General features: G+C 44.1%; 1 long non-coding RNA gene and 1 other non-coding gene across 3 annotated transcripts; both read left to right on the forward strand.

The window, feature by feature from the left end:
* The first annotated feature begins 850 nt into the window (after positions 1-850).
* Positions 851-31,006, forward strand: LOC124988848 (uncharacterized). 2 transcript variants are annotated; one of them, XR_007109508.1, is made up of 5 exons: positions 851-1,027; positions 1,129-1,224; positions 4,504-5,001; positions 26,409-26,526; positions 29,590-31,006. It is a non-coding gene; the product is annotated as an uncharacterized LOC124988848 (long non-coding RNA). The 2 variants fall into 2 exon arrangements; XR_007109507.1 differs by lacking the exons at positions 26,409-26,526; positions 29,590-31,006 and having other exon boundaries at positions 4,504-5,735.
* LOC124989817 (small nucleolar RNA SNORA73 family) lies at positions 2,207-2,414 on the forward strand. The gene has a single exon (XR_007109635.1). It is a non-coding gene; the product is annotated as a small nucleolar RNA SNORA73 family (small nucleolar RNA).
* Positions 31,007-72,089: the final 41,083 nt, after the last annotated feature.

The raw sequence follows: 72,089 nt of genomic DNA on the forward strand, positions 1-72,089 counted from the left end.
TCCAACTTGTTCTGGTTGTGTGTTTTGGTCACAGTGATGCAAAAGCTGGAAAAACACTGGTCATCACCACCACCCAGCACATTCCCTGCAGGGCCTGGGAGATGGCGCGTCCCCTCCCTGACCCTTCATAGGCTCTGCTGGGGCAGTCTCCTTCAGACTGGTGGAGTGGACTGTACTCTGGAGTCACTTCTGCCATCTCAACACACACAGTACTGGAACGTAAATAATAACTGAATTGCAACCAAAATTGTTCTTCAGATAGGTTACAACTTTGCATTCAGCAGAAAGGAATCTGGCTTACCATATCCTAAACAGCAGCAAAGTTTTCACGGCCTATCCCTCAAAATTGAAGAACATTTGAATACTTTCAAAATGTTACCATCACAAGTTTAGGACATTGGCCGGAGAAGAAATTTGGTGCCAGGGTTTCTCTCTTATTGTCACATCTATTAGAAGGCACTAACCTCATTCCTAGAAGGCCACCCCTCCTCCTGCACAGGAAGCAGTGGTTGCTTTCAGCCAAGGACAGGAGAGTCCCCATCTGATTCAGTTTTACACTCAGCCTTGAGGAGCAGGGAATTGTTATGATCCTGGAAAAGGTCCACATAGGTGACTGCATTTTAATTCTTGAGAATGATTTGGAGGAAGGACATTAGGAGGGGAATAGTTGCCTTTACAATGCTTATCATAGTTAAAAGTTGAAAGGAGTAGACCATAAAAGCTGTAGAAGCTGGAAGACAGCCCACAAACCAAGCACATTTTAAAAGTTATTCATTGACTCTTCCATAGGAGGGGCTTGTTCTTTTTTTGGTAACTAAGAAAGTCCTGAGCTCAGATTGAAAAATAAAGCTTTAGGCACATCCCAGCTATTCCCAGCTCTCTCTGGTTGCAAAGGTAACGTGGCTTTGAGCAGTCTTGACCCTGGACTTGCCTGGGGAAGTCCCTTCTTCCAACAGGGGGATGATTCTAGCTGGAGCCCAGCTGGGGCACGTGGATTGGGACCAAGAGGACAAGTTTGAGAATCAAGGTCAGTAGTCACTGGCTTCAAACCTTAAAACTCCCCAAGGTGCCGCCATTCTCGATAAAAACGTCCTTATACTGACTTACTGATCCGTGCTTTCCCGACAGGGGCTCTGGGCAAAGGGAAACTGTCCCCAGAGGAAACATTAGAGAAGAACTGAAGACTCATCTATGCCAAGGTTTCTCCTGGAATGAACTTATCCAGTAAGTATGCCCAAAACCAAGGGCAGGATGTTACCTTTTTGGGTTTATCTGGTGTACTGTCAAAATTTGGCCAGAAACAGGAGAAAACCACATGCACCACCAGATTTCCCCTCTTCCCCAGGGAGAGGGGCTCTAGGGAGATGTTGTGATGGCCCTTTGTGAATGGAAATGGACAAATGCCACAGAAGGTGCAGCACATGTGAGCTCTCCCTGTGGTATGTGGAATGTGGATGATTTTAACAGAGCAAAGAGGGGAATCTACATCATGGCAGGGCACGCTTTGAAATGCACCTGACATGTATGGGAAGTTAATGGCCAAGGAAGTTTTCGAAACCCTAATCTATAAGATATTTCTGGAAGGACTGGGTTTTGAGTCTTTAAAACTTCTCAAGCAGCTGAGTTCATGGGCATGGTCAGGGCTGAAGATGCTTTGGGCAGATATCTTCTCAAAAAAGACCTGAGCAGAACGGTTTGAGGGCTTTGCTCAGTTGGATACCTGTGCCATGCCTTCAGTCTTCAGTCTCTGGATGGTATTTCTCAACTCCTGAAGAATAAAGAGCACACTTCTCTCTGATTGTGGGTTGGCAGGTGGTGATTGCTCTGGTTCCATGACTTCTGAAAACTTCAGCTTTTGTCCTTCCCCAGCAAAGTCCACCCTAGAACACTCAGAAGAAAAACCCAGAAAATACAGATTTGACAAAGAAATGGCAGCCCAGCACCATGCTTTGGAAGTGATTAAAAGTGATAGGCCAACAACTAATCTATAATAGTTGTGAAAAGAGCCTATTTCATAAGTGATCTGATGTATTTTAGTCTGTGTATAAACTTGGGAGAAATCATAGGTGCTTTCGACTGGCTAGAGTTCATTCCTGTGTTAAGATAAAACCTCCTGCTTTCAGAAAACTTCAAGAATATTGGCATGTTTTAGCTGGTAGACTTTCTAATTTTTATGTCAAATAAAGGCTATAAAAGTTATGTCTCTCCAATTGGATACTCTCGGGAGGTTACTCTCCCCAGGCTCTTGTCCAGATGGTGTAGGAGAGAAGCGCCGGGCTCTGCCCTATGATGTACAGTCCCCTTCTACAGCGTTGGAGGTGAAGCTGGGCTTTGTGTCTGCACCTGCAAATTCCAATGACTTCTCAGAGTCTTGTGGGCAATGACTGAGGTGACAAACCATGAAGGAAACAAACTAGTTTTGAACAGCTAACTATATGTTATCATTATTCTAACTGTAATCCAATCCAGGGCCATATTTGATCAGTATTCTACCTGAAGTAGTTTAAAAAAAAAAAGGATACATTCTTACATGAATATGCTTCCAGAAGAAAGTCGCCTACCTTTATTTTCTTGGGTTTGCACTAGTGAGGGAAGGGAGAGAGACATGTTTTAAAATTTAACCATTACACATAATGTATTTCAAGGTGGGGCAATTTGGAAAGAATACTACTAGATGGTTATACTTTAACAAAATGTAAATACACACACTTTAGGACTCAAAATCCAGGCAGGCATGTACATTGCAATGTACCAAGGATTCTGTACTTTGACATATAGTGAGAGATATGCAGTTTTCTTTTTTCCTTAGAGGTAAAGTAATTGCCTGCCTGCCTTATTTCCATTCTTCCTTCCTGCACTTTGTCACACAAAGTGATCTCATTGCACAGTGATGATCTCCTCCTTCCAGCTCAGGTTGTCTTGCTAGTGTATTCTTGCTTCGCTGTCTCTATTTACTACCCAGTTAATTCCTATCAGGGGATTAATTAACTGATTGGGTTAAGGTTCATATAACCCAACATTTCACCTCTAAACCTTCTTGCATTGTCTCATACCTGCACTTTTGGGGGACACCTCACATATAAACTGTAACACGAGCCTTGAACTGGGAAGCATATTTCTCTGTTGTACAAAAAATTCTATTTATATCTTCCTCTTTCTTTAAGCCAACTACAGTTGGAATGTGTGGGACCAGAGATAATTAAATAAATGGATTAGGTAGTAGAAGAAATAAGCTTATAGCTGCCCTTGTAGAATTGTACAGAGGCCTGGGGACTGTGAAGGAGGAGCGGTCAAGTCTTCTGGCAGGGAAAGAAGTGTCATCTGGGGTCTGTTTAGGACAGACTGTCATGTTGTGTTTGGAAAAATGGGTAGTTGAGGAGATTATTTCCAGTTAGAAGGATTTACAAGGGTAGTCACAGAGGTTGAAACAAGGTAGCTGTCATGGTCTGTTTTCTATTGCTGTGACTGAATATCACAAACCCTGTAATTTACAAAGAATAAAGGTTTAGTCTGCTCATAGTTCTGGAGATCCACGGTTGAGGGGCAACATCCATAGAAAATATTCTTGCTGGGCTGGGGTTGTGGCTCAGTGGTAGAATGCTTGCCTGGCACATGTGAAGCACTGGGTTCAATCCCCAGCACCACATAAAAATAAATAAAATAAGATATCGTGTCCATCTACTACTTTTAAAAAAGAAAAGATTCTTGCTGATGGGGACTCGCTTCAGAGACCTCAGGCTATACCAACCTCTCATGGCAAGAGAAGCACATGAGAGATGGCCAAACTGGTTTTCATAACAGACCCACTTTCATGTTAGCCCATTAACCTCCTGGTCTATTAATCTGTGAATGGATCAATCCATCCATGAGAGGAGAACCCCTATGACCCAAACACATCCCAAAGGCCTCACCTCCAAATACCATTAATGTGTGACTTTGGGGATTACGTTTCTAACACATGAATCCTAGGGACATACCATAGCAGTGGCCTTCACCAAGACAGGATCATTGGATGAAGATTGCCATTTTATTTCACTCAGCAGTATGACATTCTGTCTTTCCTGGAGAGTTCACAGAGATCTTTCATTCTTTTTAATAGCACATAATGACATTGTGTGATATGCCATAATTTGACTATCCAGTTCCCTATTGCTAGATACTTAGGTTGTTTTTGAGTGTTTTAAACAATTGCCCAATTGTTTCCTTAAGAAATATCCATGGAGGGGACCGTGCTGGGGCAGAGTACCCACATGCTAAATCTGTTGTGATGTATATCTTGCAGATTGGCCTCTGGGAAAATTTACAAATCTCCACTTCCCCCACAGTAGATGAAGTTCATTTCTTTGTATGTCTGCCTCTCTGAGTATGTGAATCAAATTTATTTTTGCCAGTCATTTCAGTGATTATCATTACTGTGCTTTTCTTTAAATGTGTTTTTCTAAATTACTAGAGATTAAGCATCTTTCCCTATATTGATTAGATGTTTGTGTTCTTCTTTTACAGAATTAGCCATTTTGGACCTTTGCCTATTTTAAAATTAGAATGCTATCTTTTTATTTTTTAATGGGAACATTTTGTCTGCCAGGTACACTGCTGATATTTTTCTCAATATGATAGTCATCTTTTAACTTTGTTTATAGAATCTTTCACTGTGCCTAAGTTTTAATATGAAATCAATCCTGAAAGCACAGATAAAAGAAATGACTTTCTATTATGAAAGATTGAAAAAATGATTATCTTTTTTCTCCTGGGATCTATGCCTTTTGAAATCCAACTTTGCTGCTTCTCCCATCAAGAGATAGCAACTATTTCCTTGCTTGTGACCTGCAACTGGCCAAGGAACTGTGGCAGAATTAACAATGTGTATCATTGCTCTCTTTTGAAACCTTACCTCTGCCATGTGAAAAACCTAGACTGGCTGGCTGAAGACAAGAGACATGAGGCCCAGTTACCCTCGCTGATACTACCGTCCAGCACAGGTGGATATGGAAGACATGACAGGTAAATTCGTCCTGGATACTCAGCTCCCAGCCCACCCACCAGCTGACTGCAGCCCACTCAAGTTCCGCCTCTCTTGGCTCAGATCAGCAGAACTTCCCAGATGGTTCATTATAGGTTTGTGAGTTACAAAAAAGGATTGCAGCTTTAAAGCCCTAAGCTTTTGGACAGTTTGCCATGAGGCAGGAAATAACTGATTCATTTATATTTTCTTTTAACAAACACTAGGTTTTATTTGGGATTTTTGTTTTGTTTTGTTTTAACTCTTTAACCCATGTGATTTTTTTTTATGCATGGTGTGAGGTGGGGGGGTCTTTATTTATTTATTTTTTTGTAAATGCATAACTAATTTTCTCAAGACTATTTATCAAAGTTTCTTTTGCCACTGATTTGAAATGTCTTGGTTTCATTAGTTCAATTCCCATGTATACTAGGGGTGGCTTTTGGACCCTCTAATATGTTCCACTGGTTTATTTTCTTATTTCTATGCCAAAAACACAACCTTTAATTACTTAATATTAGAGTATGACTTGATATCTGGAGTCCTTCTAGGGAATAAAGTAGTAAGCCAATTATTAGAAGTCAAGCGGAGGGATATTGTCTTAAATGCTTTTGTATTTCTTATAGAACCCAGCTAACTTTTGTGGACGTGGTAGTGATTGCCAAAAATGTTTTTTGAAAGAGAAAATGTTTGGTCTCCTAGTATAGTGGAGGCTGTGGTATTCACTGTACTAGAAATAAATTCGGGAACCTTGTGGCATACAAGGATGACATTTGTATTCAGTATCTTTAGTTATCCTCACAATAACTTGGTCAAGGACAAGGTAAGCAACCTGAGAAAGGATGTATCATCATATGATGAAGGAGAAAGAGGAGAAAGAAGAGAAGAAGAGGAGGAGAAAGTTAACACGTGCTGAGTGTTGGTTCTGTTAGTTTACCTTATTTGACTTTCATAACAAATCTATGAGGTTTTACATCCCTTTCTCAGAATAGAAAATGAGAGTCAAGAGAAGGTAACAGTTACATTGTAAGTGAAAGAGTCAAAATTCCAAACGTGCGTGAACACACACACACACACACACACACACACACACACGCACATCACTGAAAGAAAATACCCCTAAATGTTAGGGGTGATTTTCTCTAAATAGGGGGATCATGGAAATCTCCATTTTCTTCCCAATACTTTAGCTGGTGTCCAGATTTCCTGCAGCATGTTCTCCTCACACTTAGCCTGGCTTGATCAGTGTTACCAGGTGAGTAGAGAGTGAGACCCCTGTGTGAGAAACCTCCATTCTGCTATGTTATTTCTCAACCTGCAGTTGGGAAAACAAGATCCCCAAGTGATTTGTGGGCATGTTAAGTTTTGGGAAAGATTGGTTGAGTCCCACCAGAAGAAATGTGTAGATCTTACAAAACACACACACACACACACACACACACACACACACACCTGGCCAGGCAGAGTAAGCCAAATGTCTTTGTCAGGTGGGAGGTCACAGAAGTAGTTTATTGAGCTGTGAGCTAGTCATGGCCTGGGATGAGCCCCAGTGCAGCAGACGGGAAGTTCCAAGCAGGGAATGGAGGTGGTACTCAGAGTCCGAGAGAGCAGGGACTGGGGTGGGGGTGGGCTAAGAAAACAGGGGAACAGAGAACCCTACCGGAATCAGAAAGGCAGGTGCCCTCCAGGAGGGGTTACGGTGCAGGTTGGGTCCAGGGGGGACACAGTGAACTCGGCTCCGATGCATTTTGGGAGCATCATCCACGTGGTTGATAGCGGTGACTATCCTCCACATGGACTCCAATCACTCCAATCGCTCTTCAGTATTCATGTGGCTCATCCACGTGGTTCATAGTGGTGACCGTCCTCCACATGCACTCCAATCACCCCAATGGCTCTTCAGGATTCACGTGGCTCATCCACATGGTTAATAGCGGCAGACCGTCCTACACATGCGTTCCAATCACTCCAATCACTCTTCAGTATTCATGTGGCTCTTAAAGAATTTTCAATATTAAGTGATGTACAATTTTTAAGTAAAAATTTATAAAGTAATTCTGGCAACAGGAAATGCAGAGCCTAACTGGACAAGTCTGAGCAAGACCCCCAGCCTCCAGGCAGAGCCACCAGGGAGCTGTCTTTCAGTCATGGACATGGACATGTGATCCAGAGCCTCCAGATATGATGAAGGAGGAAGCAACAGATTTTTAAATTATTAACAGTCATTCTTGGAGCCAATCCACTCTCAAAAGTGGGTGGCTTATCTCTCCTGGCAGAAAGAAGGCATTTCCAGGATCTTAGAGATCAGCAATCCACCCTCCAAGAAGTCACAAATCTGGATTCTGCCATACTTGGCTACTCCAAAGATCAGATTGGAAGAGACCAACGAAGCTGTTCCTTCTGTGTACCCGGGGCAGTAGCAGGTCTCAACACCAGTGGCCATGGGTGGCTGGAATTGGTCCTGCTGCCTCAGAGTGAATCTAGTTTGTCTGGGTCCTTATTGCCCAGACAGCTGCAGCCCCACCCCTTACATTACCTGTCCCTGGTTGTGCTCTCTGAAGCTTCAGGACTGGGATCCCTTCTGCCAATCCCTATCATTCCAGATCCCTTATGGGGCAGAATCTTATACTGAACTCTCAACTTCACCAGAGCCCTTGAGTGTGCATCAGAATGACTAGGGGGTTTATTAAAATAGATTCCTGGGTTCCACCCCCTAGGGCTGGGATCAGGCCCTGAAATTCACATTCCTAACAAGTTCCCAGATGAGGCTGTCTGCTGAAGTTCTGTGGACCACCAGCTGATCGACAGAGGGTAGCTATTCACTGGATGCCCACTGAGGGGGTTTCTACTCTGACACTTGCAGATGCGGGGATACAACAATGAAAAGAGAAATGGGATGCAGACTCTGGTTGGATAGGTGGATGTTAAACAGAGTTGCATAAATAACTACTTTATTACAGTCACAATAAGAAAAATTACCAATTACGTAAGCAAATAACAGGGGACTTAAGGATATCAGGGAACACATCTCTGAGAAAATGACATTTCAACTGAGTTCTAAAGGGAATATGTGCATTTTCATTCATTCATTCATTCACAATCTCCATGAAAGCAAATAATGTTTCTACATTGAAAAAGGGTATTTCTCTAGGAAATATCCTTAAGTTTCAAACAGTGCTAACCCTTTCACTTGGTACTTTCTGGAAAGGGATGGATAATCAGGAGATGATTTATCCCAGGAAAGGTTTTTAATTTCAAATAAATTTTTTTTAGAAAAAGTGGGTAAAAGAGTCACGGAGGTGAGCCCAGAAGCCTTTAGGGCGTAGGTGCTGGGGTGCAAGTTCAACAAAACCTGCACTGTTCCCTCCTCTCTTCAGTCAACTGCCAAACTTGCAGCAGGCAATGCAGGCATGGGCTGCACATTTCACAAGGGAGGAAACCAAATCTCAGGGGCATCAAGATTTCACCCCACACATGTAGTGATGGTGGCTGGGCCTTCAGCCCTGCCTCTAAACTTCCTCTGCAGAGGGCCTGCTACCTTTGGTACGAAGGCACGTTGGAAACTGCGAGGGCTTGGAGAGAGACTGGAAGGACCTTGAGAAGCCAGCAAGAGGGAGGGGCCGTGAGAAGATAGGGTTAGCGAGAATGTGGGACCTTGAGAGGGTGGTGCTGGTGGGAGGGTGGGGCTGCAAGAGGGTGGAGTCAGTGAGAAGGTGGGACCTTAAAGGGAGGGGACTAATGAGAAGGTGGGGCCTGCGAGAGGGTGGGGCCTCAGGGAAGGTGGGGCCTGTGAGAGGGTGGGGCCTCAGGGAAGGTGGGGCCTGTGAGAGGGTGGGGCCTCAGGGAAGGTGGGACCGTGAGAGGGTGGGCCCGGAAGCACTTTATCCCTAGACGTGTGCAGAACCTTGAAGAATTTAAACATGGATGTGAATTTATTAGCTGTAAAATTTGAAACTAGGCACCAACTATTTTCAGTATTACCTGAAAGAGACAACATCTTTTCCACCTAATGAAGAACCTGGGACTTCTCCAGTGAGATTATTAGAGGCAGAATGTGCACAAAGCAGTCTGCTTATATCAGCAGAGGTGAGTCACATTGCTAACCAGCATGTCACCTTTCTGGTGCCATTTCTTCACTTCCCTGCAGTGTTTGATTGAATGCACCCTAAGAACCTTTCCAATCTTGACATATCCTGGTCCTGAGGTAGGTTTATAAACAATGTATTTCAAATTATTATACATTTTTTAAGCTTTTGCTCTTCATTGGAAGAATTGGGCCAGACAACAGGAAAAACAGTGTTTAAAAATACATTTTATAAGTAAAGTGTATTTTTTCCCTTTTCCTGGTTCCTTTTGATATGTGTGAGTTAGAGAGATACAGACAGACAGACAGACTCACTCTGGACGTGAAAGCAGCGCTGAATGTGTGATCATGTCTTACTTTCTAAACACCTTAAATACCCCAGTGCCCAGGACTCCTGCTTGGAGTGGGATTGGGGGCTATAACCTTACATGGCCCTGAAAAAAATGGCCAATGTTTCTATTTTTGACCTATTAGTGACATGACCTCAGGTGAAGTGCTTTATTTCTAAAAATAAAAATCTTGTGTGCCCTCCTGACCAAACATGATTAGGGGTCTTCAAAGTTTCAGGAAAAGTCTAGATTAGAGTTCAAACAGCCACATTTGCTCAGGGCTAACACATGGTCTCTATCATTTCTACTAAGGAGATAGTTTAAGGTCACTTGGCAAGCTGGGTTAATGACTAACTAGGTTAGGTGACTCAGATAAAACCTACATCCTGACTTGTGGTCAACTTAGTGGTGCCTTTCTGAGGATTGTTTGATCTTCACTGGAACCTTTAGACCTTTGACTCCTGGTCTCAGAGTTTGAAGCATCTTTTGTTTCTTGTTGAGGGTCTTTGTGAAATAAGGAGCGAATGCAACAGTATTACTCTTTCAGGGGAGAGTGAGTCAGTAGAAGCTATTATAATGGTATGTAGAATGGGCCGAATTCAGCAGGGTGGGAACTAAACCCTCTCATCCTGAGTTACCCACTCCGAACCAGGATGAAATCTGGCCATCACCACCTGGGGATGGGACGAGACGGGAAGGGAGGAAGTAATGTGGGGTTCTAGTGCAGTCTCCACGGGGCCTCAGCTGACCCAGAGTTCTGAAGCTGGGATGATCCTTCAGAGTTGTCCCCACTGCAGGTGAGGGGGGTGAGCCCTTTTTCTCTCACTCTGTAAGCCACGGGTCGTTGGCCTCCCAGGGAAGGTGGAGAGGCTTCTTGGCCATTGATGCCATGGACTCTCTGCAGGCAGCACTCTCAGTACCAGGAGGACCAAGTCCTCCGTCCTGTGACAGGGCCTCCCAGGTCCACCACAGAAGACTGAAGAGAAAGGGCATAATCCTACCCAGCTGTGGGAGGTATGACCTGACATTAGCTCTTCTGGACGTGTGCACAAGCTCATTTTCAGTGGGGTGTCTGGGGGTTTCCTTGACCCCCACCGAGGACTTCCGGATGCTATTTGTTGCACTGGCAATGCTGCCAGGATGTCTGCGTGTGGTCCCTGCCCAGGCCTGAGATTTGGGAGTTCACTCCTTTGTGGGTTCCCTTGCCCTTCCACAGGCTCCTGTTTCCAGAATCCATAACCTGTTCCTCAGAAAAAGGTGCCTTTGCTTCACTCTTGGTGGCCAGCTATTCCAGTTTGCCCAGTCCTGTCCTGGTTTCAGCACAGAAAGTCTTATAACCTAGGACACCTTTCAGTCCTGGGCAAACAGGGATGGTTGGTCACCCTAGAACACATGGACACAAAGCAACTGAAACTCTGTGCTTCAGCTACAGTCTCACACCTAAAGGCGTGAGCCACGTCCCCAGTCCTCATGTCCAGGGGCTCCTGCCAATCCATGCAGTGGGCTGTGAAGCTCTAGGCTTGAGCAATAGGGAAGCACATGCTGTGTCCCTCTCGAAATGGGATGAACAGAACATGACTGCCGATGCTCCAAAAAACCTGGCTTCTACCAGAATCTTCACTCTCCCCTGGCATCTTCCTGCTTATCCTGGAAGTGGGTAATGGACTACTGCTTGTGAAACCTGCTTTACAATGTGGCAGTCTGCCTGCTTAGGGTGGAGCGAGGTGAGCTCTCTGGGCACGAAGTCCCAGCGGGGGCCGTGTGCCTCGTGGGAGATCGTCCCTCTGGCGGACTGCCAGTAATCATCAAGAGGAAAGTTGGACAGGTGTCTGCTCCTTACCGTGAGTGAGCACTCTCTGCACCATCTTCCCCTTCAAGTCCTTTGGCTTTAGGTCAAAAACTTTAAGAAAACTGTGTTTATGAGAATCATTCAAGGATTCTGTTAAAAGTGTAGCTTATCTGCTTATAAACATGGAACGATGATTAGCTTCCTTTATAACAAGATCAGCACAAATTAAAACTAAAGGCACTATTTCTGACCTGTCAAGTCAGCAAACATCTGGCACTCTGGCACTGACTACATGGGGAAAACACACCCTCTCATGCGTTGTTGGCACAGCCCCCTAGAGAAGCATCTGGCAATACCAACACAAGTACAGTGCATCTGCCCTTTGATCTAGAATCCCACTTTTGCTAATTCACTCCACAGATACACCCATGTGCATAATAAATGACTTATGCATGCTCTATAATATAAAATCATGATTGTCTCATTGTTTGTAATAGCAAGAAAAATTTGAAATAACCCATATTATTTCAAGTGAACAATTCCAACAAAATATTCTTTTTTGTTGGAATATAGCTTTGTCTAAAGCTATAAAATACTGGTTATTACTATAATAGACCTACACTATGAGATATTATAAAGCATAAACAAGATTAGTGGAAATATCTGTATACTTCTAATATAAAGAGATCTTTAGGATATAGTATTAGATGAAAAATTAAATAACAAATTTTATATATAAAAATATATGCAAACATATATTTTTGTAAGAAAGAAGGAAATGTAATATATATATAAAGTTATATATAGGTACATGCATGTGTATATATATGAAATTTTTTTGAACTTGTGAACCTCCTGCTTCAGCCTCCCATGTGCCTGGATTATAGTCATGTGGTCCTCTATATCCAGCTCCCTTCTCCAAATTCTAATTTGCTGATGCAAGGTGGGGTCCAGAAGTCTATATTTTGATAGAAGTTTGGAAGCAGATGAACCAAGGAACACACACTTAGACACTCCAAGTGCTCTTTCTCATATATTATTTTTTCGGCATTTTCATCTGACCATTCTGTTAGGCTGAACTAATATTTTATGGTGCAAAAATGTTACAGGAAAGGCCTAGGGAGGGGACAAGCTAGAGCTGATTGGAGGACCCTAAAGACATCAGTGGGTACCTGCAACAGCATGCCCATCAAGCCAGAAATTTGTCTAGAAGGTGGTCACATGGCTAGGTTGTCATGGCTGGGAAACCTTGTGTTCCCATCGGTACATAAAAAGTCTGAGAAGGTTCTTCAGAAGTGTCTGCAATCTCCATGCTATGGAGCTAGCAGATGTGAAACAAATTAGTGAAACATGAGGTGTGGACAGAAGAGATGATGTTGTGGTCTGAATTGTGTCCTCCTCAAAACATCAAGTCCTAACCCCTGGTACCTACACAACTGACCTCGTTTAAGAACAGGATCTTTGCAGATGCAATCCTGTTGAAGTAAGTTCACACTGGTTTAGGGTCGTCCTTTGGTCCCGATTGCCTGTTGTCTAAGAGGGGGGAAATCTGGGCACCCAGACATGGACACACAGGAAAGAAGTTCATGTGACCATAAAGCAGCTATTGGAGCTACAAGGTGAAGATGCCAAGGATTGCCAGCTTCAGGAGGAGCTCGGAAGGGATGGGGAAGGACACTTCCTTGGAGCCTGCAGAGGGAGCACGACTCTCCTGACAAGTGGATTTTGGACTTCTAGATTCCAGAACTATCAGAGAAGAATACATTTCTGTTGTTCAAAGCACCTCAGGTAATGGTGACTTGTGGCAGCTACAGAAAACTAATTACAGATGGTGAGAGAAAGAAGTAAAGACAAAACTACTCGCAGGGCTGAAAAGCTGGAGAAATGTGCCTGGGCACCCTAAAGATGGGGAAGCCTTGGGGGATGGTTTGGAAAAGCAGGAAGCTCAACTTTAACTCACCAAATTTTAGGCATAAATGGCATAGCAGGGGAGATGGGTCAGAACTGATTGAATGTGTGAGTGCAAACTCATGCTGTCAGGAGAGGAATTTTATACCTCCATATACCAACCAAGTGCTTATTGAAGCCTTCTAGTTCCACTGCCCTGGGTTGCTCCAGGTGATACGGGGGTAGGAATAAAGTCAACTCCTCAAGAAGTTTGTGTAATATAATTGAGACTTGGGTCTGCATATGTGAAAAATAACTAAGCTTGCAAGGAATAAATACATGGCAAGTCGATATAAGTTTGGACTTTTGGAGGTGTTCTGCTGGTCAAGGTTAATGACTGACCTGGTTGTATTTTCAACAATTTCTGTGGTGCAAATATTCCCACCATGACCAATTCCAAGTTCCCAATGTTATGTCGCTGAACATGGAGTAGGAAGAGATGCTGATGGTTGGCTCTTGGGAGTCAGTACAGGGGATAGGATTCAGCTTCACTGAAGGCAAGAGCTCTGAGTTCCAGGGATATGAAGATTGGAGGAAGAAACTAACTCAGCAAGTTTTGATAGATGAGCAAGATCAGGAGGAAGGGGAAGAGGCTTCAACAGGAAGCAGTCTGAGTAAGCAGCAGGAGAGGAAATGGAGAGAAAGGTCCAGAAGCTACATAGAGCTGCATCCAGGTCTCAACTCCAGACAATTATTAGTTGTGCAATCTAAGCCTTATTTTGCTCATCTGTAGAATAGCATTTATCATGCAGGATTATGACCCAGTCATGTTAATTTGGTACACAGTAGACACTCAAAAATGTTAAGTTGCCATCAGCAGTGAGCTGAATAATTTTGTTACAGTGTTTGTGTGGAGCTATATTGGTAGTTTAAGCTCCATGTAAACACACACATTTATATGTATACAAATACATGCATATACACACATGTATAGACATAATATCTATAGGCATACGTGGTTCCCCATTTATTAGACAAAGCTACATAGTCGGGCATTATGAGCTATTTTATTCTCCTTGAATGTAGATTAGGAGCTCTTTAGAACATTACGTCATTTCTATTTAGTTGTTCAAGGACATCTGAGGGATGAGAACCCAAAGGGGCTTAGGGGAGAAACATCCTGCCACAGCCTTTCAGGCTACAAAAAACAGTAGCAGGCCCGGAAAAAAAAGTGCTCATGTGAAGACGGGTTCCTTCCAGACTTATTGACAAAGGGGATTTCAGGTCAATGTTTATCCTTCAGGAAGACGACAGGGAAACAGGAACCATTCTGCATTCCGTCAAGTAGGTATGCAACCATTTCAGAAAGTGAAGCAAATTCCTGACACTAACAAAAGAGAGCGTCTTTGAGGATATGACTGAATCAGGCAGGGGATTTTGAACGTGTCCTTTCCCTCTGGCTGAGTTCCTGGGTAGTCAGAAAGAGGGCCTCCATTTCTTGGTCATTTCTCATGTACAATTTGAAATTACAAAGTGAAATGCACAGGTTAACTCACTCAGGAGTCTGTTGTTTTTAGAAATTACCATCAGAAAAACAATAATAATCTTAGGTTTCAATTCTATTTGTATTTGGCTTGTGAGTTCAAGGAATTTAAAGGCGCTTGTGGTTCCTCTAAGTATATAATCATATCATCAGCAAATAGGGATAGTTTGAGTTCTTCTTTTCCTATTCGTATCCCTTTAATTTCTTTGGTCTGTCTAATTGGGAAATTCCACCAGAAAACCTTTAGATCTCATAAGTGAATTCAGTAAAGTAGCGGGATAGAAGATCAATGCACATAAATCTAATGCATTTTTATATATAAGTGATGAATCTTCAGAAAGAGAAATTAGGAAAACTACCCCATTCACAATAGCATCGAAAAAAATAAAATACTTGGGAATCAATCTCACAAAAGAGGTGAAAGACCTCTACAATGAGAACTACAGAACACTAAAGAAAGAAATTAGGGGCTGGGGAGATAGCTCAGTCGGTAGAGTGCTTGCCTTGCAAACACAAAGCCCTGGGTTCGATCCCCAGCACCAAAAAAAAAAAAAAAAAAAAAAAAAAAAAAAAAAAAAAAAAAAAAAAAGAAAGAAATTAAAGAAAACCTTAGAAGATGGAAAGATCTCCCATGTTCTTGGATAGGCAGAATTAAAATTAATATTGTCAAAATGGCCATACTACCAAAAGTGCTATACAGATTCAATGCAATTCCAATTAAAATCCCAATGATGTACCTTACAGAAATAGAGCAAACAATTATGAAATTCATCTGGAAGAATAAAAAACCCAGAATAGCTAAAGCAATCCTTGGCAGAAAGAGTGAAGCAGGGGGTATCGCAATACCAGATCTTCAACTCTACTACAAAGCAATAGTAACAAAAACGGCATGGTATTGGTACCAAAATAGAAAGGTGGATCAATGGTACAGAATAGAGGACACGGACACAAACCCAAATAAATACAATTTTCTCATACTAGACAAAGGAGCCAAAAATATGCAATGGAGAAAAGATAGCCTCTTCAACAAATGGTGCTGGCAGAATTGGAAATCCATATGCAACAGAACAAAACTAAACCCATATCTCTCACCATGCACGAAACTAAACTCAAAATGGATTAAGGACCTCGGAATCAGACCAGAGACCTTGCATCTTATAGAAGAAAAAGTAGGTCCAGAGCTTCAACATGTCGGCTTAGGACCAGACTTCCTCAACAGGACCCCCATAGCACAAGAAATAAAAGCAAGAATCAATAACTGGGATAGATTCAAACTAAAAAGCTTTCTCTCAGCAAAGGAAACTATCAGCAATGCGAAGAAAGAACCTACAGAGTGGGAGAAAATCTTTGCCAATCATACTTCAGATAGAGCACTGATTTCCAGAATCTATAAAGAACTCAAAAAACTCTACACCAAGAATGCAAATAATCCAATCGACAAATGGGCTAAGGAAATGAATAGACACTTCACAGAAGAAGATCTACAAGCAATCAACAAACATATGGAAAAATGTTCAACATCTCTAGTAATAAGAGAAATGCAAATCAAAACCACCCTAAGATTCCATCTCACCCCAATTAGAATGGCGATTATCAAGAATACAAGCAACAACAGGTGTTGGCGAGGATGTGGGGAGAAAAGTACACTCTTACATTGCTGGTGGGGCTGCAAATTAGTGCAGCCACTCTGGAAAGCAGTGTGGAGACTCCTTAGAAAACTTGGAATGGAACCACCATTTGACCCAGCTATCCCACTCCTTGGCCTATACCCAAAGGACTTAAAATCAGCATACTACAGAGATACAGCCACATCAATGTTCATAGCTGCTCAGTTCACAATAGCCAGATTGTGGAACCAACCTAGATGTCCTTCAATTGATGAATGGATAAAGAAAATGTGGTATATATATACAATGGAATATTACTCAGCCATAAAGAATGATAAAATTATGGCATTTGCAGGCAAATGGATGAAATTGGAGAATATCATGCTAAGTGAGATAAGCCAATCTCAAAAAACCAAAGGACGAATGATATCGCTAATAAGTGGATGATGACACATAATGGGGGGTGGGAGGAGTTAGTGTTAGGGTTAGAGTTAGGGAGGGGGGCAAGAATGGAGGAAGGAAGGACTGTATAGAGGGAAAAGAGGGGTGGGAGGGGTGGGGGGGAAGGGAAAAAATAACAGAATGAATCAAACAACATTACCCTATGTAAATTTATGATTACACAAATAGTATGCCTTTATACCATGTACAAACAGAGAAACAACATGTATCTCATTTGTTTACAATAAAAAAAATTTAAAAAAAATTAAAAAAATAAAGGCGCTTCTTAATTCGCATGTTCATTCATGCCAAAATCTGTAAAGATTGTCTCCAACAGGGAGCTAGCATTGCTATAGGCTAAGAAAATCTGTGACCAGAAAAATGGAAAAAACCAACCCAGAACCCAGCCACCAGGACCATTCCCAGTAAAAATGAGATGTAATGGTATCTGAGACCCAGAGGGTGATGAAGAAAGCAGGTGAGCACAACAGTATTTTGAAAGACACTTAAAATTTGGGGAAGGGTAGACCAAGCAGGTGGAACAAGCTGAATAAGGCAGAAAGCAAAAGTCGCAAACTCAAAAGCCTGTGGGGAGGAGCAGTTCCAGGTCAGACAGGAAGCAGAACAGGCTGCCCCATTGCTTCCCACTCAGTTTATTCCTGTTTCAGTTTCTGTGTGGGCTTGAAACAAAGGTCACACAAAACAGGGGACCTCAAGCCCTTGGCTTTCCATCTGGGATGTAGATACCAAGACGACAGCCAACATATTTCTCATTCTAATGACAGTGTGTTTAGACCAGCCAGGCAGGACAAATGAATATTTACATACGTGGTAAATAACTGAAGGCCCGATTTTATTATTAATGGGAAAAAAATGCATAAGTATGGGCCCATCTTTTGAATTTCCCTGTCAAATTCTAAAAGACAACTTCAAAACGAATGAACAAACAAAAAGAATAGGTATTATGGACATCCAAGGTACCTATTTTAATGACTCAATTTCTAGATGAGGTCATTTGAAAGCAAAATGGTTGAAGCCCTTTCTTTGGGAACAGCAGTTTTGAAGGGGAAGGGAAAGGAACTCATAATTATTATACCTATCAAATGCTACTCTCTTTACCACGTATTTAAGTAAATTATTTCATCTAATGGTCACTCTAAGGTGTTTTTTCTTGTGGGGAGTGGGGGTACTGGGCATTAAACCCAGGGGCACTCAACCACTGAGCCCCAGCCCCAGCCCTTTTTTGTATTTTATTTAGAGACAGAGTTTCACTGAGTTGCTTAGCCTTCCTATTGCTGAGGCTGGCTTTGAACTGGCGATTCTCCTGCCTCATCCTCTAAGCCGCTGGGAATCCAGGTGTGTGCCACTGTGCCTGGCACTGTAAGTTTTTGAAAACTAAAACAGATAAGGAAGCTAAGACTCAGCGTGTTTTAGAAATTTGCTCCAGGTCATGCAATCTCTGTCAGAGTAGGTTATATAATTGGAGTGTTCAGAGGAGAACTTTCTGAGAATCTTCTCCTGAACACTTGGTTTTGTGCTTTGGAACTGTTAGTCTTCGTCTTTGGTCAATAGTTAACAGTGAGGAGGCCATTGTTTTTATGTGTGTGGTTTTTTTTTCCCAAACATTTTTCTCCTAAAGAGTTTAAAAATTTTAAATAAGTCCTCTGTGTCAATCAGGGTTACATCAGAGATACAGAATTAATAGGAGAGAAATGGATAGATGAATGGATGAATGGGAAGATAGGTAGACAGACATGGTGGCTGGATAGATGGGTGGATGTATTTCAACAAATTGGTTTACATGAACTGATGGTGCAGTCCACAGGTAGAATTTCTTCCTTATTGGAAATCTTAGTTTTTTGGAGAATTTTAGTTTTAAGGTCTTTCAACTATTTGGACAAGGCCCACCCATGTTTTCAAGGGTAATCTCCCTTACTTAAAGCCAGTGGATTGTAGATGTCAACCACATCTACAAGATAGCACCTCGCTTAGTAAGTGACTGAATAATTTGCTATCGTAGACTAGCTGACCTGGCACACGAAACTAGCATCCCAGATCCCAAACTCATATACTTCTCATTTATAACACAAAGATAATCCTGACTGGGAAAATCAAGAAAGTAGTGCTCTTTTCTGCTATCAAGGGTTCCCTTCAAGCTCAGATAAAGTGTTTGGCTTTGCGCCACTCCACCTGAGGATGGTCCCTAGCCATTACTCAACTGTACTCTGTGGCCTGTGGTTCTTCATCTTGGGCTTTTTAAGAGAAGGCTTGCAGGCCTCTGAGTATTTTATTTCTACCATTTTTTAAGGGTTTGATTTGGTTCATAAATGAATCCACGGTTTTCTTGGATTCCTATCACCGGCCCAAATGGCAGCATGGCCATGGTAGCTGGGAGGTGTTGGTTAGCTCTGAAGGTCACCGTGTTGCTTCCACGCTGCTCCTTCACAAGTGCTCACTAATGAATGAGATGTTGAAAGCCCTGATTGTGTGGAGCCAACCAACTTCAGGAGCTCCATGGGAGCCGACGTGGGTCAGTGACTCAATACACTGGGTGTGTGACCCTGGGAGCTGTGGTCATGTCAACGGGTTGCCGTGTCTAGTCTCATAACATCATGCGTTCTGCTTGCTTATTAACTTTCAAAATATTTCCTAATGATGGTTAATTTTGAGAAACATTTGTGACCAGTACTTAGTGAATAATTCCCCCTGAAAAGTTGTTCCCATTCTAAATGCACATGTGCCTAGAACTGTACTCAGTGGACAATAATTTATCACTTTTATTTTGTGTTTTTAATGTTTTCTTTTTTTGCTTTCCTACCTTGTTCTGCTTTTCTGTATTCCTGTATTTTTTTTTTTTTTCTCTCTACCTTACTTTGGTTCTTCAATGATTAAACTTTGTGGTTTTGTTTAATTGTCAATCTCAGGTGCTGCAGAGGCAGGTTGTCTTTAGGAAATTTTTGCACTATGTTAAGTGTTGTTTCTAAGGCTATAGATGCCTCTAAGTGAAAAAAATGGAACTACATTTAATAAATACACTGATAAATGCTAAACTTTTACCTACCTTGATATTTATATACATATAACTGAAAAATTGCATATAGCTGGAAATTGCAAAAATTTCATAAAGATAAAAGGCAGAGAACTGCAGTTAAAATGTTGCCTTGTGTTCACCACACCATGGCCTATTCTTGGGCACACAGAAAGATGAGACTTCTAGGCTCAGTTGACCTTGCAATTCAGTTCCAGGCATAGTACTGAACTCTATCCTGTGTAGAAGAAACTTCTGGATCTGGTTTTTAAAACCTTCCTGCTCAGTTCCTCTGTCCTTCTTCATCCTTTTGTGGCAAATCTGAAGGATACAAGCTCCAAATAGCAGTCCTATAAGACAAAACAGCTACCAGACATGCCTCAGACTAAAAGAGAAGAAATGAATGTTAATTGTGTTAAGCCGTAGAGATCTCAATGTATTTGTTATTGCAGCAACGCCTAGTTCATCCTGACTAAATCCATTTCCTTATCTACTTCCTACGACAGTGGGCTACCTCTGAATTCCAGTTCATTAGTTTCCTTGGCATTTTTGTAGCACCAAGGATAATGTTAAGCTCATAGAAGTTTCCACCCACTTAAGTCTTTTAGTATACATGTGGTTTATGAAAGTGATGAAAATTCAGTTGAAAGAGAAAGCGATGGAAAACCCCATTACCCTGGGCAGTTGAAGCAACTCCAAGATAACCATGTAAGTAAATTTTAACTTCAATTTCCTACTCCCACCTTCTGTCCCTAACTCTTGCTCAACTTGCTTGTGTTATTTTTCTAAGCCCTCAGAAAGCCAGAATTTTAATTTCAGCAAACAAATGCAGAACAAAACATGTAAGAAAAGGTTAATGATTATTTATAAATAGATTAGTGTTGCCAAATGAGTCCAATGGCTCAGAGTTGAGCTCATGTAGGGCAAATCAGATACATTCCTGAATAAGCAAAGCCAGCGTGAGACCCTTGCCAAGCCAGAGGTTCTGAGGAACACATGGTCTGAGACACGAAAACAGGAAATGGAAGTGAGAGACTTACACTGGGGCAACTGGAAGCCATGAAGACACACAAAGACAGCTTCCCCAAACCAGAATCTCCCAAATATTCATTTTGCAAAATGTCATCTGAGCATTGTGTTTTCTTTTTGGTGTGTGTACATGTGGCAGAGATCTTGGTGATTCTCAATGTATATTTTCCCCCTTTTCTTCAGAAATGGAGCCATCAGTACTTAGCTGGGCACAAGCCATACTAAATATAGACTGTATTCCCCAGTCTCTCATGCAGCTGATGTAGCCAAAGAAGTACATTCTGGCTCATGGGATATGAGAGAAAGTGATGTCCACATGTTCCAAACAGGTCTCTAGGGAAGGAGGTAGAGGCAGAGCCCTTCTCTCCTTTATCCATTCAGTGCATAAGGTAGGCATGATGGTGGCCACTCCAACTTGGACCATGAGAATGAGGACCAGATCCTTGGGTTGGTGGAACAGAAGCTGCAGGCACCTGGGTCCAGATGATGCTAGAGCTGCTCTGAAAGTCCTGAGCTACTCTGCACCCAGATGGTTCATGAGAGACACGTGCACTCTGTGCCCTCCTATCATGTGCAAGCCACCATGACTTGCAATTTTATTAAAATCAGTGGTAAATCTGGTCTGCTAGACTGAGCAAGCTTCTACCCTGGTTCAATGTTATGTTTATTGCCTAAAATGCACACACTTGATTCATAATGCAGACCTGGGCAAATGATGTATGTATGCCTCTCAATCTGTGGTTCACATTTTTAAAAAGTGGTCAAGTGCTAGGAGTTTTGTGTTGGGAATCCTTCCACCAAATTTTTGTTTCAAGAAGGGAGTAAACACATGTCAATCTCACAGTCATTTATGGCAGTATACAGTTTAAGCCCCAATCAAAATTGTAAAAGAAGTAGAGTTGGCATTAAACTGAATACCAGGTTGTAATTTTGAAGCTATTCAAACACAAGTATCTCTGCTCTCAGCACTATTTGGTTGCTTTAATTATTATGAAATGAATGCTTTGAAAACCAAAGATTAATGAATCAAAGAGAGGGAGTTTCCCCCAAAACACATCATGCATGAGTTTGCTAAAATATTAGAGTCGTGTGAGTTTCTGCTTATGTAATTCTAATACAGATGGAAGGAAAAAGAAAAGGTTTCAGGTTATTGCAGTTTTACTTTACAGGTTCAGAATGATAAACGATACCAGCATAAGACTTTGAGCCCACTGAAACATGACAGCAAGCACCTGTTTCATAAAAGAATAAATGTGTGCATCTCAGCCTGGTTTTTTTTCCCCCTTAAGCCCAAACCAGATTCAATTCAATTAAAAAAATGTAATTCAATAACCATTCCTTAAATGCCTACCCACGTTGGTTGTACGCAAAACTCCGTGACATGAAGATCACTGAGACGTGGCCTGGACATCAAGAAATGCTCAGAGCAGTAGAGGATCCAAGAGAATGAGCAACTGTGAAATGACATATAGAAGCGGTCTAAGTCATCAGCTCACATTGTGAAGCAAATGTTCTGGACACCCAGAAGGAACTAGCTCATGCTACCTAGGGTGAGCGGAGACGTCTGTGAAAACCTGCAGGATGAACGTCTCAAGGCATGGCGAGTGGAGGAGAGGGTCCAGCCAAGGAAGAGCGGGTGCGAAGGAGCAGCCTGGCGTGCACACTGTTGGGACACAGCCCTGAGACTTCAGCAGCCAGCACTTTTGGCAGCAAGGAGAACACAGGCTTCAGTCCTGAAGCAGGATGTGGACAGCACACGCCACCCACTCTCCCTGGGGAGACAGTTCATTTGGAAGCTCTTGAAATGAAACGGTTTTCCATTTGAAACTCGTGAATGCCCAGAATATTTTGCTTACAAGCCTCCAAGGGCTCCTCACTGTGTTTTGGATAAAGTCCAATCCCCCAGAGGGCCCTTGGGGTCCATTCCCAATCTGACACCAATCTGTGTTCCGGGGCTCATCTTCTGCCATGCTCCCTCTCTCCAAGCTCCATTTGCAGCTGCAGGGCCAGATGTGGTGTCTTGCTAGAGCAGAGTCACAGAGCCTCAGGGCAGAGGTAGGCAGCCATGGATTTGGTGAGGACTTTCTTTTCAACAGAAGATACAGCAACAGATCTTATTCACATGGAACAGACAAGAGCATATACTTACAGTGTTGCTCCAGAGCTCTGTGAATTCTCCTGACGTCTTCCATAATTTATTAATGAGGCTATATTATGAACTACCTGGACATATCACACTAGTCCACATAAAATGACATTATCAAATGATGACATTATGTTAATCATTATGCTAACTATGTAGGAAGAAGGGGCTGGTACATTTGGAGAACTTCATATGCTCCATAAAATTGGGAGGAAAAATCTCTGAAGATTTAGGGGCCTGCCACATCAGTGAAGTGCTTAGGAGTACGCCAGAACATTCCACCAAATTAAAAGACAACTTATTGTAGCACTAAGAATGTAGCACCATTCTCTCTTTGGAGCCAGCATATTTCACACTGGAGAATGCCATGTGACTCATCCAGTGCTCTGGAAGGTGGAAGACTGGAGACTGGGGCAGGAAGGGCTCTGTAAAAGTCCAGACAGAAGTACAACATTCCTGACGCCCAGGCCATTCGATACAGCAGACGACCATGGTACTAGAGGTGTCTGGAGTTTATAGAAGTTCCAATAGGAGAGTCTCATTGTAGACCCCAGAGTTCTGGAGCCAGATCAGGCCTTTTTGTGGAAAGAATTCTACAGAATTTGAGAACCGTCTCTTGTGTACTAATTGCCACTGGTAAAGATAAAACATTTGGCCAGGAGACATCAGTGACTGTGTGTTAAGCACTCTCCACCATAAACAAGGTCGTTTCAGTCAAAGGCTGGGCAGACTCAACAGCAATCCATTGTAGGACGGAGTAGCGCATTCAGGACTGGGAGTGAGCAGGGCTGGGGGTGAACTGAAGCTGCACTAGAGGTGACCCAGACCCCCAAACATCCTCTGCAGTTACACATGTGCCTCTCTCAGGCAATGTCTGTAGCTACATGGGCTTGTAAGGGGAGGGAATCTGATAACCAGGAGATGGAGGAGAAAAACTCTAATCAGATCTGGGTTGGCTTGGAATGTGGGGGCATGTTCAAATGTGCACCCCTGGTGGGGGGGAAGCTCCCTGATGGGCAGGTACCTTGTCTACAATTTTGTGTGCAGAGATAAGTGACCTAAAATAAGATAAACAGGCTCTTGGGTAGTGACAAATACCTTTGCTGGTTGGTATTCTCTAGAAAGAGAAATATTGGAAGACTGAGGATGAGGGTATCCTGGGAGCTGCAGAGGCATGTGGAGTGACCCTCCCCAAGGACAAGTCACTAACCAAAACAGATAGGCAGTAATAACAGCCGGGCTCTAGATTGCCCACTCTGGTGCTGGCATGTGGGCCCATGAACAATAGCTGTCATCAGTAGCTGATGACACTCACTAAGACCATCTAGCTAATGTGCTACTCAGTGTCCAACCTGTCAGCAAGTGACCCTCAGTGAATCTCTAACCTGATACTATTTCTCACTTGGTGACACATTAATTACACTGGAAGGGACTACAGTTCACCTTGAAGGGGAATGATACATATTCCATGTGCAAGTTTGCCCATCTATCTACCGTATTTTGACTGTATCACTACCTAGAGGGCTCGGAGTCTGTGGGATCTTGCATGGTATCTCTTAGGTCCAAAAGACATACTTTGGTAGGACATAATGTGAAAGTGGGGGTGGTGGGGGCAAGACCACAGGATCCATTGGTCCTAGTATATAACACACCACCCAGAGGAGACGGAGTCTTATAGCATGATTACTTCCAATTTGCAGATGACACTCAGAAAGAACGAGGTACATTCTCTAGGATTTGTATATATCCTAAATCAACAACCAGGATATGGTGGTTTCCTAAAGGTTGAATAAAAGATACAGAAACCAACTTGTAGAAATAACATGATTTTCTGGAATCTATTGGGAATCTGTACTTTCTATCTCAAAAACCTTAAGCCCTGTGGTTCTGGGGCTCTGGGTTTTAGAAGGAGAAGAACATCTCCATCAGGAGAGAAGTAAGAATCCCTTTAAATGTTATCCTGGATGATCAACCTGCTGTTTCTGTTTCCTTGTTCCAAGAGAACAGACTGTAAGGATCAGCACCGTAGCAGAGGCATTGAGATAATTACTTCTAATCCCCAGGAGCAGGTAGGGTAGGGCTGTGGCTGCACAAGGGGGCAGGGAAGAAACACGTGGCCTCAGGTATAATCTGGCTTTCTCTGATTGCTTCTCTTCCCAATTTTCAGAGTAAAAGGATGAAAGCAGCATCTATGGCCTAAGAAGGACATAGTGACCACAGATGCGATTGACTGCTTTTTAACAAAGGTACCAATGGAAGGAATGCTAGTCTTTTCAAAAGCAGTGGAAATTCTTAGGGAGAAAGTGTGAAAATTATAACCCCACATTGATGGGTCACACCTAAGGGAACCGGGGACAAGTGAAAGAGCTCCTAGGGACCAGTGTTGAACGATTGGGGCCACAGAAGAAATCGGGTAGTACTAGATTATAATCCAAAGTATAAACTAAATGTTCATGAGTCCACGCTGATGTGGACAAGTGATGGAATAGATACACAGGTAAACAGGGAAGAGAAGAGATCAGTATCATATGAGAACTCCAATATGTCACGCAGATGCCCCACCTAAAGACAGCAGGCATGGTCCTCAGTCCTGAAGGAGGGCAGCGCCGGTGACTTCCTTTCAAGGAAGGCAGCCTGGAAAGAAGGGGAAAAGAATGACTTTATAGGGGACAGATCTGACAAATACTATTTCAGCCCCCTGATCAGGATCAATGTCAATAGACGTAACATATGTATTGGTAACATATACCCTACTGTGACGTGATTAAAATGGCATTTTACCTCCCAGGTAACTATTGCAGCCAGGAGAAGACAAAGGAGTCAAATGCGGATCAGTCAGATGTTAGAAAAGCCGAAATCTTCTTCTTTTAAAAGACTCTTGAGAAAATGAAAAGCTAAGTTGTCAGGCTGAGATAATGCTCCTGATCCACATAGCTAACAAAGGATCTCTACTGAAAGCACATACGGACTCTCAACTCAAGAAACACTGTAATGAAGTGAGAGAAAAGAATGACCTTTTAAAGGAACAATTCTATGTTGGTTAGATATTCTTGAGGAAATAAAAAAGAACTTTGGCCCCTAATTCGCACTGTACACAAAAACCAATTCCAGGGACTGTAAAACAGAAAAGCTTTTAAAAAAAATATAAAAACAGATATGTATATATATATAGATCTATATATATCTCCATTTTCATATATGCGTATTTTTAATATTTTAATCAAAATTAAAATAAAAAACATGAAAATTTCTTTAAAAATTAGAAATATAAGTCGTGGATTGAGAGAAAATATTCTCAATAGATATACCATCCAGAATATTTTCTAAATAAAGAACTCTTATCAAACTGGTATTTCCCAAGACATAAGAAAGGGTTATAGCAGAGAAATGCATATTAAAACCACAATGAGATCTACTACACATCATTAGCCCTGCTGGTGGGAATGTAGAATGCGACAATTGCATTGGAAAGCAGTGTGACAATTTCTTATGAACTTACCCTTACCGTGTGACTGGTCATCTCCACTAGGTGTTCACCTAAGAGAAAGGAATACCTGCATCCACTCAAAGACTTGTACGTGAGTATTCACAGCAGCTCTGCTCGCAATATCCAAGCACTGGGGCACAACCCAAACGTCCATCAGCAGGTGAGTGAGTAAACACTGGTGTATTTATGCAGCTGACTACTGCTCATTGATAAAAAGGTACTGATACATGCAGCAACAGGAATAAATCCGGAAAACATGATAGCAATATAGAGAGCAAAAGAAGTCAGGAACAAAAGAATACACATATGCGTGTGCGCACGCACACACACAGATATACACACGCACACACACACATGATTCATATATATATGTATATGTATATAAACATGTATATATGTAATTCTACAAAAGATAGTTTAACCTATGGTGACAGAAAATGGGGTAGGAGTTAATTCAGGAAAATTTAACTGGAATGGAAGACCAGGAGCATTTTGGAGGTGATGGGAATAATCTGCATGATCGTGGGTGTATTAGCCAAAATTCATCAAAATGTACACTTTAAAATGGGTATATTTTGTTATTAGGAATCTGTACCTCAATAAGAAATTTTAAAAAATGATTAGAGCAGTTCATGTGCCTACATGACATGTAAGTGTCCATTTCCTGGTTACCCCCATATCATTACTTATTATTGCATTTTTAATTTTTTTGCCACTCTAGTGGGAATGATGTTTAATTTCCAACTTTTGAGATTATCTTGTTGATTGTGTGATAAGTGACTATGAAAGAAGACCAAATTTCAGAGTCATACTCTGAAAGTCACTGCCAATGAATCTGTGGCTAATAAAGAAGATCATTTATGCTCCTTCAAGCTTCCTTTCTAAATCCAGATCCTAACATTTCACCTTTTCAAAACAAATTTCAGCATTGCAGGTTTGTTCCAACTTTGGGGTCAGTGTTTGTCTGTCATTTTTTGTCCCTATCCTTATTTCTACCAAATTCTACATTCACATACCTTAGAGCTGAAACCTGGATGTAGTACCCATTTTTTGGGTGTGGACTGCTGATGTTTCCTCTGTCTTAGGAAAAGAGTTGTCAAATGTTGTTTGAGGCTGGCCCAGCCTCCTCTCAACCTGGCTGCTGCCCCTAAGTCACCTCTATGTGGATTTCCTAAAGTCATGACTGATCTCTGAAATCAAGTCGGCCCACCCCAACATTTTACAGGAAAGAAAACCATCAATTTTCACACAGCTGGGAGTCCCAGAGCTGGGACTAGAATTCCGAACTCCTAATTCCCAGTGTCTGACTCTTTCTACTACATTCCATTGATTCATTAACCAGCAAAATTGCTGCCCAGTGGAAGCATCCAGATGTGGCTACCCAAACTTGCAGTTCTTCACATGACAAAGCTTTGGGACATACCAAAAATGCATGATATCCTGTGCTTATCCAAATACTTTGTCTAAATAAAAAAAAAAATGTACTTGTGATTTTTAAGATTTTACAAACAATAAGACAATGCACTGGAAGAGTCCTCAGTGACAACTTAAGTAGGACAAAAACATTTGTCTGTCTAGTGTGATGATTGCATGTTCACTCAGAACAGCGTTGGACTGACTTTGTCCTGGCATAATTCTTAATAGTGCCTCTTTAACTCCAAAAAATGTCCTTGTTTGAAAGATGAATTATCACTGTAATTACAAGGAATTTCTAGCTAATAAGCTGTCTTGTTCCATCTGCTTATTTTTATTGCTAGGAATAACTGGGGAGTGTTTGGGGGGAATGGCTTATAATCAACTATTAAATTATGTTCAATTAGGAAAAAAATAGCACATTTTTCTTTTTTCCTGTTTTGAGAAAAAGATTAACTCCGTCAATTTACTTGCTGGATTTGCTCAAGGATTATCTCAAAAATACTGCTTTGAAAACATTTCAAGAGTCCAAGTGTCCATTCATTCATCTGCTTTCCATAAGTAAATTGCAGCCTCATTTTGGAAGAAAATATTTGGATGGAATGTGGCACGGAACTTCACCAACCACATTTCACTGGTGTGCACAGCGAAGAGTTTAAATCCTCCCACACCCGAAACCCCAAGTTTGACAGGACACATGTACTGGGCGTGTGTGGTTTTTTGAAATCTTTTGTTATAACTTTTGGCCACCAATGGGCAAAGCATAAGGCCGGGCTTGCAGCACTCTGGGTGTCACACGGTGCCCAAGGTCCCGCTTGGCTGGCAGAGAGCCCTCTTTTATTTTTTAATTTATTTTTATTGTAAACAAATGGGATACATGTTGTTTCTGTTTGGAGTAACAGCATACCATTTGCATATTCATGCATTTACATAGGGTAATGATGTTTGATTCATTCCGTTATTTCCCCCCCACCCCTCCTACCCCTCCCATCCCTCTTTTCCCTCTATACAGTCCCTCCTTCCTCCATTCTTGCACCCCTCCCACCCCGCATTACGTGTCATCATCCGCTTATCAGCGAGATCATTCTTACTTTGGTTTTTTGAGATTGGCTTATCTCACTTAACATGATATTCTCCAATTTCACCCATTTGCCTGCAAATGCCATAATTTTATTATTCTTTATAGCTGAGTAATATTCCATTGTATATATATATATATATATATATATATATATATATTACAGTTTCTTTATCCATTCATCAATTGAAGGGCATCTAGGTTGGTTCCACAGTCTGGCTATTGTGAATTGAGCAGCTATGAACATTGATGTGGCTGTATCTCTGTAGTATGCTGATTTTAAGTCCTTTGGGTATAGGCCGAGGAGTGGGATAGCTGGGTCAAATGGTAGGTCCATTCCAAGTTTTCTAAGGAATTTCCACACTGCTTTCCAGAGTGGCTGCACTAATTTACAGCCCCACCAGCAATGTATGAGTGTACCTTTTTCCCCACATCCTCTCCAACACCTATTGTTGCTTGTATTCTTGATAATCGCCATTCTAATTGGGGTGAGATGGAATCTTAGTGGAGTTTTGATTTGCATTTCTCTTATTACTAAAGATGGTGAACATTTTTTCATATGTTTGTTGATTGCTTGTAGATCTTCTGTGAAGTGTCTGTTCATATCCTTAGCCCATTTGTTGATTGGGTTATTTGTATTCTTGGTGTAGAGTTTTTTGAGTTCTTTATAGATTCTGGAAATCAGTGCTCTATCTGAAGTATGATTGGCAAAGATTTTCTCCCCCTCTGTAGGCTGGAAGAGCCCTTTGTGTGTGGTGTCAGTCACAGAGCTCCTTCAGACAAGAAGCTAGGGAGGCTGGATTTCTCTGACTCCCTCACTTGCCGACCATGGTCCTTTCGCCAGGAGCTTCTACAGATACTGACCAACAAAGGACAGATTCTTAGCCCTGACGAGCAGGGGCAAGCAGTCCCCGAGTCTCCAAAGGCTGCCATCTCCAGACCACAGGTGGCTGATTTGAACCTCAGAAGGCGTCTCCTCACCGTCGGGAGCTGCGAGTCCAAGAAGGAGCTATGGCCGTGTTGCTGTCATCCTGAGGCCTCTCTCCCCGGCTTGCAGATGGCCGTTATGCCTGGTGGCTTCACGTGGTCTTCCCTCTCGGGGGTCTGTGTTCTAATCTCCCCTTCTTACAGGACACCAGTCACACTGGATCAGGGCCCAACCCCATGTTTTAACCATGACCTCTTTAAAGAGCTTTCTCCAAATACAGTCCCATTCTGAGGTTCTGGGGTCAGGACGTCAACATACGCCCTACCAGGCATAAGATTTCTGCAGTAGCCAATACTGGAAAGCATACGGGGTGCTGCCTCGACATTGACCCCACCGGGGGTGGGGTGGGGTGTCAGAGAAGAGAAGAGCGAACGTGTCATTCACCCACGGTACAGACAGCAAGCCAGGAGCACCTTCGATGAACCGTGCGCTCATGAGGACGTGGCGTCTCTCAGTGCTCGATCCTGAGGGAAGAAATGCTCCTTAGATTCACGGTGGGAACGCAGCTCATCCCCAGAGATGAGGCCACCTCTTCCTGGGGACCCCCATCCCTCCCCTCCCAGCTCCCGCTGTGTCCTGCCAGAGGTGCGGGCGGACCTCAGAGCATCCTCACAGGGGCCAGCTCACCTGGCAGGTCTCCTCACACTGCGGCGACACTCTGCATTTACTTGTCCTTTCCCTAGACCAGGTCTTTCCTCTTCTGTTTCCTCCGCACCTGGTCCAGTTCTTGTCACGTAGTAGATGGTCACTAAATGAGCAGGTCGCTGTGTTTCCAGTATCCTTCTCAGCGAAGGCCAGCGGACTGCTCCAGGACGCATGTGCTCACTGACAGAGGTCCGCGCCCAGCCACAGAATCACGCGCGGAGCTGTTGGGAGAATCGGGAACATCGAAATCCCACTAAGCGCCATTACCTCAGCGTGTGTCACACAAGCACTCACGCAGGGACAAAATGCCGATGTGTCAAACGGTTTGTTTCCATGATCCTTACGTGAGGCATAAGAATGAACTCAAAGTGATGGCGCAAACTCTGGCCATATTGCCTCAGTGTGAGACCCATTTCTATCATTTTATTTTTTTGCAGTTTTTTTCTTTTAATTTTTTACAGACAGCATTTTGATTCATTGTACACAAATGGGGTACATCATTTCGTTTCTATAGTTGTGCATAATGTAGATTCATACCATTCATGAACTTGTACATGTACATAGGGTAATGATGTCTGTCTCGTTCCACCATTTTTTATACCCCACTCCCTCTCATCTCCTTCTGCATAATCTAAAGTTTCCCCATTCTTCTCTCCCTCCCCACCCCCCACCCCCATTACATATCATTCTCCACTTATCAGGGAAAACAGTCAGCCTTTGGTTTTGGGGGATTGGCTTATTTCTCTTAGCATTCATTCTCCAATTCCATCCATTTATTGGCAAATGCCATAATTTATTCTTTTTTATGACTGAATAATATTCCATTGTATATATATACCACAGTTTCTTTATCCATTCATCAATTGAAGGGCATCTAGATTGGTTCCACAATCTAGCTATTGTGAACTGAGCTGCTATAAACATTGATGTGGCTGTGTTACTGTAGTTTTCTGATTTTAAGTCATTTGTGTATAAACCGAGGAGTGGGATAACTGGGTCAAAAGGTGGGTCCATTCCAAGTTTTCTGAGGATTCTCCACACTGCTTTCTTTAGTGGCTGCACCAATTTGCAACTCCACCAGCAATGTAAAAGTGCCTTTTTCCCCACATCCACGCCAACATCTGTTATTGTTTGTGTTCTTGATAATAGCCATTCTAATTGGAGTAAGATGAAATCTTAGAATCTTAGAATTGTTTTAATATGCATTTCTCTAATTGCTAGAGATGTTGAACACTTTTTCATATATTTATTAGTTGCCTGTATGTCTTCTTCTGTAAAGTGTCTGTCCAGTTCCTTGGCCCATTTATTGATTGGGTTCTTTTTTTTTTTTTTTGGTGTAAAGTTTTGTAAGTTCTTTATAAATTTTGGAGCTAAGTGCTCTATCTGAAGTGCATGTGGAAAAGATATTCTCCCACTCCGTAGGCTCTCTTTTCACATTATTGATTGTATCCTTTGCTGACAAAAAGTTTTTTAGTTTGAGTCCATCCCAATTATTGATTCTTGCTTTGATTTTTGTGCTTTGGGAGTCTTGTTGAGGAAGTCTGGTCCTAAGCCCACATGATGAAGATTTGGGCCTACTTTTTCTTCTATTAGGTGCAGGGTCTCTGGTCTAATTCCTATGTCCTTTATCCATTTTGAGTTGAGTTTTGTGCAGGGTGAGAGATGGAGGTTTAATTTCATTTTACTGCTTATGGATTTCCATTTTTCCCAACAGGCTATCTTTTCTCCATTGTATGTTTTTGACTCCTTTGTCTAGTAAGAGGTGACTGTATTTATGTCTGTGTCCTCTATTCTGTACCATTGGTCTGCCTGTCTATTTTGGTGTCAATGCCATGCTGTTTTTGTTACTATTGCTCTGTAGTATAGTTTAATGTCTGGTATTGTGATACCTCCTGTTTCACTTTTTCTACTCAGAACCATTTCTGTCATTTATTGGCTATGTAGCCTTGGGCAAGCTACCTAACCTCTCTGTGTCTCAGTTTCCTTATTTGTATAACAAAGATAACAACAACAAAAATACGTTCATACATACCTACTTCAAAGTGTTAGGAGGCATAAGAAGTCTACATAAAGAACTCGGGCGAGAACCTGGAATGTAGTAAGAGCAATATAAGCGCTACTATGGTGTGTTACCGTCCTCGGCATCATTAACAAAAGGCAATTCTTTTAACTGGGTTCCACCCTGTCATCATAAGCAAGCGTGCTGTCCTGCAGGGGTTTTGTACTGCTGTCTGCCCCTTCCTCGTGTGCTGGGCCTGCCCTGCCTGTCTCCAGTCCAGCATCCCTGGTGTCCACCTGTGGCTTTCCAGGCAGCTGCGGTCCAGCCCACAGACTCTGTGGGGACAGTGCCCAGTTCCTTCTTGCTGCTTGTGTATTCCGAGGTTTTGAGGTTAAAAAAAAAAAGTCACAGTCCCCCCCTCCCCCTCCCCTGGAAACAGGATGGGGAGGTGGGGGAGGGGGTTGGGAAGCAAGTCCTATGCTTTTCCACACTGAGCAGGAGCAGGGGGGATGGGAAGGAGGGGTGGAGAGGCAGAGGGCGGGAGGGGGCGGGGGAGGGGCAGTGGAGGGCAGAGGCCGCGAGGCAGCCTCCCACTCCAGGCCTGGTTGGGGGCTTTCCAAAGACTTCCCCACGTAAACACAGCCCCCCGCCCCTCAGCCCGGCCAGCTGTTTCCACTTCCTTGACAGATGGTCGCTCACCTAAGCTGTTTGCTCACTTCAATGTCCAGAGGTTTTTAAATAGAGGGAAACCTGGGGTGCATCTGCACCAACCAGCAGAGACCAGAGAGAAGGGGACCAACCACACGCCCGCCCAGAAGGCCTGGGAACCTTGCTGGGCCAGGAGCACGCGGCGCCCTTGGCCTCTACTGCTTCCTGAATTGTCAAGGGAACTTGGCTGCCCTGCGCTCTTCCCCAGGCCAAAGAAAGGGCATATCCGACACTGACTTCCAGGTGGCACCAGTGACCAAGGACAGGAGAAAACAGCGTCAGTAGCAGCCGCCCCAGGCAGCAGGGAAAACATTGCACCTGACCACCAGACTCACAGTGAGTGGGCAGATCTATCTCCAGGTTGGAGCCCAGCTCTGCTACCTGTGAGCTGTGTGACCTGGGGCGAATTACCCTCTCTGTGCCAGTTTTACCATCTACCAAACGGAGGCGGAGGTTTTACCTGCTCAGCTCATTGTAAGGTTAAGTGAATTAATATAAAGCCCTTAGGACAGTGTCAGGTGTTTCCTAAGTCGCAAGTCAGTGTTTGCTGTTTTAATTCTATGTATATATAGGGTTTAACTGGTTTAAAAGCTAGCATTTATAGTTCCTGTTTGGTGTCCATGACATAGGATTTATCTTGGGTTCCAGTTGAAATGCTGGGGTCAACATTTCTCATGTACTTTCTGCTGATGTCCACCATGCCTTCACCCTTAGAACCCCCAAATAACTCCCACTTATAAAGATCCTGGATATTAAATCTATGCAAAGGCCTCATGCCCAAAGCACACAGAATTTCTACAGATAACACAATCAATATCAATGGAGAGGTGCTTCCTTTTTTAATCTGTATTTTTTACCTTTATTTTTTAAAGTTTTATTATATATTAACAAATTATAGTTATACATAATGATGCAATACAAAGCAATGTTATAATTTTTGATATAATGTGCTTATCAAATCCAGCTAATTAACATATCCATCACCTCAAATATTTAACATTTTTTTATGATGAGAACATTTGAAGTTTAGTCTCAGCAATATGGAAATGTATGACACTCAGTTATTAGATATATTCACCACGCTGTATCAGTTAGCTTCATGTTGCTATAACAAAATTCCTGAGGCAATTAACTTACAATGAGAAAAGGCTTGTTGTGGCTCACAGTTCTGGAGGTTCCAGTCCAAGACTGAGTGGCCCCATTGATCTGGGCACATCATTGCAGGAGCACATGGTAGAACAGGCCCCTTACATGATGAGCCAGGAAGCAGAGAGCAGCTCAGAAACTGGGTTCTACAGTCCCCTTCAAGGGCACATCCCAGAGATCCCAGGACCTCCCATTAGGACCCACCCCTTGGAGGCCCACATAGCACCTCTCTGGATTCCCAGCCTTTAACCCGTGGGCCTCTGAGGACTGTTTAACATCCAAATTACATCACCATGCAATAGATCTCAAAAATAAATAAAAAACTTTCCATCTTGTGACTGTGTCTAGGAGAAGGGGACTAGGTTAGGAAAGCGAATAAAAATTATTTACTATGTGTATGCACTAATTTAAAAATCATAAAACAATATTATGAAAACAATAATAATATTATGAAAAATTCATAAAATGTTAGTGTAATCAGACAATTAGTCTAGAATTAATATTCGGGTGATAAAGGTAAAATGTGAATCAAGGTTACTGCAGGAATGAAGATCCAGTTAGGCATAAGACCAACTAACATAATCACCCTGTTTTCCTGGTGTGTTTTTCCCATGGAGCCAGGTGGGGTTAAGAAATCTCTACCATGGTCCCCTTGATGGAGAAGAAGCCCTGTGAGCTGCCACCATTATGACTGCTGAAGCAGAGGTGTCTTTGACAAATGTTTGGGGATTTCATTATTTATGAAGTGAAACCAGGACTGGGCTGGAGCTCAGTGGTGGAGCGCTGGGTCCGCACCTTATACTCAGCACCATGGAAAAATAAATAAATAAAATAAGGTGCTGTGTCCATCTACAACCAAAAATATTTTTTAATGAAAGAAGAAGTGAAGCCAGCTCTGGTGACACACGCCTACAATCCCCGTGGCTCCAGAGGCTGAAACAGGATGATGGCAAGTTCAAGGCCAGCCTCAGCAATTCAGCAAGGCCCTAAGTCACTTGGTGAGACCCTGCCTCAAAGGGCTGAGGCTGTAGCTCTGAAGTTAAGCACCTTGGGTTAAATTTCTAGTACAAAAAAAAAAAAAAAAAAAAAAAAAAAAACAAAAAAAAAACCTAAAGAACCGTGGCTAGAAATGTATTTTCTGTTCATTCTGGGAAAAGAAATGTTCTTTAGGAGTTTAGACCAACTGATAAAACATATCTCAAGAGTTGACTTCTGTGTGCTTTTTAAATTCTCGTGTTTTCCCACAGACATTTTGGAAGAAGGTGTACCCTGCTAGGAGCTTAAGGTAGGAACACACATAATATTTCTGACAATTTTTGTGACATTTGTTTCTTTGGGGATAGATCTGTGGCTTCCCAGGGCACAGGGCTAGACAGAGCAGATTGTCCCTCTAACACTCTGCTCTCGGGGAAGCAAACTCCCCGGCAGGGGCTTGAGGAAAGCACACGAGTGTGATGGGGGCCACCGGGTCCCATCGTCTCCCAGTGGTCGCAGGAAAGAGCCCCCAGCCCACTGGTGCTGCTTCCCCCGGGGGAGGGGACGCAGGCGCACTTCAGACAGTGCAGGCTCTCATCCGGGTTCTCCTGCCCCTTCACCTTCGGCAGCATTCATGAGGCCAACGTGCGCCAGCTGCCCTTCTAGCGTGGAGAGCACAGGAGTGAGCACGGAGAGCGAGTCGCCCCCAGGAGCCTGCGTCTAGCCAGGCGGCAGGGGACGAGCGTGGAGCACGTCTCGGGAGGTGAGAGGGGCTATGAAGGTAAAGCTGGCGGGGAGACCAGGCGGTGTCAGATCCTCTCCTTCCGCCGCACCTGTCCTCAGAGCAAACACTCGAAATGTTCCAGGAGGCCCTACAGGATGCGGCCACCCTCCTGGTAAGGTCTGCCCCACCTCCTGCTCCTCTCACATCCGCAGCTATGCTGGCCGGGATGCTGCTCCTGGAACCCGCCAGTGCGCCAACCAGGAAAGTCCCAGCAGGCTGCCGCAGCCACCCATCACCGGCATGTCACCGCTGGCGGGGCTGCCCCTCCCTAGTCCCCTCTTCACCTGGATCCCACCTCTCACTCGGCCTGTCCTGACCGCCCTGTGGACACCGAGCCTCTTCTCTCCCCAGTGCTATACCTCCTGTCTCCTACTCCACGTTTCCTTTCCCCGTATCTCATCACGGACAAGCACATCCAATCATATCCTTATTACATGTCTCAGGGTCCTTTTGTTGCTCTTGCATCCAAAGACCCGTTCCTATAAATTCCGCAGACCCTGCCTTTGGGCTACTGTGCTCTGGTGGCAGCCAGTGCCCCTTACCCCTGTGCTCCCAGGCCTGGTCACAGCCATCTCCACTTGCCCAAGGATTCCTCTCCATTTCTGGGCTAGCTCCTCACACCCATGGTCGCTCATTTCCATAGCTTTCTCACAGGGGAAGGAACCGCTGGCATGTGCCTTGATCTCAAACCAAACAGACTCCATTCACGGCTCTACCAACCGCTGAGCATGAGGGCGTGTGCCTATGTGCTCCCCTTGTTTCTCCATCGTACCATCTTCTAGAAGGAAGCACCGCTTTCCTCCTCCTATGAGCAACCTGGCATTGCCAGGACTCCCTCGGGATACTCAGTGGGACTGTCTTGGCCCCCCTGTGCTCTGACTAGTTCCTGCCAGCAATATAACACCAGGAATGAACTCGAGCCCTCTCCCCTGAGAGTCTTCAATTTGCTTCCCAGCATATGGGCATATATGCACAAGGACATGCATGCACACACACAAACACATGCATACACTCTCAATACACATGGGCACACACATGTGCATGCACACACTTGCATGTATGTGTCTATGTGTCTACGTAAACACACACACGTTTACACACACAGTGCCTACCACAATCCAGGGAGTCAATTTCCAGCGCAGAAACAAAGCAGGACTAGAAGGCGGAACAGATTTAGAAGCCAAGAGAAGTGCACAGTCACCCTGACCCATTCTGTTGAGAGTTCCTGAGGCCAGCTGCGCCTCATGCCTCCTGGTTTTCAAGGTGAGATGTCACTTATAACGTGACTACTATGAGGGAGGAACACAGAATTTTTATTTTCTCCCCAAATCTTGTGCTTGCCAGGTAGGAGGGGGAGGAGAGGGAGGCGCAGGCAGGGAGTTCTTTTCTGCAGAGTTGTCTACAGGTCTGAAGACACAAGTTTTGGCAGAGCCAGGTGGTAGGGCCACCAGGTGACTGCAACAGTGACCTCAAGGGCTCCCTGGTAGAGCTTTGCCCTTCTGTGTTTTGTGTTTCTGCATCATGCCCTCCTAGTGAGCATGGGCCTGGATCAGGGGACTGCCAACCTGAAAAGATCTTATTCTCCCTTCGCTCCCACAGCTGTCTAATCTGACTTTAACCCAAAATTTACCCTCAGGTGGCCAAAGTTTTGGAGAACTTAGTGAGTACAGCAAATCTCCCTGACAAAGCACCTGTTTCACCCACAGAGTGGTTTAAGATGATCATTAAAGTGTTGAAAGAGTCCCTGAGGCTAACTTTGCCTCAAGCCTCAAACAGAGCAGTCGACAGCACTAGCTTGGTTTTTCTCCCAGGAACACCACTGTGGGTCACAGAAGGTGGGAATGACGGGAAACTCCCACATGTCTCTCAAACTCCAACAACTTCTCCCTTCCCATCTGGTGTAAACAGTGGTACGTCCTCCCTTACTCATCACTCACAGCATGGACTTGTCCTCTCCCCAGACCTGGCATACCTATTGTGTCAACTGAATGTGCTTTCATATATATATCCAGGTATCTGTGCAGACAACTCTTGTTGTCCACAGTGCAGGATAACTGTGCTCTGTCGGGCACCCGTCCACCCCTCAACCTGCCTGAAGTCTCCTTTCAGGCATCCCAGTGCTGAGGACTGGATGTCTCACCTCCCTCTGACCCCCAGGGCCAGCCACCCTACAGAGAAGGTGACCTAAGGGGATGGAAGAGGCTGGGGCCAGTTACTGACCACCTTGGACACTTCCATAATTTCTCCCCTTCCTCACTGTGGATGACTGAGCTGCGAGCGAATACCCTGGACATGCTGTCTCCAGTCTTGCTGGAATTACCCAGACTACACATTAGGTCCAAATGATTTCCATTCCCAAACCTGACACAGGACCCGAGCTGAGAGGTACACAGTACATGTCATGTTTTACGCTAATGCTCTGACAAAGTATGTAGACTTCTCTGAATATCATTGAACGATCCATTCCAAGTGGTGTTAATTCAAGGCAAGTTGACTCATTTACACAAAACAATTCCCTCATTTCCCTTTGAGCAATTGTCAAGTGTGCTTGACGCAGAGCAAGTGACCTTCAAATACGGAGGGGGTTTGGCCTGGGCTGTCAGTGTGGATTTGGCAGCATGACTTGCTCCAAAGAATTCTGATTTCTTATGCATGAACTGCTGACCCCGGCACTGGGGCCAGGAGAGCGGACGGACGGGAAGGAAGGTGAACTCCCGCTGATTCAGGGGCCCTGCCGGCAGCCTTTTCCACCCCGTCAGCAGTATTTACATCGCTTTCCTCTCCTCCCTCTTCCGCCCCACCATAAGTCCTGTCCCTGGAAGCACTCTTCAGTTGCAGGAGTCATGAACATTAGGAAACAATCCAAAAAACTGGGTGGCTACTTGAGTTTCCACGGCCCGTATGGCAACGCTCAGGCCTGGCCTTAGCACCGGGTCATAGGTGTGGAAACAGCCTGGTGCCAAGAAAGGAACGCAGGCCCAGCAAGAGCAGCATTCTGTGACCCAGCACCAAGCCAGGGTGGGGCCCAGGGTGCCCTTTCTTCAGGGTCTGTCTCGGAGGGGACAGAAATATTCCACTTTGGTACAAATTTGAAGTCCACCAACACTTACACATTGCAAATGGGTACAACCACTATGGAGATCAGTATGGGGGTTCCTCAAAAATTAGGCATGGAACCACCATATGACCCAGCTATAACTCTGCTTAGTATTTATCCTGAAGAATTAAAGTCATCTTACTACAACAATACTGGCATACCCATGTTTATAGCAGCATAATTCACAATAGCCTAAGTATGGAACCAGCCCAGGTGTCCATCAACAGATGAATGGATAAAGAAAATGTGATAAATACACACTGAGGTTTTACATAGTCAGCCATCAAGAAGAATGAAATTATGTCATTTACAGGTAAATGGATGAAACTGGAGAACATCATGCTAAGTAAAATAAGCCAGGTTCAGAAAATCAAGGGTCAAATGTTTTCTGTCATAGGTAGAGGCTAGAGAGAAATAAAGCGAAACAAAAGGAATAAAAAAGAATCTCATCAAAGTAGAAGGGAGACCAAATAGAAGAGAAGGGGGAATCAAGGAGTTGGGGAAGGGAGGACAAGGAGAAATACTGGGGAACAAAATCTACCAAATTATTCTATGTCCCTGAATGAATATACCACAGTGAATCTTGCTTTTAAATAATGCACTAATTAAAATAATAATAGAAGAGATATCAGTAAAGCACAGTAAGTAGATGAGGTGAGGGTGGAGGAGAAGAAAAGGGAAGATGGGGGGAATGAGACTGATCACATTGTGTTGTGTGCATGTACAGATGTAGCACACTGAGCCCCCCTATTGTATATAATTATAATGCACCAATTAAAAAAAAGGATGTTCTGCATTTTGGGGGCTCTCCAGATCTTGCTCCATATCTTGAAACCATGCTTTCCAGTGTTGAGCTGTTGGCCTGAGATTATGCTTGGTGACAAAGACAACCAGGTCCTGAGAGCAAGTTCATTTCCAGGGTATGGTAATGGAACCAGGAGGGAAAGTCCTAGAAGTCAGCATGCGTGTCCTTGGGGGTCACATGAATCATTCTTAACTGCACTGTTGGATCCTGAACTGCAAAGATATCCCCTTTCTCTGAGTTTAAAACATCGCTAATGTTCCAGACACATTTCAGATGCCTCGAGTGGAAAAACAGCTCCCGGGCCTCCCAGTGTGTCTGCTGCTCCCGCCAGTGCTAAGCTGCAGCAGGAAGATGGGCTGGCAGTTACTAGCTCTCTGATGACAGGAAGGTCAACAACTTTACGTCAAGCGATGAGGGACTCGGGTATGTGAGCAGATGTCCCTCCTTCATGTTTGACAAGGCCTTCCCAAAGTGACAGCCTTCCTCAACCCTTTTCAGCTGGACATCTGTTCGCCTCAGCTGCCTCTGAGCCTCTGGTCCTCCCAACCCAGCTCTTGGTTGCTGAAGTTGCTTGCTGACTCCATCTGCTCACTTCCTGTCCTTGGTTTTCCAAGTTCACCCCTAGGTGGCCCATAAAGAGCCCTGGGTGCCTCCACAGATGCTACCACTGATGAGGCCAGTGCACGGTGAGTGGTCCTTTCCACCCTGCATGTCCGTAAGCCTTATCCTGGGATTTGTGAGGGAGCACCTGTCTTGCATGGCCCTCCCTGACCTGAGAGTCTGCTTCTTGGACACCTGAGCAGTTAAAGACTTTTTCCAGTGCTCACATTCCTGAATGCTATGTCAGGTGGGTACGTTGACCATGCTCACTGGAACTGACCAATAAGATCACCTATTTAAAAGTTTTCTGCACTTTGTTTTAGGGAAAGAAGTTAGGGAGTCTTAAGGAAACAAATTGGTAGCATGATTTCTGAAAAAATAAACCAACAAAAAAGTATCTCCCAGAACATGCTGGATTTAACACACAGAATACCCAGATTTTTACAATTCATACATTAACATACACCCAAGAATTCTATCTGATTTTAGAATGAACAGTTACTGAGGGCTCCTCATCAAACATCAGACTGTTAGGTCCCATAGTTTACTTTAAAACAGGAAGTTGAACTGAATTTTCAGAAACAAATATTAACTAACAGAAAAAAAAAAAAAAAAAAACAGAGAGAAACTGATTGGCATTCTTAGGGAAAAACTCACTTTCTGATAAAGCTGGTCAGGATTTTATTGTATAATCCCCGTAATCATCACCTTCTATTCATTGCACTGGGTCCCCAGTCTCCATTATCACTGTAGAAGCCTAGGGACCAGGTCTTCTTATTTACGAGGCACTGGGATCTTCTGATGACAAAGCCACCTGGTTTTACGGCAAGTGGGCAGAAGAGAGATTTTGAATTTAGGCAGGCTTGACTCCAGAGTCCAGGTTCTCACTTTTAGGCAAAGCTTCCAAAATTAGATATTCACCATTTAAAAAAAAATTTTAATTATCAGGTAACAATCATACATATTTATAAGGTACATTGTATTGCAATACACAAATATAATGTGCACTGATCCAATCAGGGCACTTAGCATTTCTATCTCCTTATCCTTTCTTGGTTGGGGGAGACTCTGAGTTTCTTTCGCCTAGTTCTTCCTAAGCTCTGTGGTAGGTCATTGTGAAATTCTGTGCTGTGGAACTTGAGAGCTGATCCTCCCATCTAACTTTACTTCTAATTATCTAGGCTTCCTCTGCCTCGCCCCTTCTATCCTCTAGTAATTACTGTTCTTTCAGATTGACTTCTTTAGCTTGTGCAAATAAATAAGAACATGTGGTATTTGCCTTTCCACCCCTGGCTTATTGCATTTAACACGATGTCCTCTGGGTCCATCCATTCTGCTGCAAATGGCAGGATTCCATTCTTTTTTTTTTTTTTTTAACTTTTTAATTATTTTTTTATTTAGCTTTTAATTTTTTACAGACTGCATTTTGATTCATTGTACACAAAAGGGGTACATCATTTCAATTCTATGGTTGTGCACGATGTAGATTCATACCATTCCTGTAATCATGCATGTACATAGGGTGATGATGTCTGTCTCATTCCACCATTTTTCATACCCCCCCTCCCTTTCATTTCCTTCTATATTCTAAAGTTTCCCCATTCTTCTCCATTCTTCTTATGGCTGTTAATACTCCATTGTGCATGTATACTGCTGATCTTTATCTATTCCTCTGTTCGTGGACGGCTTGGTCAATTCCATGTCTTGGCTGTTGGGAAGTGTGCTCCAGGAAACATGGGGTGCACATATCTCTTCAAGAAGCTGATTTCGTTTCCTTTGGTTGTAGTTCTTCCCCGATTCTTAACAGTTGATTAAGAATTATTCAACCATCCCTGAACACCTACCACACCTCAGCTCTGTTAGGGAGCATATAACTTAAAAAGTTACAGCCCCTTCCTTAACTTAAGGAAAAAAAAAAAAAAAACTTTCTCAAGGGAACACTTCCAGAAAACCTCATTGAGTTTGAGATGTTCACTTGACTCTTCTCATTATTTTTTTAGCCGACCGATTAGCCATCAAAATGACAACACCACAACATTATGCTTTCTGTGTGTGTTGAAGCATTTACCCTCTGACTAATGGAAAGCTTGATGTTTTCTCCTGAAGGAGATGGAAGGGTCCTTTCTTCTCACACTATGAAGATGTGGCATTTAGTTTCAAAACAAACATATTAGCTTTAGATTATAATTAGGTATTCAGACCACAAAAAAGAAGCAAAACTAAACTTGTTCCAAGGTATTTTATGTAACAAGTTTAGAGTATGATTTTGTTTTTGGTGCTGGATTGAACTCAGGGGTGTTTTATTTACCACTGAGCTACATCCCCAACTGTTTTTTGTTGTTGTTGTTGTTGTTGTTGTTGTTGTTTTTTCTTCTTTTTTGACAGGGTTTTGCTAGATTGCTTAGGTCCTCACTAAGTTGACCCTGAACTTGTGATCTTCTGCCTCAGCTTCCCCAGTAATTGGGATTACCAGTGGGTGCCACTGCACCAAACTGGAGTGTGATTTCTAAAAATCATAATTTCAGAACCATAATGGCAATTGCTGGACAAGAAGTCTTTAATTGGAGCTACTCATGTGAGCAAAACTTCCTCATATTTAAACTTACCAAGTAGGCAGCCATTGTAGCCTGGAAGAAGTTTCCAGAAAAAATTGGTGAGCTAAAGTTGTATATTTATGAACATTTTTTGGTGTTTTTAGTCTCTTTGGAGCACCTGGTAATGGGCTCTGTGGAACACCACATGTAGCATGAAAAGGTCATTGTTTGTATGCACTCACTAGGATGTTTCTAGAATGTGCTTTTGTAGGTGAATAAAGGTGGTTATTGTTGAGTCTCTCTTCACCAAAAAATAATAAAACTGATTTAGTAGGCTGATTTGGAAAAGAGCCTAGTAAAATCTGCTGCAGAGTGAGGATTTACTTTGAAAAGTTTCTCTGTCCTGTGAGGCACACCGGTGGAGTGTTTTCTTTCCTGGGGTTTTCAGGCAAAATTTGGAGTTAAAAAAAAAAAAAAAAAACGTATAACAAATTAATAACATGTTGCTCAGTGATGTCCATGTCCTCTAAGTATCCAAAATATTTGATCTGTCACAAATTTCTTAGTAGCAACTATTTCTTTCACTGATTTTTAATCTGTCATAATTTCATCCAAAGAAATGCTAATTTTCATGATGATAGAAGGAAAGTACTTTCATGAAGGATACTGCACTCAACCAAAATGTAACCTTGGGTCAGCAGGAGCAGGGAGAGGGAAGAAGAGCTGATTTAGCAAGCTGCCAGTAGACTCTACTTGCTGTGGAAAAATTGGGTCTTGATGGCTGCTGAGTCCCTAGGCTGGGCTCAGTTCAATAGCAGCACGAAGTTAGGAGGGGCCTGAGGCTCTGCATCAGTGCAAGGCAGGTTGAGAGTAGGTCATTAGTGTTATGCAAATGCTGCAGGTGACCTCTGTATCCTTGTCATCTGCATCCATGGGCTCAACCAGCCTCAAATAAAAAATATTCAGAAAAAAAAATCACATCTGTACTGAAAGTGGGCATACTTTTTTCTTGTCACAATACAGTATAATAATAAGTTACACAGCGTTTACATTGTGTTAAGTTATAAATAATCTAGAAATGATTTAAAGTACATGGGAGGTTATGCATAGGATCTATGTCCAGACCGTGCCATTGCATTGATATCCATGGACTGTGGTATCTACAGGGAGTCCTGGAGCCAATACCCTCTGATACAGGGGGCCACTGTGATTAGATAGCCATGCCAGCACTGTCCTAAGTGCTTAGATTCACTAGTGCAAGTTGGCTTACTGACCTTTATTTATTTTAGAGCTGGGGAAACTGAGGCAGAAGGAAGCCAAGTTGCCCAAAGTAACACCCAACCAGTGCTGGAGCCAGGATTCAAACCCTGGCCACTGGGCTCTAGACTCTACCTATAACTGCTGTGCTGTGCAGCCCCCTGGGGGTGCCGCTGTTTCTATCCAATTGACCCACTCTGTGTGGCCCAAGGCACCTCACCGGCCAGCCCCCAACTGACATTCACAGAGTTTGTGTCTGTGGGTGAGCATTGCTCCTAGCAAGACACTCCTGCCATGGAAATGTATTATTAACTAGGAGCACAAACTCTAAGGCCATTAGTGCTCTGTGACACTGGAATTGTTTTCTTCCAAGCTGTGAGTCATCTGAAAGAGGTCAGGGCCCTAAGAAATGAAGTACAAGGTAACTCTGGGGAAGCTAGAAAACCAATGAGCTGCATCAGGTCTGCCAGAGGAGTTCAGTAGGGAATTCTGAGAAGCCTGCAGAGAACTTGGTAAGGGGTTAAAGTTTTGCAGGAAAGTCATTGAAACTTTATTTTTAATAGTGGGAAAAATGGAAACACCCAAATATCCATAATGGGATGATTAAGCATTTTATGTTCATCTGGTGAGCTAATCCATAGCCACTAAAAAGACGAGGCTGTGTGCGTTCGATGGGCTTCATGAACCAGCACTGCACGTGCACTGAGAAATCCGGGGAGGGTATGCTGAAAGAGAAATCAGCTGTTATCTTTTAAGGGATGGGATTGCTAGAAATGTGCTTTTTGTGCTTATAAATTTCAGAATTTTTAGAATTTTTGTAATGCATATGCATTACTTTTATTATAATAAAAAGATTTTGCTATTTTTTCCAGAGAAAGTGAGCACACATGTTAGGGGGTGAAAGGGGAAGATTGACAATGTTGTTAAAGGGCCGGGATGTCGTTGAGTAGGTCGGAAACCTGGGTATAAGGGAGTTGCTTTTCTCTCCCACAATACTTCCTTAATCTCACAAAAGTTGCTTTTATTAGCGGCACTTGGATGCTTTTCCATTAGGCTCTTGAGTAAAGTCAGACATGAAATGTATGGCTATCTTTGAAGAAGGTCCTCGTGTTGCCTGCTCCTCCTGGTCCCCCATCTGAGGATTCCCAGGAGACATCTTGCCCAGGCCTCGTGATCATGACAAGCTACTTTCTTGAACATCTTGGACACCTTTTCTTTAGAAACTGCAATTCTTGTGAATAATGGTGCATATCTCTTTGCTTTGACTGCTGGAAAGACAAAATTTTTACCTGTCTAGCAGTTATACAGACCAGCTTTTAAAAAAAAATAAAAACAGCTAGTATAGATTTGGGTATGTCATTCTTACGGCCAACTTTGTTCTAATTCCTTTATCTCTTTTATTCTTTTGTATTTTATGTATCTTCACAAGTTGCCTCAAATACAGGCATTTTACCTTTTGTTGAATAGCCATTTAATGTCACGTGTGCCACCTCTCCGCGACCTTCGCAAAGGACATCGTTTGTACTGTGCGGAGCCTAGCGCTTTGTGTGAGTGCAATAAAGACCGTTTTCACTTTCGTCTGCTTTACAGATTTGGGACTATAAGGGGAACTTCCTTTAATAAAAGGATTCAGTTCCTTAAAATGAGATTTTGGACACCATCTAGCATAGAAGCAGTCAGGTGCATTATATGCATGTACTCAAATTACTTTACATAACATTTCAGGTTTTCGTGTTCCATACAACAGTCTTTCAGAGTCTTCACCTGTCATTGTTTGTATGTTTGATAGTTCATGCTCACCTTGGCCACGTGTATCCGGGCAGCCCAGCCTGTCTCTTTCCTACTGCTGGGAGCCAAGCCCCTCAAGGGCCATCTTCACTCACCCTTGCTCGCCTCCACTGAGCCACCTGGCTGTTGCCCTCATGGCTGTATTAAAACCAGCTGCGTGAGCTCCATGCGAGCAAATCCACTGCACAGTGCTCAGGCTTTTGGCTTCTCCACGGCATCCGCCACGTTGACTGCACACTGCCATGGTCTCTGGTTCTTTCCCTCTATGACTATGGTGGCTCTTCTCTTTCAGTTTCTCCTGTCCCCATCAACCTTCACTGAGAGACCTCTGGGGCACCACTAGGTCCTCTTTTCTTCTGACTTTGCACAGGTCCCCCGATGATTCCATGCACACTTATGTTTTCGATGACCATACAACACTGTCTCCCAAATTTGTATCTACTAACTGCAGACCTATGGGTCTGTTGACTGCTTATTCAGCACATCTATATGGTGACTTCCAATCCAACCTGACAAAACTGCACTGAGGAGGACCTCATGGTCTTCTGCATGAGCCAGGTTCCTCTCCCAGACTTTCCTACCTTCCTGAATGAGTCCCTCTTCATCCACACAAACTGGAAACCTACAGCCTCTCATCTTTCCCCACCCCCAATTCCTACGCATCTCACAAACCTTGCCACAGTTCTTTGTCTCTATAATCACTACTTCAGTGCAAGCCACCATATTTATTTCAGTGGCCTTATAACAGATCCTCCTAATCTAATACAGAAACATTCTTCATACAACAGCCAAAGTGCAAAATCTAATCACATTCATCTTCCCAGACATGGCTTCCCACTACTCAGAAAGCAGAAGTACTAACACGACTTAGTGTTGGGGGGCCTCATCTTTACTCTCCCCTACACTTTCTTTGCCTCAGTCTCTCAAGCTTTCTTTCAATTTGCATATGCCGCGGGACCTTTGCATGTGCTCTTGTTTCGACCTGGGATGTTCATTTGCCCTACCATGTTTTTTTCTATTCATCTGTATTCTTATTTGGATCTTAGACCTCTCATGTCATGATCAATCATTCATAGAGCCCAAAACATTTTATGATTGTACCTTTGCCTGTGAGTTTATTGGTCACTGTCTCTATCCGTGCTAGATCACCAGCTCCATGGTTGTAGGAAACACATGTAATTGTGATTGCCCATTATTGTGAACCCAGAAACTAGAACTGCATTTGACCTATGCTGGTGCTAGGGAAGTATTTGTTGAAATGAACCAAAGAATGGAATAAACTGTTTTTTTTTTTAATAATACCTATTAGGTATTAACTTATGTATCACTGATTTTTACTAAGTTCTTCATCCAGTGCTACTTTGGCATGTAATAGATTATTAGTAGTTTCTGAAAGAAAAAAAAGGTAGTCCTGAAAATTTATAATAAAATAAATAAGTAAATAATAAAATTTCTAACCAAAATACTGGATGATCCTTTAGGAAGATAAAAAGCACTTAACTTATTTATACAAAACGATCAAACCCAAATTTTGATGATCACATCTAATTAGAAAATAAATCAATAGCTCTCTGTGAATTACTAGGAATTTATATTATTTAAAAATCATGAGTTAATAAGAGCGATGGTCCAATTTAGAGAAGATAAAATCATTGAACAAATGAAATGCTTTATTACTAAGATGTTACCCATCAAAAAATAATGGCTGTCCTTAAAAATCAAAAGACCAACAAAATGAGCAGATACTCAGAAAAGCAATCTACTAGTGTGTCGGGAGTGGTGACTGAATTACGGGTCTTGAACTGTCCTGTGACAGAGGCGGTGGCCTCTGTTGGGAACTCCTGGTGCCAAGACATCGATTTGAGCCTGCCCGGTCGCTTTGGTGATGCCCTGTTCAATAGCAGGTTCTGTGCCAGCCATGGAGCTATTGAGTCCGTGACCTTGAGGTCCTGAGGCCAGCGGCTTGGCTGATGATCATGATCAGGCTGCTCATACTCATGTCCTCTGTTCAGCTTACTTTGAAGAAACTTTCTCACAATAGGTCCTTTTCAATGTTTATAGCGATATAATAAATGGCTGAGCTTGTGTGTGTTAATACCTCCCTACCGAGGAGGAGTCAACCACCGAGACCCAGCTTTTTTTCTGTTTGTGTGTCCCTTTGTCTTTTCTCCATCCCCTCACCGCCTGGTCTGGGAACCTGAATTAACGGCCCTGTTGGTGGCGGCACTAGTAGTTTCCCTCTGCATTGCTTTTCTTGTCTTTAAACCCAGGCTCTCTCCTGGCAGCCTAGGGAGGCGGGTGAGAGAGCTCATCATCTCAGATCAACATGGCAGGTGACTTTCTCTGCCTGAGAAGTTATGAGCCACCCAGGGCCACGCTTCACTCTCCTTATTTTAGATCAGAGTTCACTTTTGTCCTCTATTTGTGCATGCCATCATTCTTATTACTGTACACGAGTGACATCAGAATGAGCGCTGAAGTAAGTGAAAGAGGAAAAGGTGACCCGTACTTAGAAAAGATCCCTCGTGGCTTTGCATCCCCTCGTCCCCTCATCTCGAGTCTCTGTCAAGGTTTTGACAGATGAAGATGCTGTACACACACTCGACTTTAAGCTCGGTCTGACTCATTACATGACTATCTTTCATTTATTCAAGAAGGTGTGATGAGTGTAAAGGGAAGCCATGTGAAAACCTGGGAACTGCCAGTCACTGAAACAGAACAGATTCGAAAGGGACACCACCTAACATGAAAATCATGTTCCATATGTTCATAAGTTGAACTTCATCAACATTAAAGTGTTGTGATCTTTAAGAGGCTGTTAAGAAAATGAAAAGACAGAGATTCATCCATGTGCTGTCCGTACCTTCCTTTTTATTACTGAGGAGCACTCCAGGATGCACAGGATGCAGATCGACTCTACATTCACCAGTTCATGAACATTTGTGTTGTTTCTAGTTTTTGTGATTATAAATCAAGACTCTGTAGATAATCATTATGTGAAAAAAATGTTTCCAAAATCATAGATCTGATAAAAGAATAAAAAACCTTGTAAAAGAGCTTGCAATACTCAGTAGTCGTCAACACACTGACTAAAATTTAGCAAAAGCTTTGAACAGACACTTCCTCAAAGAAGATATAAGTGTGTGAAAATATGCTCAACATCATTAGTCCTTAGTTGAATGCAAATTTAACAAGCTATTCCTAGATAGCTATTAAAATGGCAGCAAAACAAAACTGATGCTGTCAAAATGCTGTTGAATATATGGAGCAACTGGAACTCTCACACACTGTTGGTGTAAGATGGCGCTGCCACTTTGGAAAGTGGTTCAGTCTTTTTTGTCAAGTTATATACTTTCCACATTGTCCAGTGATCCCACTCTTAGGTATTCACCCAAGTGAAATGAAAATTTATGTCACATGAGCGATCATCTCAGTAGGCTTGATCTGTCATCACGCAAAACCAGAAAGAACCCAAATGTCCATGAACTGGTGCATGCCTGACCTATCTGCAGGGCATCCCTACACTGGAATGCTACTCAGTAGTAAGCAGTAATGCAGTACTGACATGTGCAACAACGTGGGTGAATCTCTTCTGTCCTCCGGGCCTCAGGACTGTGACACGTCAGAAGCCCAAGTTCACCAAGGTTGGCAAATGCCCTCAGAGCAAAGTGACTTTGCTGCTTCTCCCTAACTCTCAAGGGTTTAACTTTCACTTAGAATTTTGGCCTCATCATTCCTTACTACCTTCTCAAGACTTCAATGTTTTTAAGAAGGTATTTTTAAAAATATAGTTGGAATTTTTAGTTGTCAGCACAATAATTGGTCCAAATAACATAGTCCATTACGTCTCTAGAAATGGGGGTTGAGTGATTGAGCTTGTGTGTGGCAGTCACAGAGGAGGACAGGTGTGGGGGGGGCTTTGGGCAGAGTGGAGACATGTTTGGGGAAGGGAATGTTATTCCAGGGTTACTTGTACGTCATCATGGAGGTGGGCACCTGCTTTTGAGCTGGGGTGGGACTAGGGGCAGTGCCAGCAGAGGTGTCTCAGGGAAGAGCACTCAGCAACTCTCAGGTACAACGAGGCTGGTCCTGGGGTTTCCTTTAATTCATCACCACTTACCCCTCTGTGTAGCCAGAACCATGTAAGATGGGGACCTGTGGTCCTTTCCATTGGTGGCCTTGGCCTGCCCCATTCAGCTCTGCCCCTGCCCTGTCTCATCCCTCCCACGACAGAATCATTCCCTCCGGCAGCTGCTCTTCACTCTTCACCCGGGTACTGCTCCTCTCTGTGTGTCTTCAGCTCCTCTCCCTCAGTCTACGCTCCTCAAACTTCCTAGCCCACCTGGCCTTGGGCCTACCTGGGAGAGGCCCCTCGGAGGGTGGCAGGTGCTGCCTTCACCAGCCAGTATCAGCATCCAGACCTCCATGCAGGTTCCACAGCCCTTTGCACAAGAACCTTCTGTCAAAATTCAAATATGAAAGTCAAGGAATTCAACCTCCATACCCACCTGCCCCATTAGGTGATTCATTTTTAGGGTCAAGGACATTTTAAATGCTACTGGAAGGTGTGCGTTTCAATTTCTTACATTTTAGTATCTTATGCAAATGATTCATTTAAAAAAATTCCTATAAAAATAAATTATATGTCAGTGTGACTTTTAAACTTTTTACATGTAGTGTCTATATCAGAGCCAAAGAAAAATGAGCTCCATATGCAGAAAGCATTCTGTTATAACTAACAAGTGCTTTTTTTTCCCCTTTGGTTTCCTTTTAGTCATTACTCACTAAGAGAAGTATAAAAATCAGCCTTGGGGGCATACAAGGATAAACGATTGGATTCATATTGTGTTGGAGCCTAAGTAACTTGTTTTCTAATATCTAGCATTGGTTTGTGTGGTAAAGATGTGTGACTGTCTCAGAGAACATGAAGCCTGGGGTGGATGGACCACCTTGGTTAAGTGTTGGTGGTGCCCTTTAGGCCCCAGGCTCACTCTGCTCCACCATCCTCAGGAGAAGCTTTTGGCCTGGGACGTGTCAGGCACAGTCACAGAATGGCTGCCGGAACGCTAAGGCCCAAGGAGTCACCTGTCCTGTGCAAGACAGCAAGGACAGGTGACTCCGTTCCCACAGTCCTCTTGTTTTATAAGAGAGCAACTTTCCTCATTGAGCACATGGACAAAACATGCCTCTTGATTTTCTAGGACTACCTTAAGGAGGCATCAGAGACTGGTGGCTGGAGCCAACACCACGGGCCACAGGGCTGGTACCTTCTGAGGAGTGTGATGAAAGAACCTTCCCGGGTCGTCTCCTTGTAGATGGCCACCTGCTCCTGGGGTCTCTTCACAGTGTTTTCCTCTGTGTGTCTGTGTTCAGATTTTCCCTTTTATAAGGGCACCCGTCACACTGGATCTCACACACACACACACACACACAACCCTAAATGATTTCTTCTTGTTTCTGTAAAGTCCCTGTTTCCAGTTCATTCCAGAGGTATTGGATATTAAGACTCCAATATTGTGTGTGTGTGTGTGTGTGTGTGTGCAGGTAAGATTCAACTCATCATACACACCTACTCCTAAACCAATCACTGCAACAGCAAAATTGCTATGCTTAACCCAGAGCAATCAGATTCATCCACTGGAGCCACAGGCGGGGCCAGCTTCCATGAGCACATGGCCACCAGAGCAGCCCTGGATTTCCATAGACAAGGGGGTTGGGGAAGGAGTGGTTATGTGGTGGGCCAAGGATGATGTCTGCCACAGATGCCCTTCAGTCCACTCATGAGGAGACTGAGGCCTAGAGAAGTGAAATGACACATTTTAAGCCACATAACCAGTTAAAATAAGCCCGTGTGCTCTTCCCCTGACACCATGCTGAGGGATGCTGTGTTAGGGTAGGGATTACCGGTCTTCCCTTTCTCAGAAAATGGTCTATCTTACTTTTTCTTCTCTCCTGAGCCTTCTCTACTCAGGTAGAATGGGGGGAGAAAAGTCCTGGTGGGATGACTCAGGAAGCTTTCCTTCCTTCCCTGCCTGAAGCCTAGTTTTGATTTTGGTTTTGCTTCACTTTTTTCTCCCAGTTACCCCTTTGATGCAACTTGGGTATGATTCCAAAAATCACAAGCAAGGTAAACCAGTATAACCTTAGAGTTTGTTTTAGTCAGCTTTTTTGCCACTGCGACTAAAAGACCCAACCAGAACAATTTATAAAGGATGAAAAGTTTATCTGGGGGCTCATGGCTTCAGAGGTCTCAGTCCATAGACAGCAGGCTCCATTCCTCAGGGCTCCAGGTGAGGCTGAACATCATGGCGGAGGAGTGTGGCAGAGGGAAGCAGCTCACAGGATGATCAGGAAGCAGAGAGAGAGAGAGATCTCTAATTGCCAGATACATATATATACCCCAAAGACCTGCCCCAATTCCCACCTCCTCCAGCCACACCCACCACTTCAGTTAACACTCGGTTGATCCCTATCGGGGGATTAAGTCACTTATTTGGTTAAGACTCTCACAACCCAATCATTTCCTCTCTGAACCTTCTTGCACTGTCACACGTGAGCTTTTGGGCAGCACCTCACATCCAAACCATAACAGAGTTTCTACCTGGAGCATAAAGGAAAGATGGACATGGCCTCAGCCTTGATGTCTCATGACTGAAATGAGGTCATACCCAAGGGAGCAGGAGGCAGAAGTATTGACCAGGCTGAGTGTCCTGTGGCCGGAACATCCTGCCATGCTAATCACTAAAATAGAATCACGTACTACAGCTCCACAAGCTTTAATCAAAAGTGAACTCTTTGCAATTCAGCTGCACCTTCCAGATCAGTTCATACCCCCGTGTCAATGCCATCTACAGACCTTCTGACACACACAAATGCAGTTCCCTGGGCTCACAACAGTTGTTCAGGAAAACCAGGCAAAATAGGAGCTGAGGAATCATATGCAATGTACTTATCTTCACAAATAAATACAAATATTTAGGGCAAGTATTTAACAGCTGGTTCAGTTGTCTCATGTATGTTTGGTTCTTTTGAAACAAATGTTGATTGGGTCCTAGACTATCCTCAAAAGCCTGTTTGAGTCTGTCATGTTTCTGAAGAACCTGAGTTTGTACACATACTATATATATAAGCATGGAAGTATGTACACACACATATCAATACCTGTACTCTGCATGTAAATATAAACATATGGGAGAAGCTAGGCACCATTTCTGACTGCTTCTCTATGGATGAATGAAGGCCAGCCCAGGCTGTCAGGAGCTCCATTACTCCACCCCACCAGCAGCCTTGATGGTGACTCCACAGTTGGGTCCCACCCCTCACCTCACTTTCCCGTCAGGTGGTGCTGGGAGGGCTCCCTTCTCACCAAACCTCACTGTGGCCGTGACAAACCCCCTAGAGTGAATTGTTGCAAGGAACAGAAGGGGGATTGAGGCACGAGAGCAGATGGGTCCTTTCCTACTCCCCCTCCCCACTGCAGTGTGGACCCTGGTGTGAGGGGTGCCAGGGACAGCGGGAGAACAGGTGCCCACTCTGCCCTCCCCACCTCCTCCCTCCTCTCCTCGAGGATTCCCATGATGATGGCTGGAGATGGAAGGGCCCAGAGGTGGGAAGAGGCACCCCTGGAGGAGGCCCTTCCTCCCTTCCTCCCTCTGTGAGACTTTGAGGAGACACTAAGGATGGAAGCTGCTCCAAAAGTGACTGGAGAGGAAGAACTGGGGAAGGGAGGAGGGAAGAGCCATACCTATGAGAAGGGAAGGGACCGTCCCAGAGAAAAGGAAGGCACCTAGGCTGGACTCCATGGTGATGGTGAAGATGGCGGCCGGTGTCAGGAGGCCACTGAGAACCTCCGTTATCCTTTGTCCTGGTTCCCTCTTCACCACATCTGGTCCTGCTCTCTCTTCCGATGAGTCACAGGTGGGTGGAGCGGAGAGAGCAGCCGATGTCCTTGGCCAGGATTTGCTGATAGAGACTGGCTCCAGGCTGCCCCCTTCTTACACCTCAGAAAGGAACGGGCAGCATGTAATGAGCTTTCACTTAATGACATCACACCTCACTGACTCCACATGGCCCCTCTCTCCTTGGTCTCTCTGCCCTGTGCCCTCCTCACTGATGTTTTTAATGTTAAGATCTGTCTGCGGTTGTTTAAGACGAAGACGAATCTAAAAGCAAAGAGAATATCCATCCAACATTGATATTGCCCATTTTATTTCACAAGCTGTTCCAAAGATGACTGACAAGATCTTCCAATATACAACCTCCCCTCTTTCCATCAATGACTTGGGGAACAGAAAGTTGAAAACGTGCAATCCCTGACCTTTTCCAAACTTTCATCAGAGGCAGTATTTGCGCCTTGGGTTAATTTTGAACCACTTGAAAACCCACAGAACCAAGCAAGCCGTTGAAGCGTTTTGAATTGGTACAGTGGAGGCCAGCAGCTGCTAGGCCCAGGGTATCCTGCCTAGACTTTTTCACTTCGGTTGCTATTTCAGTTTCAGAGTTTCATGATCCATATTTGATGCATGTCTAGGAGAGGGGTTCAGGCAGGTGAGAAATCTGGCCAGCTAGAGAGAGAGGTTCTTAAATCCCTGGAAGAGCCACATGTTGGAAATGTCTGCCTGGATAAATGGAGCCCTGAAACCTGTGGTGGCAATTTAGGCTCCGTTTCCTCTCATTCACTTACTCACTCATTGTGTACTACTTGAGTGTCTGCAGTGAGGTTCCCTAAAATTAGGCTTGATTTCTTCTCTGTCTTAGCTGTGTTTGCTTTTTAAAATTTTTTTCAATAGCAATGGGATAAATTTTAGGACATTTGCAAAGATTGAAGAAAAGTTTTCACTTTGCTTTTCATCCCTCTCACGGGTGATGCCAGTACTACTGTGTGATGTGCAGAAGACGGGAGATGACAGGGTCGAGCCCAGGCTTCAGAGGGTCTGTGTGGCCACATCCTATGTGTAGTGTCCATGAGACATTCAATTGGCCATTACCCGGGACCAAAAGAGAGGTCAGGCCTGGAGCTCCATGTCTGGGAACCATCAATGGAAGAATGACATTTGCCCCCATATGGGCTGAACTTGCCTTGGGAAGGCTGAAGACTGAACCCAGCACACACTAAGGAAGACTGGAGAGGAAAGGCCAGCAGGATAAAAGGACAAAAATATAAGCAGTGGCTTGGAAGTCAGGCATTTCAAGAAGAAGTGGCGATCAATCGGTTAACTGCTGCGGGAAGGTCAGGATGTGGATTACGAAGTGTCCACTGGCCTTGGTTAGATAAGTGGTTCAGAACTTCTGTGGCTTAAATGGTCTCCAAGTATTGATACATTGGAAAGTAAATCCTCAGATCCATATGTCATCAGTATTTGAAAATAGGACCTTTGGGAGGTTAACTAGGATTAGATTAGATCCTAAGGCGAGGGCCCATGATGGTATTGGTGACTTTATAAGAAGAGGAAGAAAGACGGAACTAGCAAACTTGTTCTGTCTTGTGTTGCCCTCCGCCATGTTATGATGCAACAAGACCTCACCAGATGCTGGTGCCATACTCTCAGATTTCCCAACTTCCAGATCCATGAGCTAAGTGAACTTTTATTCTTAATCAATTACTCAGGCTCAGGTATTTTGTTATAGTAACAGATCAAGAGAAGGATGTTGTTGTGGGCAGTGTCTGTAGAGATAAACGGATAAAAACCTGACTGGAAAAGGCTGAGAAGGGAATCAGAAATGCACTGGAAATATCAAGTTTGAGAGTAGAGACAATTCTACGTCCAGTAGGTGGCTTCTCTTACTAGGGAATCATTCTTTAATATTCCCCTTCAGCCCTAGCGCTCCTTTTCTCTATCCCGCTTGGTCTGCACTGGAGCACAGAATATGGCCCTCCTAAACTCTTCTCTTTTTGATGGGTATCTTCCTCATTGTGTTCAAGCTAAAGAATCAATCCCTCCCAAGCAGAATCGGAAGAGTGCGACACTCCCTCAACATAGCTATTTATTTATCATGCTGCCTGGTCGCAAGGTTTGGCTACATCGTGCTTACTGTCCCAGGGTCAAAGAGGAAAACAGGGTTGGATTTTTAAAACTTGCTGTTGTTATGAACCAGATTTTATCTTATGTAAATTTAAAAACTTTCTTTCCACACTGTATCTGGAGGTAGAAATTTGAGTTTAATATAATGCCCACACATAAAGCTATTCTATGAATTTTATCTTCCAGCGCTGGCCCCGCACTACATTGTAAGCCAGGGAAGGAGCGTTGGTGAGACCCTGTGACAGCCTCTGGGGGAGGTAGGGATTTTGAAGGGCTGCCTCTCCCATGGGTGAGATAACAATCCAGGTGCCATCAGGCGTGGAGAAACAAGGCACCTGGCACCTGGCACCTGGCACCTGGCACCTGGCAGTAACCACCACAGAAAACAGGTCCCCTAGGCTGTCTCTGATCCCACCCCACAGTGAGGGTTTGAATCTTCATTGTCCCCAATGAAGATTCATTGTGTTAAAGGCTTGGTCTCTAGGGTGGCACTATTGGAAGGCGATAGAATCTTTGAAAAGTGGGACCTTGTGGGTGGACCTTACTTCATTGAGGATTTGCCCTTGAAGGAGAATGTGGGCCTCCCTACTGCCCTTTCCTCTTCCTCTCTGTTTTGCTCCCTGGCTCATGAAGAGGAGAGTGGCTTTGTTCCACCTTGTGTTCCTGCCATGATGTGTTGCCTCACCACAGGCCCAAAGCAACAGACCAGTTGATCATGTACTGGAATCTCCAAAACTGTAAGGCAAAATAAACCTTTTTGCTTTATAAGTTTATTATCTCAAGTATTTTGTTATAGTAATGAGAAGCTAAAGTCACCTCCTGTACACCTTTTTTTTTTTTAACCAACACATGTACTTAAAGACTTTAAACATAAATGAATGAACTTTTGACTTTTGAGGAGTTAGTGCTGTTAGCATAAACCCGAATATTGTTCAAGAATAAAATGAACACTCAGTCAGAAAAATTTAAACGTGCTGGAAAAGAGGCCAGGGGTATAGAATCACTGATAATTAGAGTTGGGAAAGGAGTGCTGTTAGAAATTATTCAACTGAGACCCTGAGCCCTGCCCACTCTGCCTCAGGTTCCATGTGCTCAGGAAGCAACATCCAATGGAAGGAAAATTAGAAACCTACCCCCAGGGTCTCCTGTAAACACCCATGATTTTTATTTTATTTTTCTTTCTTAAAGCATTTTTTAGATGATGAAAAATACCATATGTTCTGAAGAACATATATATGTGCAGTTCCCTCTTGCTTCTTTTTCTACATTTTTACTGTGGAAAGAAAAAAAAGGTCAGGATGCCCAGTATGAGCCTTTCGTACTTCTGGGCTGGCGAGGGCTGGGATGGGGTGAGCGCAGATGGGGTGGCCCTAGTCACGCAGGCACGAGCACCCTGCGCTGGGGACCTGTGTGGGAACCCACCGCACTACTCCCGTCAGCAGCATGGGCGGATCAGGGCCGGCCAGCTCCGCCCCCCGAGCCCCTGGCAGGCTAGGCTGGAGCAGCGAGGGGCCTTCTGTCATTGTTGTAACTGCAGCCTCTTCCTGCTAGAAGTTCCCGTGGGGTTGTGTCCTGCAGGAAGTCCGCTAACTGCACAGCTTGATCGATATATTTAAAGGCACCAGGTGCATATAAATTAATTATTCAGCTCATTGGGAATAATTTAACAATCTTAGCTCCTGACTCTCAATCTATACGGCAGAGGCTCTGTTATCTCAACGTTATTGACTATGGGATCATTGTTGATTAACCGGTCATCTTTAAAATAATTGGAGAGAGTGGACTATATAATCCTGACCCCACTGTGACCCGTAGAAACTGCCCTTTCATCAATTCTCCAGCCCGTGAGTCCTCATGTCCATGGGCGGCTGACCACCCAACTTCCTTTTCATTGCTCCTGAAGGACCATTTTCCCCCAGAGCTCTTGGAGTCCAGAAGATTCCAGGTCCCACCTCTCAGATCTACTTTTCCTTCTCTGTTGCCAGACTTTGCTGCAGGGACCCTGCTGCCTCAGCCTCGGTCCTGCAAAGCCTCCTTCTGTCGCTTAGACCCTTTTCCATTCCAAGTTCCAGCAACCAGGTCACCAGACTTCACTGGCCAGAGGGGACAATCAGACAATTCGTGACTCACACGCTAGATTCTGGGAAGCTCCTCGTTGCCCCAGGCTCAAGGTTGGCCCCCAGCCTGGTTCAGTTGCTCTGTCTGATGTCCCTGGCGGTGCCAGAGATGAGACCCTGGGGTTGCCCTTTATGTTCAGAGCAGTGGAGCAGGTCCTTTTGGTGTTCAAGGGTCTAATTACGGCTGAAGGGACGGTGTGCCTGGGCACCAGAACCCACCAGAATCCCTCCTGCCAGACCACCACAGGCAGCCGACACAGCTTCCGCCCCCAGATGGGCACTGTGCCTGAGACCCTCCTGTGCTTCCTGTGCTCCGCCCACATCAGCCACGCTCATGCGCACTCAGTGAGAAAGAGTTGGGGGAGCCGTGCCTTGGCGGGGGTCCTCCCTGGAGGAGGGCGGGCCCTGCCTAGCTGGCTGCACGGCTGTCAGTCTGGGATGTTCTTAATTCTTCCCCCACCTGCCAGGTGAGTGTGCAGTGTACCAGGTGGGCTGAGTGTGCTTGCCCGCAGGTGACCTGAAGCGTGGCCACGTGAAGCGCTTGGGATGTGGAACGCTTGCAGGACAACAGTCAGCCTTGGCTGTGAACTTGACTGGAATGAGAGACACCTAGAAAACTGGTGGGCCTCTGTGTTTATGGGTTTGACTGTCATCTTGCAGTCTCACCTGCCGCCCTTTCCCTGTGTCCTGAGCTGCTGCTCTATGGTGACTCCCTGGGCTGGGGTGAATGTCCCTGTGGGAATGCAGAAGGGCTGCCCAGCTGGCCGCCCACTCAGTACTCTGCTCCTCCCGCGTCAGCTGTCCTGAGTCCTGCCCCAGGTCCCCCCACCTCCAGGTGCACTTCCTCTTTTGTGGGTGACTCCTCTGCACGTCCTTCACCTCCTCCAGGGTGCTGCCTCCTTCTCAGTCCAATCCCACACGCATATTGACTTTCAGAATTTGAGAAATTTGCCTCACCTACTAAACCTTGTTTGTAGCTGAAATCACATTATTTGTTCTTTCTTTTGTCAAATAACTTCAATGAAATAGTCTTTCAAAGAGTCACCTACATAGACCAGATTTTTGAGTATAATAGCAGATGGAAATGAATGAATAGATTTCTCTTAAGGGAAAAAGCAACAAAGGAAATGGTATTTCCAAATACATGAGTGTATTTTCAAAAACCCACATACTGGTTTGTCCACCCAAGGTAATGACTTTCCAGAGCATTAAATCCTTGCAACAGGGGGACATTTGCAAGTCCTTGACAACTCTTCTCTGAGCATCTTACTGGCAAGAATTGGTTGGAACCAAGTAGTTATGTATGTTCTAGGCAAACTCACTTTTGCAAGCTAAAAATCCTTCCATTATTTCAGGACAGCGTAATCTTGCTCTGCTTATGCAAGATGAATTCTTAGAGGACGAATTAACTCTCTGCAGTAAATGAGGCACATTTTGGAAGTGACTTTAGACTTTGGTGGGCATGCAACCTGTACAGGGACCCAGGGCCCTGACCTCAACAGGGCCAAAGCTCCAGGACTGGTCTTCTCTCACTGTCACTGGCACTCAATAATTTTGAACAGGAGGTCCAGATTTTCATTTCACACTAGGCTTCAAAATGATGTGGCGGTTCCTGCTTTCAGGTCATTATTGAGAAGAGAAGGGGCTCTAAGTGAAACGTTGCTACCTCTTGTTGTCAGATTGTTTGTTGTCACACACATGCTCGGGATCTAGTTTGGCGACTGAAACCCTCTTCCACGGTAGACTGAGCTTTTAAAAGCCATCTTTCACCCCTTTTAATTGTGGCAGGAAGGATCGTGGGAGTTGGTCTGATCTGGGAGGCTTTCATGCCTAGTGGAAATATCATATTCCTGCCCCTCCCCCAGTCAATTCAGAAGGGCACCCCGCCCCCCAGGCTTCTGCTCACCGTTCCAAGCCAGCTTTGCTGCTTCTGTCCTCCCAGAAATAAAACAAACGGTGGGAGTTAACCCCTCTGGGGGCAGTGACGAGGTTAGCCAACTTAAGCCTGCATTTGTGTCAGTGGTATGAAAAGGAAATCCAAAAAGCAAGGAAATAGGAACGTGGAAGGCCGTGCCCCAGGACCATTGATCTGAAGTCGCTGGGATGTGGAGGCTGGGACTGGAGACCCCGGGTGTGGAGGCTGGGACTGGAGACCCCGAGGCTGACTCCAGGTGAGCTGGAGCCGACCCCACCCCTGGGGAAGAGGCCTGGGAAGGATGTGGGCTTGTGCTTGTGAATATTTAATTTGTGCCTTTTAAGAGTTTGGTTTTCATCATCTTTCTTATTTAAAAATAGGTCTGACTTCATTCCCCGCAAACGTAAATGAAGGCAAAACGGCTGCTGAGCAAGCGTTTCGTCCCCTGCCTCACGTTCCGCTGGTCTTCGTGACCAGGCTCCCAGCTCCTCCCTGTGCACCGGAGGCCACCAAGACACCCGCAAGGGCTTCATCCTTCCGCCCGCCCTCCCACGGCGCCTGCCCTTCACGGGTTGTGCCTTTTACTGGAAGAACCAATGATTAAGTGCCGCCCGGACAGGGTGGGGCGCGGGGCTTCAGCCCTCCCACCCCGTGAGATACTGGTATCAGTCCTTGGAGGTCACCCGCCGTGGCTAGTTGTCCCCAACAGAGAGCCTGGTGCGGGCAATGGACCTGCTTGCCAGCCTCCAGATCCGCGGGTACAATGCCATGCGGAAAGTCACATGAGGAGTGAGGCAGACGAACGGCAAGAAGAAAGGCCAATGTTTAACACCTAGACTGTCACGGTGACCCTGCCCTCCTGTGCGCAGTAGACCTACAACGGCCATGTTTGTATGGTTTTGAGACATAAATGGTCTTTGAGGAATATTATAATATTTTCAGGTCCCTGATGTGAGAAAATATAAAGGGTGACTTCCCATGGGAGATATTCTTATGGACTTGGAAAATAAGCAACAAGGACACGAACTTTATTCATGGAAACTGAGCTGGGAAGGGCAAGATGGCGCTGAGGGAGGCCGGGCTCTGCTCTTCCTCTGCAGAATCTCCCAGAGCAGTGCTCTTCCCCTCCCTTTCCTACTTTCTGCTCTTCCACCTTCCGGCCTCCATCCCCTGGAACCACTAGGTGGCTGACCTGCCACTTCTTCCCACTTGGCCCTAGTGTTCAGTTCTTGCTGCATCTCCCTGCCTTCTGAAGCTCCCGTGCCATACCTAAGCAGGGCCCAAAACCATCCTGCAATGTCACCTCAGTCACCTCAGTCTCCTCTCAGCCTCCTCGCTGGAGGACACTGCTTGGAGCAGGCAGGCCTGGGTACACTGTTCTCTGGCCCCAGGCTGTTTCCCAGAGAGCCCCTCTACCTGCACCAAAGGTCAGCACCCTTCTCTGCACTCAAGAAGCGTTTGCTGCTCTGCAGGACACACAGTCGGTTACCACAACTCAACTCCAAAAGCAGCCATGACAGGGCATACGCCAACCAGGCTGTGTTCTCAGACAACGCAATTTATGGAAATCAAAATCAGAATTTTATGTCACACTGTCATGGATTATAAAATGTCACTTTGTCTCTTGCCTTTTTTCAATCACTTAAAAATGTAAAGACTTAAAAAAAAAAAAAACCACACACACACACAAATGTAAAGACTATTCTTAGCTCAGGGGTCATATAAAACAGGCAACAAGACTACACTGGGCCCATGGATGTGGTCTTTTCCAGGCTGGTGAAGTGTCACCTTCTATAGGAAACCTCCTGAATGATGGGTAAGTTGGACACAGGACCTTCCTTGGGGCTCCCAGGGGCCCCAGTGTGTATTTCTTTATCAGCTCTTTCCATATGATAGAGAAGTAGGCTGTACGTGTGTGTGGCTGTCTACTAACACCCAAGTCCCTGAGAGTGGGGGGTGCAGGGAAGGTGCCTCCCTGCTTTTATGCTCCTGGCCTGGCCTGCCACTCCCAGCTAGCTCCAGGAGGCCCTCAGTGGCCCCTGGGTAGTCAGTCACTCTGATATGGTGTCTGAGCCCTCTCCTGGATTTGCCTGGGGCCCTGGAGAACAATTGATCACCATAAGTGAGAAAGGGACCCAAGGGTCACACTACAGGCAGTCCCAGGAACTGACCTGGAGAGAAGGGTGAGGATGCGTGGGGAGCGTGCGTGTCCACCCCCAGGCTGGAACTCACGCTGGCGGCTGGCGGCAGGAGGCACGCCTCGGGGGTGATCAGATCCCGAGGCCAGCGTCCTCATGGATGGGGTTGGTGTCTTCTGAAAGAGGCCCAGAGCGCTGCCTCGCCCTGTCACCGTGTGAGGACACAGAAAAGGTGCCATCTGTGAACCAGGAAACAGACTCCCGGCAGACCTCGACTGCCAGCACCTTGACCTTGGACTTCCCAGCCTGCAGACAATAAGAAATAAGTTTCTGTTGCTTAGGAGCCACCAGTCTGTGGGATTCCACGACAGCAGCCCAGATGGACTAAGACAGCATGAAAGGACTTGAGAAGCCCGGGAAAGAGAGGGCCCTCCACGGGGGCACGTGAGGAGGAGGGCAAGTTTCCCCGCTGCAGGGGTCACTGAGAGCCCAGGTGGTCCTCCTGTCTCAGACAGCCAGCCGTTTCTCAAACCTACAGGCTCAGAATTTCTCTCCAGGCCTAGCAATCTGCATTCTAAATAGGTACCCCCCACCCCTGGGAGGGTTGTTCTACCCACCACAGCTGGAGAATCACACTGTCCTGACTGAGCACAGACTGCTTGACTCTCTCTGAAGACTGAGTCAGGCGGCATCAAAGTTGGGGAGACGGAGTAGTAGCTGTGTTGAGTACCCACATAGGTCCAGCAGGGAGCAGAGATAGCCCAAGGGCTCCCCAGGGTCCCAGGTGACACACATGTGGTCATCAGCAGCACAGTCGACCCCCGTGCGTCCAAAGAGGTGAGCTGAGCAACTGTGGGCAGTGGCCCAAGCAATGGCAAGACTCAAGGGTCAAACAGAGGGCCAGGCAGGAGCAGGTGAGGCAAGGAGGACACAGGACGAGCCTAGGAAGGAGCATAGCACAAGGTCAGATGTACGGACTGCAGGAGGCGTCTCTGGCTTTGAGTCCCAGATCCACCTCTTACCCTGCTGGGTGACCTTGGGCATGTTATTCCATCTCTCTGCCTTGGCGTTTCATTAATAAAATATTAATAATAACAATCCTTACCAGGATTGTCGTGTGGGTGAAATGAGTTCTACATTTGAATGAATCAGGATCATATCTGACATGCTTCCCACCAGGCGACCATTTTCATCACTGTTATGACCATCAATCTACAAGCCAGCAGGGCCTAAAGGGACATTTATGTTACCAAGTTAGTGAAAACAGCAATGGAGATGCACTGACCTGGCATCCAGCCGCATGCAGCCCGAGCCCCTCACCACCCAGATGTACCATGCTCCAGAACATACTGTGCCCTCCTCTTGGGGTCCCCAGTCTTCACAGAGACGTGTCCTTGATTTCCGGTGGGCGTGACAGCCAGCACGAATCAAACACTTCCAGCTTCTAGAATGGCCCCCGCTTGGTTTTAAATATTGACTGCAATTTTGAATAGGGCCAAGCTGTTTAAACTCTCCAAGACCTGAGCCTCTAGATTTCAATGAATGCTGTTCTGTTTAAGTAAAATCTTTTTCTCTAAACAGAAAAAAAAAAAAAAAAAAAAAAAAATCCAGCTAAGGTTATTTGTACACTCCTGAACTTGACCTGGTTGGGGTGGCCATGTTTTGATGAACACTAAAAAAGCAGAGAGTGAATCTAGTTAAATCAAATACAACTCTGATGGGACAGGATTCAGGGGTCCTCTCTTCTACCTGCAGTCTCCTGTCAACCTACCACTCCACATCCTGTAACAGAACAGACTGTGCAGATACACGGCATTAGTTAGCTGTTCCTACAGAATAAATTACTCCTCAACTTAACGACTTAAACCAACAATAACTATTATTCTGTCGCACCACTTCTGTGGATGAGGGATTTGGAGCAGCCTGATGAGTGGTTTTGGCTGGGGGTCTCTCAGGAGATAGGAAGTCAAGGTCATCTGGGACCACCGTCATCTGAAGGTCTGACAGGCACTGGAGGACTTAATTCTGAGATGGCACAGGCACGAGGAGGCAAGCTGGTGGTGCTGGCTTTTGAAAAGACACCTTATTTCCTTGTCGTGTGGAACTCTCCATGGGGCTCCTTGAGGGTCCTTACAATATGGCAGTTGGCTTCATTCAAGAGCCAGTCATCTGGGGGAGAGCAAGGGAAGCCGCAGTGACTTTTGGGACGCAGCCTTGGATTCTGCACCCTTCATTTTCACTACATCCTTGGTTATACAAGTTGGCCCTGCTCACCATGGGAGGGGACAACACAGGGCACGAATATCAGGAGACAGGAATCACAGGGGCATCTTGTAGGTGACCACCCCATTAAGAAAGGGCATTAAGAAAGTTATTTTGTTAAGGATTAGATTAAATCAATTTAAAAAATATACTGTTATATTGAAAAAGTCCCTTGGTTAAGACCTCACCACAATTCTTGAGTCTGAACACATGCTGGAAGTAGGAAGCTACCTTCTAGGGCCAGACTTTGCTTATCCCTTACTGTGTATGGTGTGAGTGGTCAGGTTCAGTAGCTGGGGTACCTCAGGGAAGCTGAAACAAATAGTTTGGTGTTTCCTTAAATTTTATAGTCCCAGTATTTGTGTGTATAGTAGATTCCAGAAGAGTTCACATGGGAATCCAGGTTCCCTTCTTCTAGATAGGTCTTTGGGACTGGTTACCACCAATGGGATGTAAGTGGTATGTATGCCCCTCCAGACCAGGCAGGTGAGTAGAGTGTGATTTATCATTCTCCCCGCTTTTTGTACCTGTCAATGGGCTGCAAATCATTGGAAGAGGAAACCAAGGAACATGAAGATGACAGAGCAATCAGTTTGGAAAGAGCCTGGATCCCTGAATGAGCAGGTGCAGGAGAGCTGCCTCCCTGCCTCCTGAGGGATCCACACTGTGCTGTGATGAGTGAGAAATAAACGTTGATTGGGTCAAACATTGACATATTGGGGTTTTGCCTCTGCAACCGGCATTACTTGCTATGACTAATGTCATGTATAGTCATAACTTTCCCATCCTGAGATTCAATTTAATTATTGCAAAACTGAATCAATGTCTACTTCCTTTAATATTTGTATTTTCTCATAGGACATACCATTTTTTAAAATAAGGGTGCCAAAGCCCCAGAATATAGTCGTAAAGTACACATGTATAATGTCACAATTCATTACGTGACTTCTGGACCAAAGGACAGGAAGGTGTGGTTTAAAAATAAGAAGTGAATAAGGGTTATAAAAATGTAATACTATATAAAAATTGATCCGATGGATTCCAAAGTTAAAGGCACTTTACCTCCTAATAAATATTGAAGTATCAAAGTACCACAAGATCCTTTTTATAGCCCTGGGACTGAGCAGTTAAAACAAAACAAAACCCCAAACCATATAGTTCCAGGATTAAAGGTCAACTCTGGAAACCTCAGTAACACACTTATAAATAGCTCCTAAAATCTGTCAACACAATCAAGGGCTGTTTTCCAGTCCCTATAAAAATCTAGATCACACCCTCATTTTGGAATTTTGACTCTATTCATTTTGTCCTTTCACTGAAGAAACTGAGCGTCATGAGGAAATTGGGAACAGCTTAACCAAGGGGTCTGCCCTCCACCGCAGGGTGTGGTCCTTTCCTTCCACCGTCCACTCTGGGACTTTCACCACCTAAGCAGGTGATCTCATGTTTCACGAGATGTCAAACCCAGGCGTCTCCTGGGCTGTAGCAGGGTCCCCGTGTGTGACGTTCCCAGAGTCCCCTGGGCTTCAGAGCCTGCTGGTTTTTCTGGCTTCGCGCCTCAGCTCCTGGCCATGTTTGAAACATGATGACCTCAGGCTGAATAGACTTATTCCTGCCCACGAGTCTCTTCCATTATTGTCTTTTGCTGTCTCTGAACTTGTCCCAGAGGAAGCCCTGCCAGGCCTCCCTGAAGCCGAGCGTGTCTGGCTGCAGTGGGTGCTGGCCAGGGGGAGACTCGGTCTTGCTGGCTTAGCCCTGACCAAGAATAAACCCTTTCCCTCATTCATTTTAAAATAAGATGACAAAGTAACCATGTATGTTGTGTCTTGGGACATTTCTTTTCTCTAACATCTTCCCCCAAAGTTCCCTAATACAAGTCAAAAGAAAATTACCTTTACAAGGACTGAGAAATTGATGTACTGTAAAAGAATTTCCGGTATGTTAAAGATGAGTAATTTTCCTCTTTATCAGTATGTGTACAAAAGAAAAGAGACCCAGGCCACTGATGTAACTGTGTGAAGAACAAAAGACTGTTGCAAAGGAATCGTCAAAATACTTGAACTGAAAACAAAGTGATCCTTTTTACAGCCTGGCTCGAGCCGCTGAAGAGCTGAATTAGATGAGTAACACACACATCTGTATTTACACGATCTGGAAGGCATAAATCACCAACACATAGGAAAACTCTGGAACCGCAGTAAACTAAGCTCCTTGAGGATGTGATGAAGTTACCCGGCAAGATGCTCCCTGCCCCTGCCGGTGTCCGCCACCGCCGGCACGACTGCGCCACCTAGCGGCGTCACAGTACCGGTCTCACGCCTCACCTCGGTTCCCAAGGTGCTTTGAATTTCCCATGAACCATGATAAAAGGAGAGTGGAAGAGCATGTTTGTGGCGTCCTCACGCGGCTGTTTCCAAGTTACAGCACGGAGTGAACACTCATGAACATCACACACACAAAAAAATGCCTAATTTATTTATTTGTTTTCTTTAATTTTTTAATTTTTATTTTTGGGTTAGCAGGTATTGAACCTAGGAGCACTTAACCACTGAATCACATCTCCAGCCCTTTTTGTGTTTGTTTGTTTTGTTTTGTATTTTACTTAGAAACAGGGTCTTGCTGAGTTGCTTAGGGCTTCACTAAGTTGCTGAGGCTGGCTTTGAACTCGCCATCCTCCTGCCTTAGCCTCCTGAGTCAATGGGGTTACAAGCATGCGCACCAGGCCTCAAATGCCTAATTTCAAACTGAAGATTTCGTTGTCTGCCAGCCTCCACTTAGTTCCCTGAATGAGCTGTGAGCCAGTGAGCTGTGGCTGTACACAAAGCACACCAGCAGCCTTGGTGAGCTCAGTCACTGCCCCCCTGAAGTTTATCTGAAGTTGTAGGCTTCTGTTCCTTCTGTTTATAAGGTACTAGGAGCAAGTAATGGGAATACAGAACCGCCAACCTCATCAAAGCCACTGATAAGCAGAGGCTGATGTACTTCACACGGCAGTCATACTAGTCTCCCAAATTTCTTCCTCTGAATTTTTGTTGATCTTCAATAATTTTTGCTCTGAAGTTGGAGCTGAGCCCCACTAGCTTTTGGCTCCCCTTACTTTGCCTGGGGCCTCTCTCTCTCTTTCTCTGACCTGTTCTCATCTATACTTTCCTAAGCTTGTCCCCAGCTCCCAAATGTCCCCAGTTCTGCACAATCCCCTAGTTGGCCACCTATATTCTCAATTGGAAGAGAGGGGAATCAATGCCAACAAGGCTGAGAGAGTCAGAAGAAAGTCAGGGAAGACAAATTAGAAAGTAATATTCAGGGAATGAAGTCATAGTTTATCTTACAAGTTGCTTTGAAATAACTGCACATTTCAAGTAGATCTGTAGAAACATATGAATATAGAGAATGGTAAAATAACTGATCTGAGATGAAGTCTGGCTAGGTCAAAGTTTGGGGGGTAGGGTGGTGTTGGAAAGATCGACATATGTTGTAATTTTTAGAACATTCTATTTTTGAAGCCAGACTATTCCAAATCATTGACATTATTTTTATTGGTATTTTTATGATATATAACTCCCATAACATAAAATCCACCATCTTAATGTACACAGTTGAATGGTTTTTAGTATATTCACAAAGTTGTGCAACTATCACTTTGAACTAATTTTACGACATTTTTATTACTCCAAAAAGAAGTTCTGTGTCCATAGCAGTGATTCCTGAGTCCCTATTTCCTGCTCCAGACCCTGGCGATTGCAAATCACTTTTCCGTGTGTATGGATTTGTCCATCCTGGAGACCTCATGGAAGTGGAATCACAGGATAAGTGGCCGTTGGTGTCTGGCTTCTCCCACTTAGTATGATGTTTTCAAAGCTCATCTGTCTGATAGCACTACAGTTCCTTGTGGTTTCATATGGTTGAATGATATTCCATTGTATATCTATGAGTAGGCACTTGGGTTGTTTCTACTTTCTGACTATTTTGAATAATCCTGCTGTGAACATTCATATGCAAGTTTGATATAAGCATGATTTCAATGCTCATGGGTATATAGCTAGGAGTAGAATTGCTGAATCAACAGTAACTCTATGTTTAAGTCTGAAGAATTGCCAGGTTGTTTTCCATGGTGTCTGTATAATTTTCATTCCTACCAGCAATATACGAAGACTCTAAGTTCTCTATGCACTTGCCAATGCTTTTTATCTTCTGGTTAAAAAACAAACAAACGAACAAAAAACAAACAAACAAAAAAAACTACAACACCCATCTTAATATGATAAGTGGTCATTGATTTTATTTTTAAAAGCAAGTATTCATGCAAACATAGACTAGAAAATAAATGGTTTATCTTTGGAAATAGAAAATGCCTCTATACATTAAAGCCAACTACATACTTCTACTTACTTTCACAGAAGAGAGTAATTGTGTGACTGTTCACATGTTTTCTGCAGGATCTTATAGAATCGCAGTCTTAGACCTGAACTGTCTTGGAGATTCCGCTCACTGAGGCAAGAAAGTCTCTATGATTCACTCGAAAGTTAGTCATTTTTCACAGCTCATAGATTTCTACTGGGGATTGAAAACTTTCATTCAAGTGACTTGCAGAGGAGTCATTGCCTTGGGGAGAGGAGGGAGAGAGTTGAGACCAAGAAGGAATTTGTGAGGTCGGTTCCTTTGGAATGCTTTCTTTTCCTTGTTCTAAACAAAAAGATGCAAAATTTCCAAATAAAAACTTCATTCCAAGAGCTGGGTTTCTTACACTGGCCTGCAATTTTTAAGTCATCAAAATGATATTTCCAAAAGCAAATGCACAGATTTTAATGCAGATCAAAACTGCCCAGGCAATCACACTTTTTGACAAGTCTAAAGGGGGGACCAACAAAGATTCTTGCAATGTACCACCACAAATTTATCATAGATCAGTAAGGATGTAATGAAAAATTACTTCCGAATGGTCACGATATTCTTCATAGTTTTTCTAGAAGCCAGCTCACCTCAGGACACAGGGGAAAGGAAGGTACAGAAGCCAGTAGTGTCTGCTGATTCCTCTAGTAGCTCCAACAATTAGCTTCCATTTAGAGAGCCAAGCCAGGCCACCAGGAAATGAGCTCAGAATAAGATTGTAGAATACGCAAAGTGACTGCCTGTGTAAGCAACTAGGAGGAAACCAAACTCTGTTGACAAGGATTATTTCTAAGTTGCAGGATCAGAAAAGTATTTTTTTCCCCTTTACTTTTCATATGTGCTCCAAATTTTCCACAGGGGGGAAAAAAATTCCTTTAATGCATCCCTTTGTCTTCCAATGTTTCAACATTCACCTAGAAGTTTATGCAGTGAAAACCTTAAACATGATTAAATTTTCAAATACTGTATAGAGAATTCAGTGCCTTGCATGATAATGCATTTCTGCTTCTCTCTCTGTCTCTCTGTCTCTGTCTCTGTCTCTGTCTCTCTCCCCCCCCCACCTCTCCCCACCTAGTAACCACCAACACTCACATCTGAATTCATGTCATTTCTCCTGTTTCAGACCCCTGTCCTCTCCTTCTAAATTCCAATTTCAATTTACTATATGCTGGGAAATTCAATAACTATGCTTTTTAGAATCCTTTGTAAAACAAAGTAGAGAGACTATGTAAAATGTCTGAAGAATTTGTTGTGGAGGATTGTTCTAGGTCTTTAGGATGGGTTTTGTTTAGGGCTCTCGGGTTTAAAAAAAAAAAAAAAAAACACCTCTGAGGTTGAAACGCAAGAACTAGAGGATTTCCACAAATCCAACCATCCATCAACTGAGTCATTCTTATATTGGATAGAAACGCCTTACAGATCTCACTTCCACCTTTACAGAGAGCATGAACAAACCATCTGGCCACCATCTTGGAAATCAAAGCCTGGACACATGAGCCATTGTGAGGACATTACATTTTTTGGTCTATTTCTATATTTTATTAGATAATAAAATCCAGCCTTCTGATTTTTTAAAATCCATCATTTGGAGCAAATTTACTTAACCTATGTCCCATAGTTAAGTCATTTAGACTAGATCTTGTAGACCACATAGACTGATTTTTGCAAAGCACTGCTTTGCAGAGTACAATTAACTTAATTGTCGTTGAGTGCTTAAGACGTATTTCATGTAATTGCTTACATTTTCTCTGAAGAAGCCAGTGATCAGATTGACTATGATGTGAGACTACAATTCATTGCAAAAAGCTGTGTTTTGATTTTTCAGAGATTACTGAATTATTTTTATTCCATTTTAAAGGGCCTATTTATTTTACTTGTCCTTCACAATAGAGGGCAATGACACTGAGTCTATTTTATAGGAACACCCTTGGGATTATTTTTTTGGAGTAAGAATGACTTGCGTTCAATGTCCAGTATTTCTCTCCTCACTGAGATTGTCACGTCTAATATCTAAGTGATGATTTATAGCATCACCATAAAGATGATCTTATTGGATTCTTGAATGAACAGTGAGAGTAGGTATGGCCAGTATTACCAGAAAACGAAGAACCCCAAGGTTGTCTCTGACTTCTGCGGCAGGGACATTGACCAGGCAGAGCGGCTGTCCTTGAGATGGCTGGGTTTCCTGAAATCAGAGGGTCCTGGTCTGTGTCGGACTAATGGTTTCTACTTGTATTTGCTCCCTAATTTTCAGGTGTGATAAAGAATCTTCACTACAAGTCTTCACTTTATACATTAATGATTCCAAATGAGGAACATCGAACACCACAGGTCACTTACTCCAGGAAAAAGTCAGTAGGCTGTCAGGATCTCTCCTTCCTAACCTTGATGCTGGAAAAGATGGCGCTTCTGATAACCGCCTGCCCCCATTCCAGTTTACTTTCTGTGATGGATCTTGAAATATGGCCTATAGAAGGGAAAATGGCATTTTAAATCATATCGGTTTCTATGGAAGGCTTGGAGTTGTTTGAGGACCTCGATACCATTTATCATTTTGAAGTGGGCCATTTGTCTCCATGGCTGGGAACTACAACTTCTGAAATGGTGAAATGCCATGTGTCGCGTACAAAGTGACCAACGTTGCAATTTTCCCCAATAAAGAGCAAGCACCAAAGCACCCTTTAGGTAAGCTTATCCACGCTCTATTTTCAAGAGATCCTTCTCAGATAACTTAATGGAGTGGGGTCCTCTTGAACTGCATTCTGCCCATTTGCACCAGAGTGCTGGAAAAAGGGAAGTAGCTCATCAGAAGCTGTCTTCCTTCTTGTCTTAACTTTCCTGTTTATTCTGGTTTTTGTTTTTCCCATCTGTTTCAATAGTGTCAACTGCCTTAACTCTTTACTGAAAGTAGACTTATTAAAAAAATAAATGAGCAACATTTCATGCATTTAACACATACTCATACTACATCAAGGATAGACTTGGCCATCAAAAAGTGCCTTTGGGTGTGAGAGTTTAAAGAGTTAAAGCTACCGTTGATCACCTCTGATTTTCATGTGCCAC

Source organism: Sciurus carolinensis, chromosome 7 (genome assembly GCF_902686445.1).
Source record: "Sciurus carolinensis chromosome 7, mSciCar1.2, whole genome shotgun sequence".
In the NCBI taxonomy this organism is placed as follows: Eukaryota; Metazoa; Chordata; class Mammalia; order Rodentia; family Sciuridae; genus Sciurus; species Sciurus carolinensis.